This window comes from Microtus pennsylvanicus, chromosome 7 (genome assembly GCF_037038515.1).
Source record: "Microtus pennsylvanicus isolate mMicPen1 chromosome 7, mMicPen1.hap1, whole genome shotgun sequence".
NCBI classification, from domain to species: domain Eukaryota; kingdom Metazoa; phylum Chordata; class Mammalia; order Rodentia; family Cricetidae; genus Microtus; species Microtus pennsylvanicus.
Window position 1 is genome coordinate 7,895,414 of NC_134585.1, and position 62,639 is coordinate 7,958,052.

The 62,639-nt window shown below is 46.8% G+C and overlaps 2 protein-coding genes across 4 annotated transcripts; one reads left to right on the forward strand and one right to left on the reverse strand.

The window, feature by feature from the left end:
* Positions 1-4,355: 4,355 nt before the first annotated feature.
* On the reverse strand, positions 4,356-30,739 carry Wdr4 (WDR4 tRNA N7-guanosine methyltransferase non-catalytic subunit). 2 transcript variants are annotated; one of them, XM_075979777.1, is made up of 11 exons: positions 30,583-30,739; positions 29,304-29,369; positions 28,394-28,537; positions 12,015-12,171; positions 11,333-11,445; positions 9,653-9,713; positions 9,082-9,180; positions 8,106-8,170; positions 6,996-7,179; positions 6,509-6,578; positions 4,356-5,144 (listed from the first exon to the last, which is right to left on the reverse strand). In XM_075979777.1, exons 1-11 carry the CDS (start codon positions 30,669-30,671, stop codon positions 4,954-4,956), a joined length of 1,239 nt encoding a protein of 412 aa, XP_075835892.1. In that variant the 5' UTR covers positions 30,672-30,739; the 3' UTR covers positions 4,356-4,953. The 2 variants fall into 2 exon arrangements, with proteins under 2 accessions (XP_075835892.1, XP_075835893.1); XM_075979778.1 differs by lacking the exon at positions 30,583-30,739 and adding an exon at positions 30,183-30,373.
* Positions 30,740-37,334: 6,595 nt separating this feature from the next.
* Ndufv3 (NADH:ubiquinone oxidoreductase subunit V3) lies at positions 37,335-46,088 on the forward strand. 2 transcript variants are annotated; one of them, XM_075979779.1, is made up of 4 exons: positions 37,335-37,475; positions 38,901-39,021; positions 42,259-43,380; positions 45,865-46,088. In XM_075979779.1, exons 1-4 carry the CDS (start codon positions 37,428-37,430, stop codon positions 46,017-46,019), a joined length of 1,446 nt encoding a protein of 481 aa, XP_075835894.1. In that variant the 5' UTR covers positions 37,335-37,427; the 3' UTR covers positions 46,020-46,088. The 2 variants fall into 2 exon arrangements, with proteins under 2 accessions (XP_075835894.1, XP_075835895.1); XM_075979780.1 differs by lacking the exon at positions 42,259-43,380.
* Positions 46,089-62,639: the final 16,551 nt, after the last annotated feature.

Sequence of the window (62,639 nt, forward strand, 5' to 3'; positions counted from 1 at the left end):
TTCAAAAACTGACAAAGCTTCCAGTGAGTCACTGAGAGCCACTCGGCTTTCACTGCACAGAAAACAAGCATATGCCCAGTGGCTTTCTCAGGATACCAATCTCCGGCCCCCACCCCCCCCAATCCTTCTGTAGGTGTTCCCAGCATGGTTCCCTGAGTAGTAAAGCCATTGTGAGGAACCACAAGCAAACGCTGATAAAGTGACCGCAAATATCTGCATTAAAAGCAGTTCTGGGAGGCTTGGAGGGTTAAGTGCAAGCAGTTTTCAAAACAAAAACATTTAAAATTGTTTGAAGGGCAGCAACTCATTAGAAGGTCACCTTCAAATGAGCTGGGGGTGGGGATCAACCCAAGGAACAACAGGGCAAAAGAGGTTCCCCAGGAAGTCAAAGCAAACAGCCCAGGGTGAGTGAAAGTTCAAATTCAGGAACACAGGTGACCTCCTGGCTGGCCAGGATGGACAAGGTGACCTAGAATCACCCTTTTGCCTTCCTGCAGGAGAACCAACAGTGCAAGCCTTGTCCAGGCCCTCAGAAACACATCCTTTAGGCTGTACACCTGGGAGCGATTCTGACTGCAACACCCCAGGAGGGAGAAACTTCTAGACAGGCAGATCACCTGCAACAGGAAGGACATGGAGGTAAGAAAGGATGGGATCCTCTCAGGTCTATTGCTGAATACCAAACCCTGAGCAACTTTTGAGAAGGAACAATTTCCAGGCACCTAAGATAGCAACCCCACACCTTGCAACAGCCTGGGGGCCACTTGGGTTTCCCTAGAACTTTGTGCTCATACTCTGGGCACCAAGGACATTGAACAGGGACCAGTGCAGCCACACCTGAGCAGGAGTAGAGTCATTCCTACTTTGGTCCTATCCCATGATTGAGAAGGTCAGCTAAAGCTGGGCAATGGTGGTGCACACCTTTAATCCCAGCACTTGGGAGGCAGAGGCAGGTGGATCTCTGAGTTCAAGGCCAGCCTGGTCTACAAGAGCTAGTTCCAGGACAAGCTCCAAAGCTACAGAGAAATGCTGTCTCAAAAAACCAAAAAAAAAAAAAAGGGGGGGGGGGGTAAGCAAAGACACAGTCGGGGTTGGTCCCAACCTGCAGCATTCTTGTCCCAGGAAAAGGTGTCCCCTAAGCACAGGATAAACTGGTCAGGGCCAATAGAAGGCTCAATGGGGAAAGCTTGGTGACCTGAGTTTGAACCCTAAGATTCACATAGTAGAAGGAGAACCAGTTCCCACAACTGGTCTCTGACCTCTGACATGTGTACAACATACCTCTAACATACACACATGTATGTACACATACAAGCACAGAAACATATAGAAATGCCACAGACAACAGAGCAGGTAAAGCCCATGCACACCCCAATGCCCAAGGATGAATTTAAACCGTAAGATTACTATTCTCAGAGAAATGGAAGGCTTAGGCCAAAATTGAAATAAAGAAAATCCTTAGATGCCACAGGGAAGATGAGTCATCTGAAATCTGCCCAGACCGAAGCAGGGCAGAACAGGAGCCTGAAGAGGAGCAGAGAGCGGCAACCTGAGGGCCAGCAGATCAAGCCAGTCACACTGGAGTCAGACTGTAGAAGCGGGTAGGAGCTGGGGATGTCCCATGCTGCACAAACAGTTCAACAAGAATCAAGCCCTAAACAGAACACACACACACACACAAAAATCACAGAAAATCTTTAGAAGGAGAAAGTCTCAGAAGCAGCAGGGCGGAGTTCCCGGCGCCCAGTAGAAAGATAATGTGTGTATTCTCAGTGGTAGCCACCATCCCAGGACAGGTGACAGGCACAAAGAAGTGGTGGGCCTGGATGCATCCACTACATCTGAGATGCAGCGGAACCTGTATGCTGGAAGTGGCCATGCCACACAGGGTAATGGGCTGTGAAAGGACTGGCTACCAAGACCCACACTGGAACCCTCCCTGCTGAAAGCTGGAAGTCACCGGGAAGACACCCACTGGGTGCTGTTCAACTCCAAGAGTATCATTGAATGTCCCTACAAGCAGGCAAGCGCATAGCACAGAAGCCCAGAAAAGGCAGCACCTAGAAATCAGAGCCATCCTCATCCCTGGCGTGCCCCTAGCTCCTCCTAGTGGCAGAGCTTGGCACTGTGCTTGCAAGAAAGGGCAAATGTTGAGGGTTGTCTCCAGGGTAAGATGTGCCCAGAGGAGCCAAGGGGGAGGGAGACACAGCAGAGATGACACCTACAGGCCAGAAGCAAGGCAGTGAAGCCTGAGTAATCTAGAACTAGTAATCTAAGAAGACAGGAGCTGTGGAAGCCATTCAATGGGATGTCCAAAGTCGAGACAGTTGAGCGTATGATCAGAGTGGACTGTGGACTTAAAGGAGAAATGAGGATGAAGAGAAATGAGCCAGAAGCCTCTTAGCCTTCAGGATCTAGGGATGAAGAACTCTCACAGTGAGCATCGAAGCAAGGTCAGGGTGCTGGAGAGGTGAGATGGCCCATGGAGGGAGGTTCTACTGCAGAAGCTTACACAAGGGACTTGGGCATCTGTAGATCCTGGGAGCGCTGGGATCAACTCCTGCAGACATTGATGAATAACTCTGTATGCCATAGAAACTCTTCCCTGTGGACCAAATAGCAGGAACTTGAAGGCTCACAGCATTTTCTTACCAGCTAACATATTTAAACCATCTAATGTAGCACGAATTCCAGTTGATCTTAATAAAACTCAGAGTCAGATATAGGGGCTAATGCAAAAAAGAAACACAGAGGCCAGCCACTAAATGCTCAGCCCAATGGGGGCCATCCTGTCCTCAGACTGCATCTCCAGACTCTGTCTCCACCAAACTTCAAGCTGCACTGAGATCCTGTCTCTTTCTGCCTTATATTCCTCTCTCTGCCCAGCCATATCACTCCTGTCTCTACCTCCCTAGTGTTGGGACTAAAGACATAAGATCCCAAATGCTGGGATCACCTTTGTGTGAGCTATTCTTTTAGATAAAATCAATTTTGTTTAGCTCAGGGTGGCCTTGAACTAACAGAGATCCCCACTGCCTGTCTGAGTCCTGGGATTAAAGGTGTATGCCACCACTCCCTGGCCTCTAGTGGCTTAGCTCTGCACTCTGATCTTCAGGAAGCTTCGTTAAAACATGAGATATCACTACAATTCAGTGCCTGTGGATAGACTAATACTTTCATACACTCAAGCCATTAACAGTGTGTATATCTCAGAGGCTTCAGCAAACGCCCTATTCCTGAGGGCGCCTTCACATATGTGAATCCAAGTGGTTAAATTCTAGCCCATACATTCCACATGTACTGTAAACAGTCACCAGGTTCCCCAAGCTCATCTACTCTTTGACACAAGGACTCCCCATCACTGTGTGGCTCTTTCAGAGCTTACAAGGCACACCAGGGATCCAAGATGCCTCTCAGCAATGTACATGCTGGGTCTAGGGACACATGGCCCTCTGAACGTCCCTGGTATCAAGCCACAGGCCTTGATGGCCCCCAGAGAACTGCTGTGCAGGCACAGGCTCTATCTGGCCCACAGGCAGTAAATGACAGAAGCACTGAGTGAACACAGCTGTCTCAGCAAAGCTGCATTCCTTGACCTCAGACTTGAACTTAAAGAGCCATGTAACGTTTTTCCTTTGATTTCTTTCCAACTATTTAAAACCTATAAATCCTTAGGTCACAGCCCAGACCAGGTTGCAGAGCCATTTCTTTTTCAAGACAGGGTGTCTCTGTGTAGCTTTGACTGTCCTGGAACTCACTCTGTATTGACCAGGTTGGCCTCGAATTTACAGAGATCCACCTGTCTCTGCCTCCTGATTCACTCTGGGACCAAGCACCTCAGTGCTCATGAGGCGGAATGAGGCTAGCTAGTTCCCATATAGGAGGGCATGCCCTGATCCATGTGCACCTGCCCAGTCTCACCTTGAGGGAATAAAGCGCCTGCATGCAAGCAAGGCAGCAGAACTGCTGGCGGCCACAAGACTTTACTGCATGCCATGAATGCACTGGGTGTCTTCCTCTTCTGCTGTCCATCTTGAACATCTGAAAGCTCACCATTTAGGCTAGGCTGAGCAGCAAACTCCTGTGATCTGCCCTGGCCTGCAGCTCCAGTATTAGGGTTTCTGTATGGGTGGGTAATTAAACTCAGGTCTTCTGTTTGCACAGCTGCTCTTACTCACCAAGCATCTCCCCAGGCCGGGATTGTTTCTACTAGGGCTGGTCTGCGACATTACATGCTAAGTAGGCAGAGCTGGGCCATACCTCTCTCTAACCACTATAAGCTAAGTCATCTCATCATATACATGTTGAATGCCTTAAGACCAGTTTTGGAGGCCGCTGCTGAACATTCCAGAAAGCTATGCAAAGTTTGTCTTTATTGATACTGTGTTCAGTTGATCCCCTGCTGCTCTGTAGTGTGTGCAGAGTTCAAATCAAAGCAATAGACCACAACATCACTGGTCATTCCTGTAAAATAAGGTCTGGCCCAGATCGCATCCTCATCTGCCCTGAAGGTAGGGCAGCTCCAGCACCAATGCCATGCCTGCTTCCCTCGCTGCTCTGCCCACAATAGCAGCAGCTACGTGTGAGCCATGCCATACTCCACCTGGAAAGCCCACAGCAATGGCGTGGAGGCAGGTCCTGCCCGCAGGCCTCCCTAGAGAAGATCTGCAGAGACGGCACCGTGGGCACTGACTGACGGACGTGGTGCTGCAGGTCAGTATATCCTTCAATGTGAAGGCACTTCCATGCAGCTCTGAAGAACCATTAGCTAGACTAACACCATGTGTGCCCCTGCAGCCGGGAGGCTGTGCTCAGTGACAAAGACGGCTGTGGAGTCAGGTGGGGACTGAGCTGCCATGATCTCCCTCCTTATGGATGAACCAGGCAGGAGGGAGAAGAGAAGAGAGAGTGACCCATGAGACCTCAGGGCTGAGAGCTCTGCCAAGTCCAAGGTCAGCAACTAAGGTCTGACTGCCCTGGGCACGTCTTTTTGGTCTGTTCTGGGGACCCTGGGAGGGGGCTTCTTTGTCGTTTCTTCTTCAACTGCTGCTGCAGTCTCTCTTCCTTCTTCTTCAGGTAAGAGGTCATGTTGTCAAAGGTGGCCTTGTAGAGGCTGCGGAAACCCTCATCTGCACCAACAGCGCCTATGACAAGGACAGAAAGGATGCCAGGTGAAGTGACTTGGAACACGGCCCAGCACCATTTCCTCACAGGATTGCCTCCCTGACTCCTCACAGACCTCGAGGAGGCCCAAGCCCCTACCACCTGGGATCCGTAGTCAGGCTGGACCACAGAATGTGGTGAAGGGAAGGGTGGAAGTGGAAGGAGAGAATAGGTAGGTCTTAGCTGACATCTTATCTGCACCTTCCTGTTCATTCACTGACAAAGTCCTGGACAGGGGGTAGCACAGAAGTGAGGCCTGAATCCTCCAACCAGCTACTGAGTGGGGACAGACACTGCCCAAGGGGAACCTGAGACCAACCAGTCAGTCAACACCAGTGGACGGTAGGCAGTCTACAGTGCCCACTGGAATGACAGCAGGGTGTATGGCTCTGGGTGGTGTCGGCAGTAGCACACCCGGAGGACAGTCAGCATCGCATGCCAGGGAGTGCCCCTATGTCACCCTATCTTGCAGTGGATGTAGTTCCCTGACCTCTAGCAGTCAAGGCCACTGCTCAGGATACTCAGGCTAGCATGGTTCTCCACCTCTCCATCCATCCATGCCCCCATCTATGTGTGGAATATCTTAGAAGTAAAGCCTGGCCCAGATAACCCTCAACAGAAGCAGACTGAGGAAAGCCCAGAACAGGGAATAAGGAACTGCAGAGGGAAGCCAGCAAGATGGCTCAGAAACAGCAGCCATCCCTGACAACCTGAGTTTCATGTCACATGAAGAAAGATTTTGAAGAGGTTGTCTCTGAGACACAACAATTTTATCCTTAAAAGGCTAGTCAGTAATTCTCAGGGTGATCAGCCTGGGTCCACCCTGAAGACCTAATGCAGACTCAGACTGGGTCAGAGGACACTAACCCTTTCCCACCTTGTCCTGGCAACTAGTATGTCAACTCAATACAAGTTAAAGTCATTATGAAAGAAGGGAATCTTAATTGAGAAAGTGCCCACTAGATTGCCCTGTGGCCAGTGAGCCTGCAGGCAGACTTAAGAGGGCATTTAGCTCACAGCTGGTACAAACGCCCCTGAAATCAAGTTTCAGATCAACTTCTAATAAGAATTAGCTTTGCAATTTCTAGGTAATTGTTTCATAAAAGACTGAGTCTGGGTGGTCCTGTCTGAATGACCATTCTCTGTCCAGTAAATACAACAGTGGACACCTGGAAGCTCCACCCCAACCAGGACACACGGCCCCCACAGCCTCAATTGCTTCTCATTGAACCTGCAGCAGCGTGTCTTCCTGTTAGCACGTTAACCAGCCTGCATCTGCTCCGGCTGTGAAGCCCCTTCGCTTCCTGCTGTCTTATCAGCATTACAGACCTAACCGAGTTCTCACCTTCCAGCATGGCCCAGTTTTCACGGAGATGGCTGCCGAGTCTCTGGGACACAGAATCTTCAGGAACAGCCTGCAGGTGACAAGTAAGCAGGGTCAGGACCAAAAACAGAGCCCAGAGAAGGCAGGCAGCGGCCTAGCAGGGCCCATCCTCAGGCACAGGCTCCCTATCTCTAAGGCTAGTCACATAAAGCCTTCAGCCCTAGGAGCTGAGCACAGGAAGCTACAAAGAGCTCCCGGTGCTGGCCTACCTCACCCATGGCCTCATGGTGTAGGAGCCTTTTACTACAATCCCATGGGATTGGCGGGGATGTCCCCACACTGCTCCCTCTACCCCATCAGTACTCAGCAAAGCTCCACCCCCACCTCCTGCACACAGGAAGGGCACACCCACATCAGGCCTAGTGCTGGCTTCACCAGTACAGGTTGGGGTCTCAGCCTGCCCCACCCCACCCCACCCTCAGCACATGGAGACGTTGCATACTCTCACCTGCCACTGGTCACCCACGGGCCTCCAGAGCATGAGGGGAGCATCCCGACAGTCCTGCAGAACCCACAGCCCCCGAGTCTCCTCAAAGACGACATCCCACACTCGATGAGGGAAAGTCAGCTGCTGTCTGAACACCAACTGCTGTCTGCTGGCATCAAGCTGGAAGATGAAGACCACAGGAACGCTTTCCAGGAGAGAGAGACTGGTCACCACTGCAACCCCAGACCCATGGTAGCATTCCATACAACACAGCCTAGCACCTAGCCTGCCTCTACTCTACCACCCTGCAGACCCTGAGTCACCCAAACTCTGTAAGATAATATGTGTTTACTGTCTTGAGTTCTGGAGCAACTTGGGTTTTTTTGTTTTTTTCCCAAGACAGAATTTCTCTGGCTATCCTGGAACTCTCTTTGTAGACCAGGCTGGCCTCAAACTCATGCTGAGATCTGCCTGCCTTCTGAGTGCTGGGATTAAAAGCCACTACCAAGAACTAACAAATACAGGACAAAGAGTGAAACGGCTGCCCTACCCTAAGTGTACAGACCCATGGTTCCCAACCTGCGTGGGTAGCAACCCCTTTGGTGGTCAAACCACCCTTCTACAGGGGAAGCCTATGACCAGGAGAAACATAGATGTTTGTTTACAATTCATAATAGTAGCAAAATTATAGTTCAGAAGTAGCATTAAGATTGAGAATCACTGACTGATAGAGAGGCCAGCCTCTAAGGAGCTTCTCTCTTTTCTCCAACCTATGTTCACATTTCTAAGGAGCGCTAAGAGCTCTCATAGGAGAAAATGCAGAACACCAGAGGTCTACCCTGGCATTGAGAAAGGGCAGAAGGTCCCCACTCAATTACACCCTGCCGCGCCAACTCTCAGGCAGATTCCAGCAGGATCAGTTCTGAGAGGAACTGGCCTGTGGAATCCCCTGTAACTGTTCCGTCATGGATACAAGCTCCCAGCTACCCTTTAGATAATCAAGTAGAAAGGGCAGATTAGAAGACCCCAGCCTGCCTCCCTAAAGATTACTCGGCAAAGCTAACGGCCACCCACATTTTCATCACTTGAAGACACAGCCACAGGCCATGACAGTAAAACTTCTCATCTTACCACTCACACAGAAGCACCACATAGCTCTCTTGTCCCCAGAATGCAATCCTAGATGCAGCCAATCCCTGCAAGAAAAAGAAGCCGCTTAACCAGGCTCTGCTGACAGGTCACCTATGCCCTTCTCATGTCACCAGAGGGCAAGGCCACTGGCATCATAGTTCCCTCATAGTGTCAAAGCATGTGTGACCCTGGCTCCCTGCAGGCCTGTGATTGTCCCCAGAGCAACAGAACAGGTGGGAAAGCTGGAACGTAAGGCAAGAGGGACTATAATCAGACAACTGTCCTATGGGCTCCCATGCTTCCCAGACAGAAGGTGATACAGCCAGAAGTTTCTACAAGTCCCAGGTTTCACAATGTGTGGGAAAAAGCACCTGCTGGTCAATGGCTGGCCTAGCAGACACCATGTCACGCAATTTTAAGACAGATAGCTAAGAAATCCAGGAGTCTCCCTGATGCCAAAGGAAGCATGGGTACAACTGGTGCCAAGAGGCACTCGTGAGCTGGGGTACCCTCCACATACACTGTCAAAACATAGGTAAGGCTCTAAGCCAACACTGTTTCATGTCCATGTATGCCTGGAGGCCTCCCTGTGAGGTGAGATGTGAATTACTTTCCATCAGGTGATCACACACCTTCAAAATGAGTCCTGTGAGGGCTGGAGAGATGGCTCAGTGGTTAAGAGCATTGCCTGCTCTTCCAAAAGTCCTGAGTTCAATTCCCAGCAACCACATGGTGGCTCACAACCATCTGTAAAGAGGTCTGGCGCCCTCTTCTGGCCTGCAGGCATACACACAGACAGAATATTGTATACATAATAAATAAATATTAAAAAAAAAAATGAGTCCTGTGAGTGTTTCTCCCAAGTGGGAAGAAGTCAGACACTGACAGCAAGGCAATGTTTCTCACAGATGACTTTCCCACAATCAGAGCAATAGGAGGTGCTTGGCTCCCGTACCAGAGTTGAGCATGAAGTTACCTTGTGTCCTTGATGCTCTGCAGGCTCCTGTAGGCTGGCCAGGTCACAGCACTGCAGCTGGCAGCCACTCCTATACTCCCAGAGTCTCAGGGTGCCATCCTGTACACAGACAAAAGGGCTCATGAGGGCTCAAGTGGCCTGTCCCAGAAGCAAGAAAGGCAGGGGGAGAGTGGAAACACAGGACCCCAAGCATGGCTGTGTGTGGCCAGCATCCCTACTGACATCTGGGGCTCCCTCATGTCTCAGCAAAGTACCAACAGCTAACCAAATAGGCCATGGAACACCTAGGAAAGCCTCTGTGAAGGCAGGCCAATCAAGACCATGGCACAAGGGACAAAGGAACTAATATGTCCAGACTCCCCTGCTAATCCACTTACAATGTCCTGTGCTGGGACCAGGCAGGTGAAAACACATATGCACACAAACCATATGTACAGCTGTAAAGGAAGGGACCACTCAGAGCCAGGAAGAAGCTCCCTCTAGTGGCCACCACTGACATACTATACTTGGCACCCTAGCTAGGAGCTATTTTCTTCTGAACAGCACTGACCACCCCACACACAGCACTTACCCCAGACGAGGAAAGCAGCAGCTCAGGGTGACTGGGCACAACAAAGATGCGGCTCACAAACCTGTGGAAAGCAAAGGTAAGTCACCAAGAATGTCTCAGAAAAGAAAAACACTGCAGGTCTGAGAACATGGCTGGGCACTTTTGATCCCCAACATTCTATCTGGACCAAGGGTGGCAGGGCCCAGTTCTGCTGGAGCGCTGTAGGACATGCAGCTCTTCATGGGGACGTTACCTCACTCTGCCCCACACACCTGCCTCCATTCAAGGTCAGCACAGGAAGGAGAAAAACCACACCTCTTTGCAGTTGAAGCAGACCCCAAGGGAGCTCTATGTGGCCAGTCCAGTACTGGTGCCTCAAGGAACCCAACCGAAGACTCTGTCCACCAATCTCAAGACATCGAAACCACTCTGCCACCAGAAGTGCACCCGCACATGCTGGCCATCCGGGATTCCCACATCTACTCTGCAGTCCTTCTGGCCATGAACATGTATGTCTCTAGCACCTGCCATGCAGCAAGGTTGCTCTTCTACCAGCTCTTAACGGAAATCTCAAGATATCACTCATAAGACCCAGGACTCCTATGACATGCTGGTCCGGAAGGCTTCCTCCATCACCATCACCCACCACACCAATAGCAAGCCACCACTCTGACTCAGGCCTGACCTGCAGCTGGTCTTTGACTAACAGCTGCCATCTCTTAGGATGCCTAGTTCTAGTCTTAGGTCATCCAAGAGGAATAACCCCAAGTCCTTAGCAGGTAAGTGGGAACTAGTCTCCACAAGCTGAACTAAACAGATATCATCATAGAAGGCCACAGATGGGTCCATTCTCTGGCAATGCAGAAATCTAAAGGCTAACAGGAATTGTTCATACTGAAGTCATGGTATTCAAGTGACAGAGGGTGGAGGGGAAACCCCTAAGGAAGCAGGCGGCATCAAGCAGAAAGCAAGGAAGAGGAGCAGAGGACAACCTCCCAAGCACCATTCTTGTCCCAAGAATCACCACGAGACAAGATCCTGATGCAGGAGTGCAGTCCAGCTGGGCTGAGGGTCAGAAATCACCAAGTCCACTGAGATGACGAGGACATGACTGAGGGTAACAAAAACTCAAGACCTGGAGTATGGGACAAGTAGAAGTCCAAGGCGAACTTCTGCACCCCACTCAGGAAGCCAAGAGCCAGCTCAGAACTGAATTTCAGTCCTTCAGGTTTTCTACTGTCTATAATAATGCCCTTTCCGTTCTCAACAACACACTACTCAAGGCCTCCCAGCTAGGCTCCTGCCAGGAGAGCACAGATGGAGACAGACCTAGGGACCCTGTCATTTAGCTCCCAACAGCCCAAGTGCCTAAAGGATGCTCCTGAGGCTCCTCCCGACTACCTGCAGCCACAAGGCACTGGCCACTAGGCCCAGAAAGAGTTTTCAATGTGAGACTAGGAAAGGGCTGAGGAGCAACAGCCCCGGAGGTAAGCTCACAGCAACTGCTTCACACAGCCTACAGCCCTAGATGGCCACAGCTGTCACACTGAGGGAGCCATGGGCCCAGAAGGGTCTTCTGAGTCTCAGGTAGCTCTTAGCATGGAGCCCCTACCAGTCTACCAACAGATACCAGAGTCCTGGCCCACCCTCATAGTTAGACCCAGACTTCTCTGACTGAGAAGGGGACAGGATCACACTTACTCTGTGTGTCCCAGGCAGAAAGCCTCGATACTGTGCGGAGCAGCAGCCCAGCTGACCCGGATCTTCTCGTCCCGGTCCGCAGTGAGCACAAACTGGTCATCAGGACTCATGGCCTACATCACCAAGGGTCAGTAGAAGAAGAGCCGCTCACTGGGTGGCCTTGCAAAGCACCATGAGAATGCTTGGATTCTGAAGGCCTCTTTTGCAGTGCAGCTTGGAAAAGCAATGGAATTGCCTGCCCAGTTCACATTAGTCAGCTTAAATGAGAGCCAGAGCCACACTTCTATACACCGAGACCAACTCCAATACCCACCGCACCCCTCCCTTTCCACACTGTACAGCAGCAGCCAGAGTCATGCCAGGCACTGCACACAGCCCTTGATTCCACCCCACCTCAGTCTGTCCCAGTTCTACAGGCTGGAGGTAGACAGAGGGGAGACTATAAGCCGAGCTATGGCAAGATACAAGGAGGTCTCGCCACCTCCCTACATTTCCTGGAATGTGGTCCAGAAGTGTACTCCACTTCACCTGTCAATGCCATTCTTAAGTCTCCTGCTCTGGAAGAGTCCCATGTTTCTTCCCTCTCTGTCCCTGACCCCACACCACCCCCTCTCAAGCCCTGGCAGCAGCAGACAGTGTTGTGTGCCCCCCACCCCTCCAACCCCCCACCGCCACCACATACCACATCTAGCAGCATGGAGAGGTGTCCAAGCTCCAGCCTGCCACGTCCATCAGGCTCTAACACCGAGAAGGAATAGACATCTCCAGACTTGTCAGCCACCAAGACCTGATCCTCCGAGGCTGTGAAAGTCAGGGCAGTGCACCTCCGTACCACAGTCCTGCAGAACCAGAGAGGTGAGCTGGTTAGTGTCCAAAGTCGGCACAGACCTCCACATACCCTCGAGCCAGAGAGAAGGCCCCCAATTTAAAACGGCTAGACTTAAATACACTGACTTTACCACAGTGCAAAGATGTACCCACACACCCAGCTCACTTTTAGTGATCACTCAACCAAGTAATCAATAGGACTGTAAAGCAGGCCTTCCCTTACACGGCTTTGTTCAGCTCTGGTTCTGAACACATTTGAAAGGTGGGGTTAGTCTCAGATGCTCCACTGGGGTAGATGATGCATGGTTTTATTAAAGATTTCATTTCATTATGTGTAGGAATGTTTTATTTGTCTGTGCACATGCATTCATGGTGCCCTCAGAGGCCAGAAGAGGGTGTCAGATCTCCTTTTACTAGAGTAACAGACTGTTGTGAGTCACCATGGATTCTGGGAATCAAACCTGGGTCCTCTGGAAGAGCAGCCAGTGCTCTTAACCCACTGAGCCATCACTCAATGCACTTTTAACCCAACAGTAGTTCTGATTTAGGAAGAGCTACCAGGGCACGACCCTGCTGCAGGTCAGAAGCACCTACTCTACATGCGGAATCAAGTGTCTTGCACCACAGAAGGTGGTGCTCCAAACATAAAGCAAATATCAAACTTTTATAATTCCCTCTCCAAAAAAAAAAAGGGACATAGCTGGTCATGGTGGCACACACCTTTAATCTTTAATCCTAGTACTCTGGAGACAGAAGCAGGCAGAACTCTGAGTTTGAGGCCAGTGAGTTTTGGGACAGTCAGGGCTACACACAGAGAAACCCCGTCTCCAAATAAAACTAAAAGGCATGCTGGCAAACACCTGAAACCCCAGCTCCTGGAGGCTAAGGAAGGAGCACCTAAAGAAGGAGGACCAAAGTCCCAGGCATGTCTCATGAGTACTTGCTATAAAACACCCTGGCTTTGCTGTGCATTTGAAAAGCTCTTAATAAAATGCTGAGAAAACTGTTCCCTACCCTTCTGCTCAGGTGAAGGAGACAGGGTCAGCTATGCTACAAAGCATGAGCTCTCTCGAGTCCAAGCCTTGAGTCCCCCCAACCAATAGGCTACCAGGCTCTACCCATCCCACCACCTGTGACCCTGCTGCTAGGCCTATGCCTAGAGTCAGGAAGCTCACAGGTACTATCAGGATGCTGTGCCCCTCATACCCAGAGCAGTGTGGGCCACGGGCAATACAGGACAACTATGGGACAACGACAGCGTGGTGCACCACCTAAGTGTCAAATTCAACTCATTTACAGCAATCCTTGGTCCAGGTCCAACGAATGCCAGCTGCAAACTGATTCAGTTAAGAGGTAGTGCCGTGGGTGCTCCTTTGGCTATAGCTTTAAGATACTAGCCCATGTGGTTTCTTATGCTATAAATGCAGCTATAAAGCGTGTGTTTCTGGCTCTCACTTCCGGATGCTAGACTCTGTTCCTGTTCCCCATTCACGCAGAGGACTGTGATCTAGGACAGTGATCTGTGACTCACCCCTAAATAAATAACCCTTTATTATACATAATTCTGAACTAGTGTGGAATTGTTTTGTAAATTCCGCCAACATCTGGCGCCCTAAGATGAGGACCAGTCCACACTTTTTGGGATGGGCACTGACTCTCCCACCTGCGACTCTAGCCAGCCCTCAGATGCAGCAGCCTGCTTCACAGAGCTCCCCGGCTCACGACCCACACACTGCCTCTCTGTGCATTACACACCAGCTCACACGCTGCTGCCTGTAGTCCCCACGATGCACACAGTTCACAACTCGGATTGACAGAAAACTTTGGGTTTTCTCTTTATCCTGGGCCCCAACTCTCGGAATCATTTGATCACCTTAATAACTGCTCTTAATTTGTTAAACAAAGTGTACTTTTCAGTAAGTAAGTAAGCAATTCGTGCTGTTCACTACTACTAGCGTCTCTTGGCCACATGGCTGCAACTGCTACACCTGCTGGCCGAAAACGATTATTGCACCTACTCCAATTCATTGTAATTGCATTAAGACAGGTAAGATCTGAAAAACTACAAAAAATGACTGATAACATCCAGGAGTTCAATAATTATTTTGCTTATACTATGGAAGGTATTCTGCAAGGCTTATGTAATATTCCTTCTACATCCCTTTATTTGTTTCTAGGAATTAGCCTTGTTTTCAATATTATCTCATTAAAAAATGGTTCAATACTACGGAGAGGGATAGCATCAATTTGACAAAATTATCTGAAAGAATTTGTGTTGTTGAATTTAACTATCAGAATCTGTTGAAAAGTTATAATATGTCCAAGGATGAGACATTATCTTTACTGGACAAGTTTCATACCTTGGAATCCTCATTGAGGACATTAGAACAGAACACTGGACAGGAGATTCAGACTTTTAAAAAGGCAGTAATAAAAATAATTGAAAAGATTGAGGAATTTATTGAAATTGATGAGCAGGGACAGAGGTATAAGGACAGGATTTAGCCTCATCAGTACGTGCCAGATCCCTGGATGACTTACACAGAGTTTCAACTACATATCCGGTAATTTCCTCAGAAAGACCATCTGGCACAAAGTACCCTAAGATAGTCAAAAGAATATGCACAGGAACTAATATGTATGAGAGAAATAAAACAAGCGCTTTTTTTTTATGGGCTATATTCACCATTTGTCAGGGAAATGGTGAAAATGTGGGCTTCAAGCACTAAGGCAACCCCAAACAATTGGCTTCAATTAATCTCAGTGGTCCTAGAAAGTAGACCTCGGCTGCTTTGGAAGTATAATTGGAGAGAAGAGGCAAAAAACTTTAGAGCAACAGGGGAAAGCAAAAGGATTTGAGACTTCCCAAGACCAAATTGTTGGTGAGGATCATTACTCTGAACCTCAGGACCAGGCTCGCTATGACGAATGCACCTTGTCCCTATGTAGCACAGCAGCTTTAAATGCTTGGGACAAAATTCAGGAACAAGGAAAGAAGACTGAGTCATATGTTAGGGTTAAACAGGGCCAGAGAGAACCCTTTACTGACCTCTTACAAAGATTAACTAAGGCTGTACAATTAGGAGTGACAGACCCTGAAGCTAGACTAATTGAATCCTTGGCTTTTGAAAATGCCAACTTAGAATGTAAGCTCCTTGGGCCTTTAAAGGTTAGATTAGATCAGCACCCACAGATGAATGGATCTTGCATACAATGAATGTTGAAACATTTGAATTTGACTATAGTACTGAAGCTTGGTTAGGACAAGCGATTTCCAATGGTATGAGGAGACACCAAAATGCCAAATGTTTTAATTGTGGAAGAATAGGACATCTAAGAAGGGACTGTAGACAAGTAGTTCCTAGGAATAATGTCTCCTCTAGGAATGGCAAGAATAGGAGGACTCAGCCTTCTGGTATATGTAGGAGGTGGGGCAAATGCTGACATTGGACTAATAAATGTAGATCAACAAGAGACAAACAAGGCAACCCGATACCATGAGGAAACTCCTTGGGGGGCCTCTCCCAGGCCCTGATATCAAACAACGTCCAGTCATTCCCAGTCACTGTGGAGAACATGTCTCACCAGGAGAATTAAACAATCCAATGTGTACTGTAAAAAAATACTGTTCTGGATAATGGAATGGACTTGGAGAATGAGTCAAAAACTCCAGTAAGAAATAGGAAACATATATATTGGAAAACTTCTATAAATGATCAAAGACCAAAGCTAAGAGTATGTATAAATGACATTGTAATGGAGGAATTACTAGACACAGGTGCGGAAGTGACTATCATTACTCCAAAATCTTGGCATCCAGATTGGCCTCTTAAGAGGCAGATATTCAATTCCTAGGAATTGGAACCCTATCTCAAGTGAAGTAAAGCATGAGGTAGGTTTAATGCATAGAACCAGAAGAACAGAAAGGAAGGCTGAGGCCATATGTAACTAATATTGCAGTGAATTTATGGGGTTGTGACCTATTGAAGCAATGGAATACCCAAGTTAACATTCCTGCAGTCCCAAAACCTCATATTTCAGAGAAGGATATTATAACATATTTTTAAAAAAAAAGTCACCAGCCATCTAAGCTGTAAAAGAACACAAAGCAACTAGCAAGCCTTCAGAGGTAATAACAGCCTTGCCTTTAAAATGGTTAACTGAGAAACCCATATGGGTTAAACAATGGCCTTTAAAGGAAGACAAACTGTAGGCTTTAGAAAGGCTGGTCCAGAAGCAACTAGATGCTCACCATACTGAAGAATTAACCAGCCCTTGGAATTCCCCTGTGTTTGTTGTTAAAAAGAAATCTGGAAAATGGAGAATGATGACAGATCTAAGAGTTGTCAAGGTTATCTAACCTATGTGCCCTCTACAATCTGGAATTACTCTGTCTTCTCTATTATCAAAGGATAGCCTCCTACAGTTATTGATTTAAAGGATTGTTTCTTCACTATAACTTTACAAGAAAAGGATAAAGAAAAGGCTTTCACAGTGCCTATTTATAATAATTCTCAATCTACTAGAAGATACCAGTGGACCATCCTCCCACAGGGAATGCTCAACAGTGCCAATACTTTGTAAGCCAACCACTGAAAATAATACACAAGCAATTTCCTAAGTCTATAAGTTACCATTACAAGGACGACAGTTTGTTATCTGACTCAAATGCAGATACTTTAGAAAGAATGTTTAAAGAAGTAAAGAAAGTTTTGCCTAAATGGGGATTACAAATTACTCCTGAAAAATACAAAGAGGAGATTCTGTTAATTATACCTAGGTGATAAAATAGGTTTACAGAAAATTAAAACACAAAAGGCAAAAATTAAGAGAGACCAATTGTGAACTCTTAATGACTTTTTTTTTTTCGTTTATTTATTTATTAAAGATTTCTGTCTCTTCCCCTCCCCCAATCAAGTTCCCCTCCCTTGTCAGCCCATAGAGCTATCAGGGTTCCCTGCCCTGTGGGAAGTCCAAGGACCACCCACCTCCATCTAGGTCTAGCAAGGTGAGCATCCAAACTGCCTAGGCTCCCACAAAGCCAGTACGTGCAGTAGGATAAAAAAAAAAACCCCATTGCCATTGTTCTTGAGTTCTCAGTAGTCCTCATCGTCCGCCAGATTGTTAGGAGAAATTTCCAGTCTATGACCAGCTGTTGGGATAACACCTGACCTAATAGTTCATTTAAACAAAACCTTAGATGGTGACAAATAGTCCCAGGAAATTAACAGCTGAAGCAGAAAAGGAACTAACAATTGTTGAGAAATTACAGGAGGCACATGTGGATAGGGTGAATCCAAATCTTAATTGTATTCTAGTCATATTGCCTCCTAGAATTTCTCCTACAGGAATTTTAATGCAGAGGGATGATATTATCATAAAATGGATCTTTTTATCACATAAACTGAGTTAAAAAATTAAAAACTTATGTGGAAAAAGTCTCTGAAGTAATTATAAAAGGTAAATTGAGACTTTGTCAATTAGCAGGTATAGACCCAGCAGAGATTACAATGCCTTTCACTACTCATGAAATGAAAAAGTTATGGGAAGACAATGAACCATGGCAAAGAGTTTGTGCTAATTTTGGGGGAGACATTAACAGTAATTATCCCAAAAGTGATAGACTTAACCTTATGAAGAGAACTTCTTGGACTCTTCCCTGAATTGTACAGGATACACCAATAACTGGAGCCCGTACTTTTTATACTAATGCAAATAAATCAGGGAAGACAGGTTGCAAATCAGAAGAATTAAGTTGGGTGGAACAAAGCCCTTATAATTCTGTCCAGAAAGCAGAATCATATACTATTCTCATAGTACTAAGTAATTTTAAAGAAAGAGTTCTCTTGCATATTGAAACTGCTGAATTTATACCAGATGATACAGAATTAACTTCATTATTAATACAGGTTCAAGATATAATCAGGAATAGGCTTTGTCCCATATACATAAAACACGTCAAGAAAATAGAAATTTTCTGGATAAATATCACTTACTAAAATTAAATAGGAAACATATTTTGGCAGACTTCTGCAAATGATCAAAGAGCAAAGCTAAGAGTATGTATAAACAACACTGTAATTAAGGGATTACTGGACGTAAGTGTGGATGTGAGAGAATCTTGGCATTCGAATTGGCCTCTTAAAGTCAGGTAGATGTTCAATTCTTAGGGACTGAAACCCTATCAAGTAAGACAAAGCATGAAATGGGTTAAATGCATAGGGCCAGAAGGACAGAGAGGAAGACTGAAGCCATATGTGGCTGATATCGCAGTGAATTTATGGGGTTGTGACCTGCTGTGGCAATGGAATCCCCAGATTATCACTCCTGCAGTCCCAGAATCTCATGTTTCTGGGAAGGATATTATAAGTTACTATAAAAAATGGTCACCAGCCATTCAGGCTGTACAGGAACACAAAACAACTAGCAACCCTTCAGAGGTACCAATGGCCCTACCTTTGAAATGGTTAACTGAGGAACCAATATGAGTTAACCAATGGTCTTTAACAGAAGAGAAACTGCAGGCTTTAGAACAGCTGGTACAGGAACAACTAGATGCTTACCATACTGAAGAATCAACCAGTCCTTGATATTCTCTTGTATTTGTTTCTAAAAAGAAATCTGGAAAATGGAGAATGGTGGCAGACCTAGGAGCTGTCAACAAGGTAATTCAACCTATGGGCCCTCTACAATCTGGAATTACTTTGCCTTCCCTGTTACCTAAATGATGGCCTCTTATAGTTATTGGTTTAAAAGATTGCTTTTCACTATACCTTTACAAGAAAAGGACAGAGAAAAATTTGCCTTCACAGTGCCTACTTGTAATAATTCTCAGCCTATTAGGAGATATCAATGGACCATCCTTCCACAGGGAATGTGCTCAATAGCCCCACCTTGTGACAATCTTTTGTGAATCACTCACTGGAAATAATATGTAAACAATCTCATAAATCTACAATTTACTATCACTATTACATTACATGGATTATATTTTGCTATCTGATTCAAATGTGGATACTTCAGGAAGAACGTTAGAAGAAGAAAAATTTTTGCCTAAATGGAGATTAGAAATTTCTTCTGAAAAAATACAAAGAGGAAATGCTGTCAATTCTCTAGGTTATCAAATAGGTTTACAGAAAATTAGAACACATATGGGTCTGCCAGGTCCTCTAGCACAAGGTAATGCAAAAATTGATCCATTACTGATTGGAAATGTGCTGAAGGCCTCAGAATGTCATAAAAATCATTATGTCAATAGCAAAGTTCTAAAGAAAGAGTTTTCTGTTACATGGCAACAAGCTAAGGAGATTATAAAGAGATGTCCTATTTGCTCTTTCTATAACCAAACACCATTATCTGCAGGGAGTAATCCAAAGGGTACTCAAACGAATGAAATCTGGCAGATGGATATGTTCCACTTTGCAGATTTTGGAAAATTAAAACATGTACACCACACTATTGAGGTTTTCAATGGGCAACTGCCTTGAGCTCAGAAAAGGCTGATTCAGTAATCACACATTTATTAGAAGTTATGGCCATCATGGGTATACCTGCACAAATAAAGACAGATAATGGTCCAGCATATGTCTCAAAGAAAATGAAACAGGCTGGAGAGATGGCTCAGAGGTTAAGAGCATTGACTGTTCTTCCAAAAGGTCCTGAGTTCAATTCCCAGTACCCACATGATGGCTCACAACCATCTATAATCTGGCGCCCTCGTCTGGCCTGCAGGCATACATGTAGGCAGAAAACTGTATATGTAATAAACAAATAAAATTTAAAAAAAAAGAAAATGAAACAGTTTTTGATGATACTATAAAGCATATTACAGGTATACCAAACAATCCTACAGGTCAGACAGTTATAGAAAGATCAAAATTGAACTATAAAGGGTATGTTAAACAAACAAAAAGGGATGGAAAATACCTCCAGAAACAGATTACATAATGCTTTAATAATCTTGAATTTTCTTAACACTAATGAGAAAGGAACAACAGCAGCAGAGAGACATTGGATAATAGAAAAGTCTTCTGAATTACATCAGCCAGCATATTTCAAGGATGTGTTGACTTCACAATGGAAACTAGGAGATGTGCTACATTGGGGAAGGGGTTTTGCTCGTTTCCACAGAAGAAAAGTTATGATACCATCAAAATTAATAAATTCGGTTTGAAAAAGAGAAATCTCTTGAGAAAGAGAAATGACAGCTCATCCACAGAGGTGATAACCATACAGGTGCTAATGAAATCGCATAAGGATTGGAGCAGGGTTTTGTTCTTGTCTTTGCAGGAAAATACTAATCTTCAAAAAAATTCAAGAGGCCGGGCGATGGTGGCGCACACCTTTAATCCCAGCACTCGGGAGGCAGAGACAGGTGGATCTCTGTGAGTTCGAGACCAGCCTGGTCTACAGAGCTAGTTCCAGGACAGGCTCCAAAGCCACAGAGAAACCCTGTCTCGAAAAACCAATAAAAAAAAAAAAAATTCAAGAGACCCTGGACATCTATATGCCTAAAGAAGAAAAGATAATTATTCAGATAGGATCACAAAGCAAAAAAAATTATGATTTTTGAGTACAGGTTATCTGAGGGTAAGAACCTCTGAACATAAACTGGAATAGTCATGATTCACTTAAAAATCAAAGCTGGCTTTGGAGTTGGATGACGGCTCTATCCTTCTGTAAATCCATGCATGTTTTTAAAATAAAAGTTCAGAGTTTATGTCTCATGTCAGGAGCCATGGTATCGGACAGAAAGAAAAAAGAATTTAGAAATTTTACTTTTTTTCATACCTATTTTTGTCTCTATCATACTTTTCATTGAATATACATCTGTATAAGTAATGTTTAAGTTTTCCACAATGAACAAAGAATTTTCCTACAGTAATCTTTGAAGTTTCCAGAAGATGGGGGTCCCAGAACAACTCTACCTGGTTGGGATGACATCATAATGCTGATAGCACTACTATAAGATCTGCTTTGGGTACCAGCTGCTCAAGATTGTCCAACTTGGTTAGCTGAAATGGTGCACCTTTTCAGAACATTCTGGCCAAAACTCCAAATAGGAACCTCAGAAAAACCCAGAGACTATTTGTAATTATACCAGAACAGTAATCTTGGAACTTAATCATCATTTTACTTTTACAGGATCCCACAGAAAGAACATTGGCTCCATAACAGCTGGAAGCAATTCTAGAAGACAACATCCCCTCTCCCAACAAAGTTTGTCCTCATTGTTAGGGATACCATTTAGGGTATGATTATTACTTATATAGGGTTGGGGGTTGGGGTGGAAATTATGTAGGCCAAGAGATCTCAAAAAAAAGGGGGGGGGAATTGAATGGGATAAAAGGTAGATTAGTGTGAACTGACACTAATAATAGTAAGAGTAAATACTTGTGAGCTATTACTTATGAACAATTTACATTGGTATAGTTTCTTGCATATTGATACAAGTTCAAATTATATTTGTTATTTCTGTTCACAATATTTGTAAACCTATTCAGTTATTTAGTCATATTGTATACATGCATGTTTTTACCTCTGTTTAAGACATTTTGTATACTGATACAATTTTAGAATGTACTTATCATATTACATTATATATTTCTACTTCTGATCAAGATATTTATACATTGTTTACATTTTGAGGTCATTTGTCCTCCTTTACTGCAGTTGTTTAAAGACTGTTTTATATTCTGATATGAAGTCTTAATCTTTAAGTTATCTAGGTATTTATTATAGGTCAATAGTTATTCATGTTTGTTATACTTTTAGTCAGACTAATTAGGTTCTTTAGGTACATAGAGATTGTATTCTGCATAAATAGTAACCTTAAACCACTTCAAAGATCTGTAGAACATGCTGGATTCTGTTGACATGAGACACAATGCTCATGGCAGCACCAATCTATTCCCAAGAGAATGTTGAGCACCAAGACACGACACTTGGAGTTTGTTTTCTTCTTGGCACAACTGGTCTTTGGGCAAGGAACTGCCCAAGCCTCAATCACTGACAAAGTGCACAATGTCCAGACTGGACAAGCAGAATACAAGAAAAAAGCCTGTCAAATCTTGCCAAGACAGGATAAGATGGTTTTGAAAAATTTACTCCCTCCGAAAATGGTCTGTCAGTTAGTTACTCTAGGCCTTAGCCAAAGTTGGTCGCTTCAACACTGCAAATGAAACTGGGTGATTGTTCAGGCAGCCAGTTGTCTCTGTCATCTACTACACATTTTGGAAGCTGTTTTATTGCACTTACTGCCTACTCAAGTAATATTATCTTCCTTCTGAGGCCTTCAATGGAGCTGAAGATTAGATAGTCATAGTTACCGTCCTCTTAGGATTTAGTGAAGCCATTTCCAATACAAGACTTAGACTCCTTAGGATAGAATGTTTGTTAAAACATTAGTATATGTTCATTGCTTAATATTGTTTATGCTGGTTGTAATTCTAACTTTATACTTAATATCTGTTCCAAGTGTACATAGTTTTGTATTGGGTTTGGAACTCTTATTTAAACAAAAGGGGAAAGTGCTGTGGGAGCTCCTTTGGCCAATAGCCTTTAAGATACCAGCTCACTTGGGCATGGTCTCTTATACTATAAATGCAGCTGTAAGGCCTGTGCTTGCTCTCGTTTCTGGCTCACTTCCAGCTGCTAGACTCTGTTCCTGTTCCCCATTCGTACAGAGGACTGTGATCTAGGACAATGATCTGTGACTCTCCCCTAAATAAATAACCCTTTATTATACGTAATTCTGAACTAGTGTGGGATTATTTTATAACTTCCACCATCAAGGCAGTGGTTACAGTTCACTGCTCTCCCACACTAGGGGACAGCACCCCCCCCCCCATAACTACAGACCATATCCTTCTGCATCCACCATTCTCTAGGGCATACTCTAACACTGCTCACTGCAGTGTACGGACCCTCATCACAGAAGCCCTGCTCTCCTTTGTTGACTAAGCACAGGCAGTAACCATTGCAGAGGAGCTAATGCTGGGGCATAACAGGCCCCACACCCTCACAGGAGGCTGACTATATGTGGGCCTGAAACAGAACCTGAAGCATGAGGACAGTGTTCCACATAGACAAGAAAAGGGAAGGACTCAGTGGTCATGCTGCTCCTCCTCTCATCAGTGCAGCTGCAGGGTGGGTGCTCCAGAGGGGTACAATGGAGAACAAGAAAAGACAATTAGGTGTCGGGGCCATGGTCTCAAAACAAATGCTCTGAGTAGACTGGCAACGGGGACTATGCTAATGGGTTCAATGAGCAACTGTGCCAAGCAGTTTCTGAACTACACCTGAAAAAGATTCAGTGTCACCCACAATTCTCCCACATTAAGACTGAAGGCAGAAGATGGGGTGCTGGTGCACACCTTTACCCCAGCACTCAGGAGGCACAGGCAGAAGGATCTCTGAATTTGAAGTCAGCCTGGTCTACAGATTGAGTTCCAGGACAGCTAAGGGCTACACAGAGAAATCCTGTCTCGAGAAAAAAGAAAAAGAGAGAAAGAGAAGGAGAGAAGGAGAGAGGGAGAGGAGGAGAGAGGGGGAGACAGGGAGAGAGGGAGAGAAGGAGAGAGGGAGAGAGAATGAGAGAATGAGAGGGAATATGAATGCAACAGCTGGATAGTACCCAAGGTGGTTCCAGCCAGGGAGTCCCAAAGAAGCCTGGAGTCCCTACACTAAAGTTCATGCAACTGCTGGAACCAGGCTGCACGTCAGGGGTCTAAAGTGTGGTGCCCCTCAAGGGAGCAGCTTTGTCAGATCCCATGGAGATCTGTGCCCACAAAGTGAAAAGGCACCAGACTGTGGAGTGTGGCAGCCTCCAACGTGATGATGGGGAGTGAGCAATTCCCACTCTCTTCCTGCACCTTGATCAAACCACCTCCCCTACTGTTCCCTTCCTCAGGCTCATCCGCCCTCCTCCCCAAATCCCTGCTGTCAGGTGTCCAGCCAGACAGAAAAAGTAAGGACTTTACCTTACCCTACTCACTTCATGAACTCAAATTCAAAAGGAGTTGTTTTCTCAATTTTATCTTTCTAAAGAGCTCTTACAGCTAAGGAAAAAAAATTTCCCCCACTGAAAAAATGTGAGAGATTCAAAAGGAAGTTCACAAAACACAAATGACTGTCCAGTGTGTGGACAGCTGTACTGCACTGCCTTATAGGCAGTGAGATGAACAGAGATCTGTCCATCAGAGTTAAAGATCTAAGAATACTGCATAATGAGAAACACACAGAAAAGAGCTCAGTTGTTAAAGAGAACTTGCTGCTCTTGCAGAGGAAGGACCTGGGCTCCTAGCACCCACAGCTCACGATCATTTCTAACTCCAGTTCCAAGGGCTCTAACATCCTCTTCTGGTCTCTTCAGGCACCATGCACACACTCAATGTACATACAGACATGTGCATGCACACGTGCGCACACACACACAAAAACCAATACTTTCAAAAAAGTTTTTACACAGGAGCTGGAGATGAAATCCAACACCTTACACATGCTAGTGAAGCACACACCAGCCCTAAGGGACATTTTAAAGCAGGAAAACATAGAAACAGATACAGTGCCTTTAGAGACACTCTGGGACTGCAGGTCTAAACGACAAGTACAGCCCCTCTTACCTGCAACTTATATTGGTAACTTCTACAGATTTACTCACAGGTGCAAACACTATGTTTGTCACTGAGGTGCTTTCTGAAGTAGTGAAAAGAACATTACTATGGGACAGCCCAGTAGAACTCTATACAGGCACAGCCACTCCCAAGATGCTACCTCCCCATGCCAATAGCCTGCACTCCTAGATGCCACCTTCTACATAGCAACTACATCTCATTCTCCCCTGAAGGCACCCAGGCCCCCTTGTCATATCCCCTAGCTGTGCTGTTGGCCTGCTGCAGGACCTAAAAGGGAGGGTCAGAGAGCTACCTGAGCCTACATCTCCTTATGCCAAGTGCAGTCCACAGCCCACAAGCACAACCACGTAAGCTTATCTGAATCGTACTCTGGGGGCTAAGGGTACGGTCCAGCAGGGGAACATGTTCTAAGCACAACGGGCTCTACCCACAGAACCTAACAAACAGATCACAGATCATCCTACTCAAGGCTGGTACATTGGAGCCTGTGCTGCCATGGTGACCAGGTCATTCTTGCGCCTACATCTCCACTGCCAGAGTCTTTACAGAAGGGTCATCATCACACTCTTTTAAAGATCTGTGTTCATATCTGTGGGTTCCTGTATGTGAATATAAGTGTACCACAGCACACACATGAAGGTCAGCCCTCCATGCCTTCACTTTGAGGATTTCCTATTGTTTGTCCCTGTGTCTACCATGTTAGCTCGCCTGTACTTCCCATCTTGATCCAGCTGTGCTGTGATTGCAGATGCATGCCCTATGTCCAGCGTTAAGTGTGTTTCAGGATAAAGACACTTGTTGCCAAGCTAGATAACCTGAATTCTATACCAAGACCCCACAGCAGAAAAAGAAATGACCCAAGTACATATATAGGTATACATATGTAGGTATACGCACTCACGTGCACACAAATAAATAAATTTAAAAAAGAAAGCCAACTTCCTGCTGGTGAATCATCTGTCTGTGGGAAAGCCTGAGGAAGCCTGGTACAGCAGTGTCCTTTCGTTTAATTTGTTCTGTTTCTAAACAGTGTACATCTATTATCCATCTGAGAAACAAAAGCATACACACTACCATCTAAAGACAGGCGGTGACAAAAGCCTCTATTATTAAGCTAAAGGGAAGAGGGTAGAATGGATGTTCTTCCTTCTCCCTGTTGTTTACTGTTGGTTTTGGTTTTTTGAAATAGGGTTTCTCCATGTAGCCTCGACTCTCCTGGAACTCACTTTGTAGAACAGGCTGGCCTTGAACCCACAGAGATCCACCTGCCTCTGCCTCCTACGACCAGGATTAAAGGCATGGGGCACCATCTGGCATGTTCTTGCTTTTGATACCACCTAGTTTTTTTCCTCATCTCTTAGAAAATAGGATGACCCAGAGAAATGCAAATCAAAACAACTCTGAGATTCCATCTTACACCTGTAAGAATGGCCAAGATCAAAAACACTGATGACAACTTATGCTGGAGAGGTTGTGGGGTAAAGGAAACACTTCTGTATTGCTGGTGGGAATGCAAGCTGGTACAACCCCTTTGGATGTCAGTGTGGTGATTTCTCAGAAAATTAGAAAACAACCTTCCTCAAGACCCAGTAATACCACATTTGGTATACATCCAAAGGATGCTCAATCGTGCCACAAGGACATGTGCTCATATATTCACAGCAGCTTTGTTTGTCATAGCCAGAACCTGGAAACAACTTAAATGCCCCTCGACTGAAGAATGGATAAGGAAAATGTGGTACATTTACACAACGGAGTACTACACAGCAGAAAAAAATAACGACATCTTGAATTTTGCAGGAAAATGGATGGAACTAGAAAACATTATTTTGAGTGAGGTAACCCAAACACAGAAAGACAATTACCACATGTACTCACTCATAGGTGGTCTTTAAACATAAAGCAAAGAAAGCCAGCCTACAAACCATAATCCCAGAGAACTTAGACAACAATGAGAACACTAAGAGAAACTTACATAGATCTAATCTATATGGGAAGTAGAAAGTAGAAAAAGACAAGATCTCCTGAGTAAATTGGGAGCATGGGGACCTTGGAGGAGGGTTTAAGGGGAGAGAAGAGAGGCAGGGAGGGGAGCAGAGAAAAATGTAGAGCTCAATAAATATCAATAAAGGGCTGGAGAGATGGCTCAGTGGTTAAGAGCATTGCCTGCTCTTCCAAAAGTCCTGAGTTCAATTCCCAGCAACCACATGGTGGCTCACAACCATCTGAAATGAGGTCTGGTGCCCTCTTCTGGCCTGCAGACATACACACAGACAGAACATTGTATATATAATAAATAAATAAATATTTAAAAAAATAAATATCAATTAAAAAAAGGATGACATAGCAGGGTGGTGGAGGCGCACACCTTTAATCCCAGCACTCAGGAGACAGAACTCTGTGAGTTCGAGACTAGTCTGGTCTACAAAGTGAGTTCCAGGACAGGGTCTAAAGCTACAAAGATAAACCGTCTCAAAAAAAAAAAAAAAAAAAAAACCAAAGAAAGGAAAAAAAAAAAGAGGATAACCGAAAACCTAAAAATGTCAACACTCAGCTGAAGTCCCTAAACGTCAGTTTGCTCCCCAGCCTACCTGACTGGGTGAATGCACTGGTCCCTCAGGCTCCTGTGCATGAGCAGCCTGTCCACATCAATGGTGGCTCTAGAGGCTATGGAACCTTTAAGAGATAGGGCTTAGCTGGCAGACCTGAGAGACACTAGCCAGCCCTGCTTTCTGAATCCTAACATACCAGCAGATGTATGAACACTGTGAGCTCTGCCCACCAAGCCTTTCCCATCATCTGTATTAGAGGGCTGCTGGAGTCAACAAAACGTAATCTGCCCAGCACTGTGTGCCATCCACCTCCACTCTCAGGGACAAGGTGGCACTGAGAAGAGCAGCATTTCAGGAAACACAGATTCACAGTCTCCTCCTCCTCACTATCACCATATCTCCCCCATAACCACGGGCCCATCTCTCTCCCTGCACCTCGCCTTCAGAAATGACAGTTACAGTTTGAGAGAAGTGAGTGATGCAGGGTACTTATGGACCTGCGGGGAGAGAGGACCAGAACACCCACCTACACTTCTGCCCAGCTGCTGGCCTCACCCTACACCTAGCCTGTCCTTTATCTTCTCATCAGACACAAAAGGATGTACCCCACCACCTAGCTCACAAATGTGCAACGCCCACTTCCACTTACCCAAAGCCCCAGCGCTCTCGGAGTATGAGCTAACAGTCCTACTCCTGCCAGGCATGAGGCTACAGCTACGTGGAAGGGACGATGGCAGAGTGGCACAGTGGCAGAGTGCAGACACTGCAGCCAGAGGGGCATCTATACAGCCTGGCTCTGCCTTTCCAAGTCAATGGCCTGAAACTCGCTACTTTACTTTCCAATGTGGGAGAATGGGCCCATGCCACCCTCACATGCTGTTAGGATTCAGTCAGTTAACACATAAAGCTCTGAAATCAGGGTCTCACACACAGCTGGTACTTCATGTTAGCTGCTTATTACAACAGTTACTGTCACTACTGATCATGACATGCAAATACAAGAATTGCATAGAACATCTTAATGACTCAATGTTAGCATTTCATACCTGACACTCAGACATTGCCATGGTTTTGTACGGAAAAGAATCAGACGCTTACTGTCATCAGTTAAAGCAAAATAGCTGCCAGACTTGGAGAAGGTGGACGCCAGAATCGTGTCGCTCCCCTTGTCTACGGGCTGTCCATTCTCCCTGAAGAAGGGCAGGGGAAGAAAGGAAAACAGGCCTCAGCTGAGTTGTCCAATCTAACAGAGGTAGAAGATGCTTAGTCAAGCAGTTCATGTAGCCAGTGCATGATGACAGACTAAGGGGAAGTTTAGAGAACAGCTTAAATTTTACAAGCTGTGAAACCTAACTCAACAGATCTCTGCAAACATGCTAACATCCATTGCAGGCTGGAAGGACCCTCAGCAATCACACAGCCTCACCTTCAAGGCTAGAGGCGGGACCTGCGATATTAATAAACAGTCACAAGACCAAGCTACCACACAGAACAATCACATTGCTGTGGACTTTTTTTTTTTTTTTTTTTTTTTTTTTTGGTTTTTCGAGACAGGGTTTCTCTGTGGCTTTGGAGCCTGTCCTGGAACTAGCTCTGTAGACCAGGCTGGTCTCGAGGAGATCCGCCTGCCTCTGCCTCCCGAGAGCTGGGATTAAAGGCATGCGCCACCATCGCCCGGCTTGCTGTGGACCTTTCAATCAGTTAATTCCCCACGCCTGCCTGCAATGCCTTTGAAATGGTCACTATGAAGGGGCCAGTGACAGAAATGATTACTAAAGACACTAAGAGTATTTGGGAAGGTCTTAAGTATTCTAAATTTAAAGTTATTTCCACGTTTCTAATGTTACCACAACTAGGTAACAGGAACTAAAACTTGGGACAAGGTAGCAATTCCTGTCATGGCTTACTGGTCTCAGCACTCAAACCACATGCCAGCCGGATTCCCCACCATCTCACCCTTTCTCTTCTGGGGTGGACTTCTCCGCAGCACTGCAGTCAAACGTGAAGACACAGTCGTCGTCACTAGAGGGAAGAGGCAGTCAGAACTGATTAACACAAAGGACCGATTCTTCTTACTCTTGGACAAAAACAACTCATCACCATCGAATTATGGACCTTCTCCACAACAGAGAAGAGCCAAGAACTGTCTGGCATCTGCTTAACCTCCTAATGAGCTGCATCATGGGCAGTCAGCATGGTTCTGTTCCCAATCAGTTCAGCCTGGCATGGCGATGCACGCCTGGAATCAATCTACCCTTCTTTCAGGCACCAAGATGCTGACTCTAAGAAATTATGTTCTGATATTGTTTCCAACTGGGCTCTGCTCCCAAATTTAAAACAGCTGAGGTTGTCCTTACACGAGCCAGAAACATGTCACACCTGCTGGCTTAAAAAATAAATAAATAAATAAACCTCAGGCACCTACTCATATAGGAATCACCCACTTTCCCTATTGGAACCTAAGTTCCCTTCTGTTGCTGACCCGGTACCCTAGCACATTAAAGCACCTTGTACTATTGACGTAGCTGCACCAAAGACTTTTCCAATTAAACACTGAACTAAAGAAAGAAATGTCATTTTCCAAGTCTGAAACCCTTGCTGGCTACTAGCACTGCCCCAAGATACAAACTGAGGAACACTCCTAATCTTCAAATGTCAAAGTACCAAAACTAAATGGGAAAAAAAGAAGCCAAAACGGACTGCCACAGATTCCTTGGGCTCCTGGGCCATAACTACTTGCTCAACACGGACTGATTTATGAATCCTTTAACCGAAACTACGGATACATACATAAAGACGGAAATAACATAAAGCAAAACCAGTAGTGTGAAGGACCTCTAGGGAGATGCCCACTTCAGGCTATGCGTGCATCCTGGGTTTGGGAGGCGTCGGGAGAGGAAGCACGTTCTGCGCTCAGTGAGAGCCAGCAGAGCTCGCCAATACAGGCCTCTTCAACAGGGAGGTTCCAAGCAGTTCAGCCTGGAACACTAGGACACGAAGTCTGGTCTACGCGACACCCACGTGACAGGCCCTCCCGATGATGCGCAGACGCCGCAGAGTCCGGAAGTGCTCCGACTCGGAACGGAGAAGAGCTCTCCGGGCCGCCGTGCAGGTCGTGGGGAGCTGGCTCGGTGTGAGGGGACTCCGAGGGCAAGGACTCCCGAGAAGGCCTCACAGGGGACAGCGGGGATACGGCCCCGCGGTGGGCCGGCCGCCCTCGGCCCGGGCCTCTTACCTGCTCGCAGTGGAGATGGCCAGGAACCGGCTGCCGCCCCGCACCACCAGCGTTTGCCCGCACAGCGCCAGCCCCGCGGAGCTCGCCATGGGCCCGCCCGCGGCCTCCGCACACGTGCGACGCACAGCGCCCTTCCTGCTGGCGCTGGCTAGTGACGTCACTCGACGCCGAGCGTAGGGCGTGCCTGCCTGGAGCATGCGCACAGCGAGTGGTTTCCTTTGAGTACTCAATGGCGCTGGGGCTACAGAGCTCGGTTATCATGTGCCCCTAATGTTCCTTTCGTATTGATTAGCTTTTCCGGCCGTCAGCTTCGATAGTTGTAGGGCTTCCTCTTGGACAGAGCCTGGTACCCAGTGGGTAAAAAGCTGTTGAATGAATGGCGTCAATGCTGGATGGCCAGACCATGTGACCGCATGCGCGTGTGGCTGTCTCAGTTGCATCAAGGCAGAGGTCGCTGGAAATGTTCTTACCCTCCTCGTGTAGGACAAAGACGTCTTGAACCCCAAGTGTCAGACGTGCTTAACGGCGTGCCTCCCCAGATCCCCGAATAGCTCATTCCATCCCAGTGACTCTCAAGGTCCAGAATGCTGTGGTCTCTTATAGGTTGGATATGGGCCCCCCAGTATGCATCTCCTAAAAAGATGGTTTACCTGCCCCACCCACCCACTCATCACATCACATCCTAGTGAAAAACTACTTGAGTGGGTCAGTCTGTGCCCTGCCTCAAAGTCACAGTCACTGTACTGTGTAGAATTGCCGTCTTAAATCTGAGTGGTTCCCTGAATGAGCCTATTTTATAAAGCAGTAGTTGGCTTCATTTTTACCTCAAACTGAGTCAGAATGACTCTTCATCTTGCTTGTGCAAATAAACGTTCACCACCTGTCTAATGCAAAGCATAGACTCAAAAATCACTTGTGCAAGTGAAATCGCCGTCTACATGGGTGAACCAAAATCTTATCAGAGAAGCCACGTCCTGAGCTTATCAAATGCCAATGAATAATGCAAGCCTGGGCCTTAGAGAGAAAGTGGGGCCTGATGCTAAGGTAACTCGGGACCCACCTGTCATCAAGCCCTCCTGCACAGTCCTGACAGTGTAGAAAGGCACAAACGTACTCATTTACAGCTTACTCAAACACTAACATGTGAAGGGGGCAGGGGAGGAGAGACACGACACCCACAAGACAGGATCCTTAGTCTATCACAATTCTGAAGCCCACTGTGCAAAGTTTTTAGTATTTATAAGAGCAGGTTTTGCCTTGATGGGGCCTGAGATCTGCCCTCTTAAGTGCCTCTCCTCCAGAATCTTCTTGGCTGCTTTGATGAAAGTGCCCTTTGAGCAACATTCTCCCCTTACTTTCATTCCCTTGGGAAATATGGAACCAGAGGGCTTTGCTCCTGTTAAATTCCCCATTTATCTTACACCCATTGAAGCTGCTTCAGTCCAGCTTTCTGGAAGGCTGTTCAGTGTTAACTCCCCTAAAAAAAGGCTCCAATTTAAACATAACTGGGAAGTTATTGGCAATTGATGGCTGCTGGGAGAGGAGGAATCAGCTGTCTTCAAGAACGTGGCCTCTGCCAAACTAGGTCCTCTGAATGTGGGTGACAGTTGAGTGGCTGGGGCAGTCTGTGGGGCCATTGGCAATGGATCCAGCATTTATCCCTAGTGCTTGAACTGGCTTTTTGGAGCCCATTCTCTTTGGAGGGATACATTGCTCAGCCTAGGTATAGGGCGGAGGGCCTTGGTCCTGTATCAAAGTGATGTGCCAGACCTTGTTGACTCCCATGGGAAGCCTTTCCCTCTCTGAGGAGTTCAAGGGGGCAGGAGGAGAGAGGAAGAGGAAACTGGGATTGGTATATAAAATGAGAAAAGATTGTATTAAATAAAGAAATAGAAAAAAAAAGAATGTGGCCTCTGAGAAGCCATATGACCCATAATTTAGTAGATGGTTTCTCACTCATGCATACTGGCAGCACCAAAAGGACTCAGTGAACTAAACACACACACACACACACACACACACACACACACACACACGAATTTGGGAGGGAATAGTGGCAGTGAGGAGAGGGAAGGGGCTGGAGAGGAAGGAATGGAGGGCAGACTTTATCAAAACACATATGCATGTATGGAATTCTTAATAAAAATAAATAAAAGAGCAGAGCCAGGTCAGGTAGTGGTAGCACACACCTTTAATCCCAACACCTGGGAGGCAGAAGCAGGGGATCTCCCAGTTCAACCAGCCTGGTCTACAGAGTGCATTACAAGACAGTCAGGGCTACACAGAAAAACCCTGTCTCAAAAAAAACAAAAATAGTCGGGTGGTGATGGCTCACACTCAGCACCCAACACTCAGAAGGAGAGGCAGACGAATCTCTGAATTTGAGGCCAATCGGTCTACAGAGCAAGTTCCAGGACATCCAGGCTTACACAGAGAAACTGTGTTTTGAAAAAATATAAATAAATAAATAAATAGCCTAGCATGGTGGCAATGCCTTTAATCCCAGTACTCCGGAGGCAGAGAGAGGCAAATCTCTCTGTGAGTTCTAGTCTATGTATCGAGTTCCAGTCCAGTAAGGACTACATAGTGAGACCCTGCCTCAAAAAACAACAACAGAAAAGAAACTAGAGAGATGGCTCAGCAGTCAAGAATGTGTGCTGCTTTTCCAGAAGGCCTGCCTCCAGGAAGCTCACAATTGCCTCTAACTCCACTTATAGGGCGTCTGATGTCCGCTCCTGGCTTCCACGGGCACTGAACTCACATGCACAATGCCTGAACTCACATGCACAAATTCACTCTCTCTCTCTCTCTCTCTCTCTCTCTCTCTCTCTCTCTCTCTCTCTCTCTCACACACACACACACACACACACACACACACACACACACAAAAATTTTTTTAAGATAAAACTAAATAAATTTAACTTCCTCCTGGATTCTGTTCTGTGCTGGTGTCAAATATCAAACCCCTGAGCAAATGCTACCCAGAAATACTCACTCTGGCAGCAGCTTCAGCTTTAGAATTTACTGGGCAATTCGCTTTGTGTCTCTGCCTCCCCGCTACCCCCCTCCTCTCTCACTGCTTACTACATTCTTCCAATTTTCCTCTTCCCCTCCTCCCTCACTGCTAACTACTCAGTTTCCTTCCCCCCCCCCCCACTTTCAAATAATTGTACTAATTAAATTGTACAATTCCCCCAGGACCCTGCTGGGATACTGATTAGGAAATAATTGAATGTATTAGACTGTTTGGGAGAAAAATAGCATGTCTACAGTGTGTAGAAACACCTTTTCTTTTTCTCCAATAGCTTCTCTTATCTCATAGTATTGTCTGACATTATCCTTTAAGGGCACAGAAAAAATGTTTAAAGATATTCTTACCAAAATATATGGGTTTTTGCTAACATAATGGGATCTTTTAAAACTATATTCGATACTTGTTCCTGCTATCTAAAAAGATGCAGTTTATATTTTTGTAAATTACTCTTTCATCCAGTAGTTTTTCTGAATTCTCATCATGTTTCTCACTGTCTCCTGGGACTTGCTAACAGACACTGCCAGCTATCCTGGCATGTGGCCATCTGCTCTTGCCAAGGGAGGGGCCGTTGCAGGCTGCTCCTAGGTCTTCAGGTCAGCTGTGTGCCAGATGGGTTTAGCCAGAATTCCCAGACACAAAAATGTGTTCACCCAACAGCTCCCACCACTGTTGAACAAGCCCATGATGATCCCTGTCACCCACAAGTGACCCCACATTGGCTTTGTGGTACCACCCCGTCTCCATCCCAAAGGAGATAGTGACTTGCTGCTGAGGAGAATCTCTTCAGCCCTTATGTCATGATGCTCTGTGCTTAAATGTCCCCACCAAAATTCACATTGAAATCGAGTCTTGGAGACTAGAAAGACGGTGCAGGGGTTAAGAGCATTACCTGCTCTTTCAGAGAACCCAGGTGCAATTCCCAGGATCCATGTGGTGGCTCACAACTGTCTGCAACTCCAGTTCCAGGGAATCGATCACCCTCTTCTGACCTTGGTGGGTACTGTATTCACATGGTGCACGATCATACATTCGGGCAATACATCCATATACATAAAACAAAAGGAAAGAAATCACAGCCTGGTGTGGTGGCACACACCTTTAATCCCAGCACTCAAAAGGCAGAGAGGCAAGCAGATCTCTGGGAGTTCAGTGCCACTATGATCTACATAGTGAGTTCCAGGACAACCAGGGCTATGTAGAGAGACCCTGCCTCAAAAAGAAATATAATAAATAATTTTTGAAAATGTATTTATGTATTTTATGTATATGAGTGCTTTGTCTTCATGTACATATGCACACCAGAAGAGGGCATCAGATCATGAGCTGCCATGTGGGTGCTAGGAATTGAACTCAGGACCTCTGGAAGAGCAGCTCTTAACCACTAAGCATCTCTCCAGCCCCTAAATAAGATTTTTGTGTGTGTGTGTGTGTGTGTGTGTGCATTATTTTGCTTATTTTACATGCATGATGGAGATTCTAACTCAGGTCCTCATGACTGCACAATAAATGCCCTTACCCACGGAGCCATCTTCCTCGCTAAATAACTAGTTTTTATATAAAAAAGAATTCAGGCTCCACTTTGAGGTATTAAGCAATGAGGCCAGATGGGATAGTGTAGAGGTAACTAGGTCACAGGGGACAAAAGCACCCATGCATCAGCAGGTCAAAGAGCTCTCTCAGGAGCGGATCTGTTAGCTAGGCTAGGCTGGATGGCCCTTAGTCATGTGATGCTTTGCACTACCTAAAATCTTTGCAGAGAATCCACCTTACACTCCCAGCTTCCAGAACCTTAAACTTAAATAAAGCTTGCTGTCCTGGAACTAGCTCTTGTAGACCAGGCTGGACTTAAACTCACAGAATTCACCTGCCTCTGCCTCCCGAGTGCTGGGATTAAAGGTGTGCGCCACCACCGCCTGACTATGAAGTTTTTATAGCAACAGAACAAAAAGGGATTACAAACAAGGCACCACTTAGACACATGGGTGGGAATGTTAAACGGCAGCTACGGCAAGGTGGAGAAAGTGCAGCTGTAAGTCTGAGACGCTGCTTGGCGGATGACTCTTAGCCCTTTGATGAGTGGAGAAGGTTTGGTTAACACAGTCCAGGGCTTTTATCCATTTGTCAGTACATTAGGTCACACACATAGGGGTACGAGGAATGACTATTTAGGGGGCTAAAGCTACCCTGAGACAAACCGTAATCAGGCTCTGGGCCTGCAACACTGCAACCTCCCCACCCCACTGCAGCTCTAAGCAGTGACTCAGCCTTTGCAGACAGAGTGTGCTTCCAGGAACTTTCCTTCACACATCCAAGTCCACTTTGGCAAACCATGAGCTTACTTTTGTCTGTTCACAGGGGCAAGACTGTTTACAAAGATTTATTTATCTGGGGATAAACTCACAGGAAGAGTAGCGATCCACAATCCTCTGCGTGTGCTGGGAAATGCGTGGGGTGGGAGGACGTGGCAGACGGGAATGGGGGTGGGATGGGAGTGGGAGGGGATGGGATGGGGGAGTTGGAATATAAATAAGTTCCACATAAGCTCACGTTAAGAAGTTGCATGGGAAGGTCCCCTGGAGACAAGAGTTGGGTAAGGAGGGGGGCAGTTCTGTTAGCACGCTCTTTGTGTCTTCTTCCTTTAGAGACAGTGAACTGTGCATTGTTGTCTAGACCTGCATTTGTTCTTTCTGCCTTCCTGTGCTCTGTCAAGGTCAGGGGACTCGTGACTCTGCCAGCTTATCCTGCCACATGAGTGGGTTTCCAGATGTTGCTCAGAGGCCCATTTCCAGTCACTCTCAAAGGATATTGTAAGGCTGTAATGTTAGGATCTAGCTTCTGCTCAGCCTACACCAATCCCCTCCTTTCACAAAAACCTGTCCCATCCCTTAAGGCTCCTACATGGGCTGGTTCCACCCTTCAGAGACCTGGCCACGCCCTCTGTCTCTGGGGCCTGAATGGTCCTCGGAGCTCCCACCATGCTGTTGCCTCCTGTCTGCCCGTACATGACATTAATAGCTCCAATAATTAATTTTAGTGTCCTAAACCCTTGCACTACCATCCAAAGCCTAACAGCTTGTGGAAGGGAGCTTTCCTGGGTGGAAACTGGAGGTATGGACACATTTATCTGCATGAAAAACTTACGGTGCACTGGATACCTTGGGGGGGGGGGGGCATCAATCAACAACGGGAAGGAGGACTTTTTAACCAACAACACGTACTCCACAGCTATACCTTGGATAGGAAGGTTCTCCCATAAGCCTCGGGTGTTGAAGTCTTGGTCTCCAGCTGGTGAGGTTACTGAGGGGAGGGAGTGTTCTGACTTCATTAATGAATCAATATGTTGATTATAATCCTTAAAGCTGATGTATAAGGCACAAGCTGGCTTTGAACTATCCTATGGCTGGAATGGAAGGTGGGAGCCACCATACCCAGCTTCTGATTTGTTTTTACAAGGCCACGCTCCTACCGGGTAAGCGCCCTACCACGAAGCTGTGACTCCAACAAACAACAAACTCACAAAAACCTCGCCAAGTACAGTTAAGGGTGACATCAGGGCAGCGTAGGCAGGCCCTAAACGAAGGAGCGGGACTTCCAGCAGGACCTGCCCAGGGGCGGTCCCCGCACGCTCCCACCTAGGATTGGTGAATTCCTTCAGGGGTGTGGCCTCGGGAAGTCCCGAAATGCGCGCTCTGTCGCTTGTGCCCACCCTGGCCTGCGATTGGCGAACGTGAACGCAGGGCGGAGCCTCGGGTAGTGCGTGCGCGCGCCGGTCACGCACCTAGGGGCGACCTCGGCGAGCAGCGTCTGTACCATGGCGGTCTCTCTCCTGCTTCGGGGAGGACGAATCCGGGCGCTGAAGGTAAAGGGCATACGGGCGCGACCTCCCCGGCCCGTAGCCTGACCCTCAGCTGTACCCGTGGGCTTGGTGCCACGATGACGGGTCGCAGGGCCTGTGCTCAGCTGACCCGGAGAGGTCTTTTTCTGCAGGAACAAAGCTTAGGCTCTTTGGTTGATTTAAAAACGAAACCTGGCTTTCTCTGTAAAACCAGTGTTGGGGGTTGTTTGGGTTGGGTTCTGAAGATGGAACCCGGGCCCTGTACTTGCTTGTCAAGTGCTGTCACTGAACCATCCTCAAAGCAGGAAGTGCTCACAGCAAAATAAAATACTACAGGTGACCTAGGGTCCCCACCGTCAGATGGGCACTATTTAAACACTCCTTCAGGTATCTTGTTCCCAGCAATTTTTTTTCAGCGTGTAAAGATACACATAATTTGTACACACGCGAAGAATCAAATGTAATAGTAGTTTTCCCGTTCTTTTCTGGGCCCGGCATGGAGCCGCTTAGACTTAGCACATACCTTAGTGGCTGCCGGGGAAATTAGGAGTCTTCCCATTTACATTGTAACATTTCTGAAGCAATTAGTTGCATCGTGTTTACTAACAGATAGTGTTACTAAGTGTAGGGAGATAATTTGCAAAAAAAGAAACATAGTATTTTGTAGAGATTCAGTAGAGTAACAAAGTAAGTCAGTGGAGTAAATGGGCTGCCCTGTCTAGACCCAGAAGTCTGGGCCTTGCTTCCAGGATCCTGGTGGTGAGGGTTGCACCTTGCCATCTAAGTGATGACAGAGGCCCAGAGGCCAGCACCTCCCTCCTTTCCCCGATGTCAGTACAGGTCTATCTCACCTGGACTTTGCAGGACAAGTGGCAGCAAGGGCTTCTCCCAGTAGCGCATGCCTCTCTACCCCTGTGCCCCGAGCCACAGGCTCTTCACCAAGATGCTCTGAAGTTTTTGTTTTGTTTTGTTTTGTTTTTTTAGGTTTTTCGAGACAGGGTTTCTCTGTGGCTTTGGAACCTGTCCTGGAACTAGCTCTGTAGACCAGGCTGGGCTCGAACTCACAGAGATCCGCCTGCCTCTGCCTCCCGAGTGCTGGGATTAAAGGCGTGCGCCACCATCGCCCGGCTTTCTGAAGTTTTATATAAAGAAGCTGGCAAAGTTTTTTATTATTATTACTGTTATTATTTAAATTTCCAAGTTTCCATTTTGGGAAATTTTTGCAGAGAATGGGGAAATGAAGATGCTTTTCTTTACCCAAATGCTAACTGTGGTTGCTCGGGAACTTGGGTTTATTTATCTTGCAGCTTTTTTTCTTTTTTTGTACTTTTCATACTTCCCATATGTTATGAACATTGTAATAAATGTGCCACATGAATATTAATATATAGCACTCACATTATAATGACTGTCATCAAGGTGAGTATCCTTCCTGTTGACTCTCCCCAGGCTGCGTTCCTGGAGGCAAGGGTGTTCCGAGAACTGTCTTCTACGGTGTCCCTCTCTACAGAGTCAGGGAAGATTGGAAAGGGAATAAAACCAAATCCCAAGAAGCAAAGTGCACCCAAAGGTGAGATTTTAAAGATGGTCCTGGAGGGGCAGAGACTACAAAGTCATTAGCATGAAATGAGTTTGACCAGCCACACAACCTAAGGTTCTTAATCTTTTCAGTGTCCATAGACATGGCAAAGATGTCCTGGCCTGAATTCCAGAGGGATTTGATTCTGTTCTGCCCAAACCTGCCTGGTTTTAAAATACAGTGCTTTTTTCCTCTTGGATGCATTGAAAAACAGAAATCTTAAACATGAGGGCTATTCAACAATAACAACACATAGAATCCCAGTGTACCTAAGAAATGTCTCCAACAAGAATGCCTGTTAAGTCATGGCCTGTATGTGGCATGGTCTTTTATTTTTGCATGCTATAGATTTCAACCCAGGGCTTTACATAGCCTGGAATGCTTATGACCTCTTACTGGTGAGTTGGATTTCAATACTAACTATGTCCTCTTCTCTGGTGGTGTTTAGGTACATGATTTTAAACTAAATGAATTTTAGGATCTAAGAACCTTCTATATAAAAACAAGTGTCTGAGCTGGGTGGTGGTGGTGGTGTACACCTGGAACCCCAGCACTTGGGAAGCAGAGGCAGGTGGATCTCTGTAAGTTTGAGGCCAGCCTGGTCTACAGAGTGAGTTCCAGGATAGCCAGGCCTACACAGAGAAACCCTGTCTCAAAAAACAGACAAGAAAAGTGTCTGTGTGAGTTAAAGTGATATCTACCTGGGAAGATCATCTGAGCCTGCAGCTTTGCCACCTCCCTCAGTGCTGTGGGGCTGATGGAAAAGTGGGCTGTGTGTGCCTGTGTCTGTCTGTGCACTTAAGTGTATGTATACTCTTGCACTTTGTGGTGGAAGATAGTCTTCAGAAGTAAATTGTCTTCTGTGTATATCACACGTGTATATTATAACTTAAAATAATTTCTGTACAGAGAAAAATAATGTTTCCAAATAGACACATGTAGGTCTGTGTTTTTCCTTGAGGTCCCAGGGATTAGAAACTATCAGAGTCCAGAGTGGCTTTGGGAGCCCCCGGGGCTTACTGCATCTGCTCTTGGTCCCCAGCCCGGGTCAGGAACCACCCCTGAGAACAACTCTAAGTCCATAGGCAGGCTTGTGTCTAGGGTCAAAGGATGAGGCCAGGGCTGGGTTTGCGAGGGCCAGAAACTCTCTCTCTCTCTCTCTCTCTCTCTCTCTCTCTCTCTCTCTCTCTCTTACATACACACACACCATCATCAAAAGCAAAACCAGTTCCTGCATCCGTTAGCCTTCCCTGGAATTCTTCCTGTAGCCAATGAGAAGAAGAGAGACTGTTCAGGCCTTCTCATTCCATACAGCGGAGTCTCCTTGTTAAGATACTCTGGAATGTTTTTTCCCTTTTTGTAGGTAAATACCCTGTGATGTAAATTTTTCTTCTGTGTGTGTATTGGGGGGTGGAAGGCTGTGGTTTGACACCAGGGCCTTTCATGTGTCCAGCACATGCCGTATCACTGAGCTACACCTCAACCCCAAGAATGTAGTTTTGGAGCTCATTACAATTCCCAAAATCTCAAGGAGAGTGGTGCTCGGTGGTGGTGTGCCTAGTGTGCCTGAGCCCCTGGGTCCAATCAAGAGCAGAAAAACAAAATCCCCAAATCCTAAACATATTTCAGGAGAGTTAGTCTGTCGTTTTTCTATTCAAAAATAGCTAGCTGAGAACTTTATTAATTTTTTTTTTAGTTTTTGAGAAGCCATACATAGGCCAGGCTAGCTTCAAACTTACCACGTAGCTGAGGGTGACCTTGAACTTATGATCCTTCTGCCTCTATCTCCAGAGTGCTAGAATCTCACCATACCTGCCTTATTGCAGTGCTGGGCTAGAACCAGGGACCTTGTGCCTGTTGAGTTAGCACTGTGCCAGCTGAACCCCACCCCACCCCTAAGGTCATTTCCTGTTTGTGAGAGGCAAGTTCAGAGAAATAGTGGTATAGATGAGTGGGCTTGCTGGCCTGGGGGCTGGGAAATCATACTTGTGGCTGTTGGAATCTGAGCTGTATGGCTAAAGCCCAGGGAGAGCAGGTATGTGCTGCCGTGCTCTGCCGACCTACTCGGCATGACCTGGAGCTGTCACCCTGTCAATCCCTGCTCTAGATGGCCAAGGCCAAGACAGACATAGTCTTCGCTGGTTTCAACTGTCACCCACTGCTCTCGCTCCGGTCATTTCCTTTCACAGTCCTGTCACACTTTCTCTGGCTTGGAAACTTCGCTTTTCTCTGTTCCTACCCGTTCAGTTAATCATAGTTAATCATAGTCCTGATTCTGCCATAGAGGAGGAAGCAGGCAGTTTTAGCCTAGATGTAGCCCCTCTGTAGATCTGTTCATCTGGAGAATGTTTGGTTCCACTCAGGTATGAAGGGTAGTTTTCCATATTAATAACTTGTCCTGTGTTTTTCTTCTGATCCATATGCTTAGAAAGATTGGCACTTGCAAAGACGGAGTAAAATTAGTTCTAATAGATGTGGTTTTGTTTGTTCGGTTGTTTCTTTGTTGCTCTTTCCTAAGTGCTTATGAAATGTAAGGTTTTTCTGTTGCCCTGCTTTTTCTGCAGCTTAACAGCTGTTTCCAGTGATATGTATGGTATTAAATTATTTTAGACTTTTTGGCCTTGCAAATCTTGTTTTCTTGGCTGAAGAAGTCCCCATGTGACCTGTGGGATTTTGAGGACTTTCCTTCCTTTTTAGGGCACTTGAAAAGCTGTTGCCACTCCCTCCTCCACACTCTTCCTTGTGGGGTGTGCTTTACTCGTCTGCCAACAGACTCTTGTCTATACCGCTGCTGCTTTGTTTAGAAAGGTCAGACTCTGCACCTTTTTAATATTGGAAAAGCACCAAACACTTGAGTGGTCTCAGCACTTCAAGAAATTATGCACTTGGAAAACTTGTATAGTCAACTGAAAATATTTGCATTAGAGTTTAACTTGTTTAAATTTGGGTGAGATCGTTTTAAAAATTACCATCTGGGAAGCCATAAGTGTGAGAAATGGAGTCAGTTTGTGGCCCTTGTTGGTGAGAAAGACCCTCCTTAAAGGTTTTGATCAGAGGCAAGTCTGCCCACTCCTGCTGCTGCCCCAGCTTGTGGGGAGGGAGGTTCCTGGAACCTCCCTTGGGTCAGTTACCTGGATGACATTAAAACATGCTGGTATGCAATGCGATGTTCTATGGCTTTGAATTGTCCGTTAAATAATAAATGTTCCTCTTTATGCCGTTTCCCAGATGTGATGGGAGCAGAGGAGAGGGGCAAGCTTCTAGCCACCCACACGGCAGCGGCAATGTCCAAAAGTGCGTCTCCACGCAGTCCTTACCCAGCCGTGGAGAACACAGGTGGGGCTGTAGCCGGCCCACACCCTCGTGGCAGCCTGCCCCTCACAGATGAAAGGCTTTCGAAGCGTTTGTCAAGAAAGACTTTGGTAGAGTTTCCTCAGAAAGTTCTGTCTCCACCCCGAGTACAGGGTTCTGACTCAGAGGCTCAGCGGCATAAGCAGAAGGTGACAAATGGTTCATCCTCATCTTCCTCATCCAGCTCCTCAGATTCAGACTCTGATGGGGAGGGAGCCCCATCAGACTCAAAGATGGAGCCCCGAGTGGCAAGCAAAGGCAAGGCAGGGTCTTACAAACCAGAGGCCTCTCGGCCCTTCCAGAATGGAGTCCCTAACATCACTGTACCTGCAAAAGAGAAAGCCAAGGTGCAAAAGCCACGTACAGATGTCACCTACCCAGAGAAGTCCCAGCAGCCAAAGAAGAAAGGGACCATCACCAAGCCTATAGAGGACAGCAAAGAAACCAGATCCAAGCCTGTGACATCCAGATCACAGTCCAGTGAGATTTTGGACCAAAACATGAAGGAAGAACACCCGCAGGGGAAACTGAGGCCAAGTAAGACCAGGAAGGAAAGCCCAAAGCCGCTTGAAGCTGAAGAAATCTTACCCGACTACACAAAGGCCAGGTCATCTGCAAGGCTCACCAGTGGCCCAGTGCCCACAGTGAGAACACAAGAGACCAGCGCAGGAGAACAGCTGGCAGCCACTACACCCATGGCCGGAGCCAGACATCTGGAACCAAAAGTGCCAAAGCCTGAATTTAAGGCAGCTTCTCCTCAGGTCCCGTTTGGAAAAGAAAGCCTGGAGAAGCAGGTGCCAGAAGGATGCTTGGCGGCCAAGGTGGAGACCTTGGAAGATCAGACACCTGTGGGATATTCGAAGACAGTTCTTGTCCAGAAGAAAGAAACCTTTGAAGAGAGAGCAGAACCACAGCTAGAGGGGAGGTTCCAGGCGGCAGTCGGTGAAGCTCCGCCCACTGATGCAAGCCCACCCCAGGAAGCCCCAGGCGACACTCAGGGTACACCTTGCCTTGGTTCAGACTCCTTATCCTTTAGGGTGTATAGTTTCTGTAGAACCCTCTTGAGTTTCTGTGTGTTTAGAAAGCAGTATCTTTATTTTCATCTGTTTATTTCTTTGGCACAGAGTAATGTAGCTCAGGGCGATTTCAAACTTGCTAGATGGTTGACACTGGCATTGCCACCCATGATCCTCCTGCCTCTGACTCCCTGTGCTGAGTTCAGGTGTGCGCCGCTTGACCTTGTTCAACTGTTTCTTTCTTCTTTTTTTTTCTTTTTTCTTTTTTCTGAGACAGGGTTTTCCTGTAGCTTTGGAGCCTGTCCTAGAAGTAGCTTTGTTTTGTTTTTGTTTTTTTGTTTTTCGAGACAGGGTTTCTCTGTAGCTTTGGAGCCTGTCCTGGAACTAGCTCTGTAGATCAGGCTGGCCTCGAACTCACAGAGATCTGCCTACCTCTGCCCCCCAAGTGCTGGGATTAAAGGCGCAAGCCACCACCACCCAGCTGTTTGACTGTTTCTTAGACAGTAATGTATGGAAACTGATAACTTAGCATCACCACGCTTAGCCTTGGAGGGTGCCTAAGCACATAGTTCATGAACTTGGCCAATTTCTTGCTGAGTGGAAATCAGAGTCTCCTGTGACACTGCATGGGTCAGGAGCAGCAGTCACTTGGTGGTGGTGGCCCTTGGGTGGACTGAACTAGAGAGGCAGCTTAGCAACCTTGTTCACAGTTGAAGTAAGCATTAGCAGGTAGGCAGCCATGGACCGCGCCCGTGGTCTTTTCACAGTTACAGCACCATGGGCTGTTCATCTTCTACAGTGAGTTTCTATTGAGGAACTTTTCGAGGAGGACTATACTCCTGACATCCTGCGTGCTCTTGCGTATGTGTGACATCCTCCAGCAGCTCACTGGAAAACAGGAATTCTTTGATTTTAGAATCTGCAGCTCTGGAGAGTTGCTTAAGATGCAGCATCGCTAACAAGACCTTCTTCCTGCACCTTCATGCCATTCCGAGCCCACCCTTGCTTGCCGGCTTTGCCCTTCCCAGTGTGCTAACTGTTGCTCTTCCAGGATGCTGACAGCATTTGTTTTCTTCCTTTTCCATTTCCCTTCTCTCACTAATACACCAGGTACCAGTGCACGGCAGACGTCCTAAGGCCTTGGGACCTGCCCTTCTGACACTGTGGCAGCTTCCAGATTTGGTCTCAACTGGAGAGGAGTGCTTCAAACTCAGGATGAAAATACAGGACTGGGGGCTTCTAGGGGAAACAAATCCTCACGGGGCTGCTGATGTAGATTAGTGTGGGGCTCAGCCAGTGAGGAGGCCTGGGCTCAGTTTCCAACACTGCAGAAACAAACTTGCTCCCCGCCCCCAAACCATTTTTGCTGGCAGCTAAGGCTCAGAAGTGGTCCTTGCCCGAAGCTTCTTGCTTACAGGTGAACGGCTTTTGAAAGAGTTTGGAATTCCCCGACTCCATCTGTTGTCCTCTCCCCTATAATAACCATGTAATCCATGGCTTTGAAGGTGCGCCTTCACCACCCAAAGAGCTTCAGCTTGCCAACGCGGAGAAGAGGCCAGCTCCAGTAGACATTCTTTTCTTTCTTTTTCCCTTTTTAAATTAAATAATGAGAATCAGCTTTTGGATTTGGAATAGAGAAGTAGGTATTTAAGTTGTTAGGGCGCATAGCTTTTCTGCACTGTGAGTAGTGACTGAGACAGCTCTATTGACCTGATTTCTAGAGCCTTGGGAAGTCAGCCCAGACCTTGCCCCGTGGCCCTCGCCAGCTTTGTCTCCTGTTTGGTTGCATTTGCGTTGAAGAAGAGCCCTGTCCTTTTGCTTCAGTCCCACACTTCGAATTTTAAGTTTATCGAGTATTTAGGTATATAGATTTAATTTTTCCCATTTAAGATAAAAGGCTAAGTGTGTGTGTTTGTTTGTTCATTTCTGTCTATGAGTCTGAAGGTAGCAACAATTTTCCCCAAAAAGTTAAAACAGCAAAACTCCACCTTCCTCCCTGGTTCCCATGTTTTTTTTGTTTTTTGGTTTTTTTTTTTATCATTATTGGGACACTCAGCTTTTTCTCAGATCTGTGATGGCCGTTTTCATCACAAACAGATGTGATGAAATATGCAAAGGGATGTGAATTTAGGACACTGCCACTTTTTTATCAAAGCAGAGTCATCCTGTGTCCTGGCAGGCCTCTGATGCAATCTCAAGAAGGTTTCTGTGGCAGGACCAGGGGTGGGTGTCTTAGGATGACAGCATTGCCTTCATGTGCTGTGATTGTTCTTAACCAGTAAGATGATAAATCTCAGCCTGCATTTTCAGGCGACTCTTTTATTGTTTTGAAGACATGGGGGTCCTCAGGGTCTCCTCCCTGCTAGTTAGACTGCTCTCACGTCAGACTGGAGTTGTGGGGACTTCTGCCTCCTGAGCGCTCAGATGGAGGGGTGTCTGACCGCTCTCCTGTCTGTTTCCTCTACAGAGCCCACTCTGGCCCCTGAGCTGACGGATGCCACCACCTACAAGAACCTGCAGCATCATAACTACAATACATACACCTTCCTGGACCTGAACCTGGACCTCTCCAAGTTCAGGATGCCACAGCCCTCCTCAGGACGAGAGTCGCCTCGGCACTGAGTTCAGCTCACAGTAGCCCCATGTCGGTCCCATGAATTCATTGCCTGTGAGAATAAAAGTCAGCCACAAGCTCAGTGTGTCGTTATTATCCCTCACAGCTCCCAGAGAATGAATTAATAACCCTGATTATTTTTGTAGAGTCTGTATCATTCAGTGGCATCCTCTAGAGGCCACAGTGAGATGTTCACAGTTCTTCCAGGTTAGAATGTGCGGCTCCTGGAGACGACAGACTGCATCATCCCTAACAAGGCCTGGGGGACATCACCTATTAGGAATGACTATGTATGACATCCCTGTTTAATTGCAAGTCTACAGCCAGCCAGAGGGATCCATAACAAGAGGGAAGCAGGGTACCTTCCGGCCCACTCAGCTTTGCACTGGCAGGCAGTGGGGTGTTGGTTAAATGGAGTGGTAACTTCTAGATCCGAGCCACAGCCTGGATAGACTGGGGGTAGGAGTTACTCTGATTGTAGTTACTGCATCACAAAAGAAAAACTGGTGTGTGTGAGAGAGAGAAAGAGTAGAAACAGGATGGCAATTATACTGATTGTAGCTACTACATTATAAATAAGTAAGCACACACACACGTATATACACAAAGAGTAGAAAAGGGTAGGAGTTACCCTGATTTTAACTGCTATGTTACAAAAAAAAGTTAGCGTGTGTGTGTACATATATACATATATATATATATATATACATGTAAACAGAATGTCCAGACTGGCCTTCTGGGATACAAACATGTACTACCACATCTGAAAGGGCCAGCTGGATGCCCGCCAGGACAGCAGAGACTGGTGGCCACAGCACACTGAGCAATGTAGCTATGCAGAGGTCCATGTTAGCTGAGGAACCCTTGCCACCCAACTTCCATCAGAATTCCCGCATTCACACTTCTCAGAGTTAGTTCAAGTGGAAAACTCACCCAACGATACTGTGATCCTCTGTTGATTTTGTAACCAGCACAAGGCTCGGCAACTCAGCAAGGGTCTTTTAATCACGTGGTGAGACTTATTCTTCTGGTCTTACATGTTTATATAATGTACTTGGATCACACATCCATTGCCCACTCCAGCCCCCCTCTCCCTCCCATTGAACTTCCCTCCTACTCTGATGTCCACTTCATTTAACTAGGGTTGCTATGTGAGTGTGGACTGGGACTCCTCCCTGGAGCAGAGGTGTCTTAGGGTTTCTATTACTGTGATAAACACCATGGCCAAAAGCAACTTGGGGAGGAAAGGGTCTGTTTCATCCCAGACCTTAACAGTCCACCTCAGAGGAAAATCTGGGCAGGAGCCTGGAGACAGAAACTAAAATGAAGCAGAGGCCACTGGAGAATCTACTGATTTGCTTGTGTTCTTATATAACCCAGGATCACCCAGCCAGGGGCTGCACAGTGAGCTTGATTCTCCATCAACTTAGTCTAGACAATGCTCTACAGCCTTGCCCATGGGCAATCTGATGAGGCAGGTTTTTCAACAGAGGGTCTTTCTTCCCAGGTTTAACCCTATCTAGGTTTGTGTCAAGTTGATAAAAAACTAACAAGCACAGGGTCAACTTATGAGCAGCTATACCACTGAGGACATGACTGCCCTCTAACATTGACTGCTGAGCGACTGTACCACTGGGGACATGACTGCCCTCTAACACTGACTGCTGAACGACTGTACCAGAGGACCTGACTACCCTCTAACATTGCTAACGACTGTACTACTGAGGACATGATTGCCCTCTAACACTGACTGCTGGCAGCTTCACAGGAGGAACTGGGCCAATGAGTCCTTCCTCCATCCACGGTCCATGTTGACTGGCTCAGTCTAGCGTAAGTAGCCTCTACTACTTCACAGTCCTCCTCATCATCTTCTGGCTCTAGCATCCTTTCCACCCGCTTGTTCGGAGGAATTCTCTGAGCTTTGGATGGGACAGGATAGGTACAGATGTCCCATTTAGAACTGAGAACAGTCACTTTTCTCTGCCCTTTCACCAGTTCTGATGAGTCCCTGCGTTAACCGCCACCCACTGAGACAGAGAGTAGAGTGATTGTGATTGACTCTCGCCTGTCACCTGGGGTCTCCTAATCACATTTCTTATTAAACTACTTAAATACTGTACCAAAAGTAACAAAAGTGGAAAGCAGTAAGAATTTCCAGAATTCACCATATCAGCTCGTCTCCCCAGATGGAGATGGTGTGAGGTGGATGTACCTAGCTTTAATGTTCAGACTTTGACTTTAGCTTAGCAGCTTCTCAAATTCAGGCCCATGCAAAGGCAATTGAGGGATGTGAAGCCTTGAATGGAAAGTAATATATAAATTGCATTTGTGTGTACGCGTGCACGAGTGTGTCCACACACATGCACACGTGTCACAGCACATACATGGAGGTCAGACGACAACCTGCAGGAGCTGATTTTCTCCTTCCACTATGTGGGTCCGAGAGACAGAACTCAGGTCACCAGGCTTAGCAGCTCCCACCCTCGGAGCCATCTCTCTCGCCCCAAGAATAAGTACGTTTTGTTCTAAACAGGAATCATGAGGCTTGAACAGTTCTTGCCTTGGAACTGGTCCCTCTGGGCTGTCTCTGCCTTCTTGGCAGTTGGCTCACTGCCCACTGAAAGGGCTGAAAGACAATGACAGGCAGCCCCAGGCACGGTCACAGCTGGTGCCTCCTGGGTACTCCATCTGGTAGCAATGTAGTGGTTACCCCCAGAGTCAGTTTTGGGGTGGCAGAGGGGGGTGTCTGTTGTTTTCCCCTTCTCTAAGGATTGCTGCCAGAGCATCTGTGTGGCTCAAACTTGCCTGTGCTTTGAGTCACTGCCTTAGGATGGCTTTCCTGATTCTCACCCGAGTCACACACTGTCGACTTTAGTTCTGCTTTCCTTTGGCTGAATTTTAAAGCAGTGTGACATGTATGACTATGGTTCCTATTTTTCTGTCACCTGTACCCTGGCATCTTTTCTAGATGTTGCTCCTTCGTATATGGTGCAGATGCCCACGGAACAGAGCAGGTTGTACACAAAGTTCCCTCAACCCTTGAAGCCAGCAGGAGCCTGTCCTGCTGTGTCCGTTGCAGTCACCATAAACAGCCACTTCTCATTTGAATAACTTGTGTTCTGCTGGCCGTACTGGCCTCGGAGCCAAATGCACACCCAGATTGCCTCAGCAGAGTCTGGCTTGCACACAAGAAACAAGCCAACATTCAGAAGCTGTGCTCAGTGCCCCTGAGGTTATTCTGTAAGGATGTGGAGTTTGCACACTTAGCTTCTGTTAAGACAGGACAGCAGATGCTTGGTCAAGCCAGCAGGAAATGCAGTAGGTTTTGCAGTCCTTACAAGATCTCAATTCTGGTCTCTTCCTGTAGCCCTCTTAAAGTACAAGGCCATTACGGCAGTAGCACTACCCTTGTGCACTAAAGGGGACAGTGTGCAAGACCTTGTCAGTGAGGCCATGGTTTGCCAGTCAGGGGATTCAAGGTGTCACCATGGTTTCTTTCTTGCTTTTTCCAGACAGGGTGTCCTAGCTGTCCTGGAACTCGCTCTGTAGACCAGACTGGCCTTGAACTCACAGAGATCTGCCTGCCTCTGCCTCTTGAGCTCTAGGATTAGAGGTGTATGCCACCACTGCCCAGCATTACCATGGTTTCTTTAGCAAAAGGCTGGTCAGAGATGAAACTGAGGTAGGTAGGGTGTTTAAGGTGCTGGGCACCTTCACCCCATCTCTCTTTTTTACTCTCCTCTCACCTTTGTTCCAGAAGGGCCCAGAAATGCTATAATGTAAAAGGTTCACAATGGTTAACAGAAATGATTGCCACCTCAGAGTTCTGGAAGAAGCCTTATTTTATTTATTTATTTATTTATTTTTGGTTTTTCGAGACAGGGTTTCTCTATAGCTTTGGTGCCTGTCCTGGAACTAGCTCTTGTAGACCAGGCAGGCCTCGAACTCCCAGAGATCCGCCTGCCTCTGCCTCCCGAGTGCTGGGATTAAAGGTGTGCGCCACCACCGCCCGCGAAGCTTTATTTTATTATTATTGTTTTAATCTTAACACTTGGTATGGGCATGTTCAGGGTGGTATGAGTACTGTAGCCCTGCATCCAAATGAAGACACTGCCTCTTCTCTGAGTTTATAGGTAGAAAAAAAAAGCACATAGGAACCCTTGCAAGGAACCTGCAGGGTGGTAATGAGCAGCTGAAAGAGGCGACTGTGGGAAAGAGACGACGACCACCATGAGACTGATGGTAGGGCCCTGAAGAGGGGGCTCTCCAGGCCTTCATGTGTGTCCAGGCATATGCGATAAGCTAGCAACACTGGGAGTGAAAGAAACTGCAGTCACAGTTTGAGGCTAGACCAAACCACGAGGGTTGAGCTCTAGCCTCTGGAAGAACTCTGCTTCTATGTTTTATTAAAACCAAAACCAAAACCAAACCCCTGTGATTGGAATTCTCACTCTCTACCCTCAACTGTGCGGTGAGAGGGACAGTGGCAGAGATGGAAGAGGTGGAAAGGGTTGGTGAGGGCAGAAGGGGGTTTGTGGTTCCATTTTCATGGTAAAAGACCTTTGAAGCTCCCACTGATCCCATGCAGAATGGAGTAGGAAAGGAAGCTCGAGCCAGGGAGGATTGGGACACCGCTATGCTCAAGTGGTGAGTGGTAAAGGGCCAGCTACTGAATATGGCAGCCATACCTGTCCTCATCTCTGAGACAGCCAAGGTACAGCAGAGCAAAGCAAGGCACCGAGTACCTCTGCCACCACTGCCACGGCAGCCACCACAACCACTGCTGCCTTCAGAGGTTCTGGGAAGGTCATTCCCTTGCCTTTACCAGGAACAAAGCTTCCTGCCTTCAGAGCTATTTCCAGGAGAAAGCTATTTAAATTAAAGAGTTGGGAAGAAAGAACAGAAAAGGTGAGGTGGGGTGGGGTGAAGTGGGGTGGGTGGGGGTGGAGTGAGGGAGGGAAGCAGCTCTCCGGGTCTGAGGCCCTCTGAGATCCTGAGGGTGGGGAAGGCATACAGGTTGGTTGTCCAGTGCTGTCCTCATTGCCGGACTCTGGACTGCAGAGCAAGCCCTCGCTCAGCTTCAGACACCTCAGACAGCCGGCTTCTCCTGGTTCAGTTTCCACTTTCCTCCCTTTTCACTGTGGTGCTGGGCCCTTTAAAAGATCCTCATCGTTTTGCCAGAAACCCTCTTGTAAACCGAGGTCATCAGCAGCAGGAGGCATCTTAGGGAGACTTCTGTTCTCCTGTGTATTTAAGGCTAATTTTTGGCATCTTGTGATGCTCTTTGTGTTGCATTAATCTTCCAGTTATTTTCTCTAAAATGCGTAATTCTCATCCCAAATGCTTGCCCTTCCAGGGTTTTCCACGCCTGTATCTTTGCGGTGGATGCTGTACTCATCATTGTTGCTTACTGCGGCTTTTGAGAATTCCACGGCGGAATAGGAAAGTTTATGTAGTGTTGCTAGAGATTTAAAGTTTTTGACTTTTGAATTTATTGTTGGAGTTAGTATGTCATTAGGGGGTAGGAGAAGGCCTACAACAAAAGGACCCGCTGGCACAGTTGAAAGAGGAGGCACTGGGCTCATATATAATGCATAAGTCTGGGTAATGGATACTTTTCGTTGGTCATAAAATGCTCAAATGACTCACAGATGTGTGGCCCTCGCAGCTGTTCCTCCCCAGCTAATGGCGCTGGCTTCCACTCAGAGGAGTTTTGTACCAAAGGAGTCTGGCAGCGGCAGCAGTTCTTGTGACAGTCCCATCGAGAGGAGATTCACTGTCAGCAAAGACTACAATGACAAACCACTAATGGACCCGGGGAGAGGCCAGCCAACAGGCCAGGAAAGCTGTGTCCCCTGCTTTCTGAAGGGAAGCCTCAGCTGCAGAATTCTCACCCCTGCCCAATTCAGGCTGTTTTATTGATAAAGTCTTTTTTGCCTCTGTCTCTGCCTCCTGGATCAGAAATGTGTACCACCATGCTGGCTAAAGATGTTGTTTTACTAATTTTTTAAAGACTTATTTATTTTATGTGTACGGTGCTCTCTCTGCATGTACAACTGCACACCAGAAAAGAACATCAGATCCCACTATTGATGGCTGTGAGTCACCATGTGGGTGCTGGGAATTGAACTCAGGACCTCTGGAAGAGCAGCCAGTGCTCTTAACTGCTGAGCCATCTCCCGAGTCCACTTGTTTTATTTTTAATTATATATATTGCGAAGGCCAGAAGAAAGTATCATGTCACATGCCCTGCAGCTAGAGTTACAGGTGGTTGTGAGTTGTGGTGGTTTCTGGGAACCACCCTAGAACCATCAGTTGCCAATAGTTTAGCAGCAAGGGTAGAGCCCCAGGAGCCCCAGAGTAGCTGAGGGCTGGGGAGAGAAGACTCAGCTGGTAAAGCACTTGCCTTGCAGACTTGGGGAACCTGAGTTCAGTCCCCAGAAGGCATGGTCACTGTTGCTGTTAGTTTTAAATTTATTTGGTTTTGTGTGTATGTTTTACCTGCACATGTATGTGTGCAACGCATTTGCCTGAGGCCCACAAAGGCCAGAAAAGTGTGTCAGGTATCCTAGAACTGGAGTTGCAGCCGGTTGTGATCTACCGTGTGGGTGCTGGGAGTTAAGTCCAGGTCCTCTGCAAGAGCGACAGTGCTCTTAACTGCCGAGTTGTCTCTCTGGCCCTGACAAAACATAGTGGCATTTGCCTGTCGCTCCAGCAGACAAAGGTAGGGAAGCAAAGACAGGTGATTTCCTGGGTTTGGTAGCCATCCTGGCCTACTTGATGAGCTCTAGGCCCCTGAGAGATTCTGTCTCAAAACAACAACAACAACAACAACAACAAAACCCCAAGGTGGACAGCACCTGAGGCACAATATCAGAGACTGACCTTTGGCTTTTATAGACCCATGTGCTCACATGCATTCACACAGATACACACACACACACACACACCACATACCCATACCCACATACCACATACCCACACAGACACACACACACCACATACCCATACACACATACACACATACCCATGCACACACAGACACACACACACCACATACCCATACACACATACCCATGCACACACACACACCACATACCCATATACACATACCCATGCACACACAGACACACACACACCACATACCCATACACACATACCACATACCCACACAGATACACACACACACACACACCATATACCCATACACACATACACACATACCCATGCACACACACACACCACATACTCATAAAAACACACACCCCACATACCCATACACACATATCACATACCCATACAAACATACACACACATCACATACATATACAAACACACACACCACATATCCTTACACACACACACCACCTACCCATGCACACACACATAAACCACATACCCATACACACATACACACCACATACCCATACATATATACACACATATACACACACCACATACCCGTACACACAGAGAGAGAGAGAGAGACCGAGAAAGAGACAGAGACCTAGACAGAGAGACAGATTTTTGTAGAGCCAGCAAGAACTGAGCATGTTCAGGGCCCTGAATTCCATCAGCGCTCCCACCAAAGAAAATCCAAACACTAAAAAGCATTAAGTCAGCTGGCTAGTGGTGGCACACACCTTTAGTCCCAGCTCTTGGGAGGCAGAGGCAGGTGGATCTCTGAGTTCGGGGTTAGTAGAACCAAGTGACCAGGTAACCATAGAATGTGGCCACCCACTAGGAAGCTCATCTGTGTGTGGCAGTTCTGATCTCCATCTGTCCTTAAGGAGATGGACTAGATCACAGGCCACCTGACCTAACTCAGTCTGCAACCCTTCTCTCCACTCAAGGACAGCCTAGTAATCCCAGAGGATGGTTTGAACTGGAACTGTCTCCCACAGTCTTGTGAACTAGGGGCTTGGTTGCCAGCTGATGGTTTCGGGGTGGTGGCGGGGGGCGGGGATGAAGCTGGGTCCTGAGGGTCCTGACCTGATGAGTTGATTGTCTCTCAATGTATGATGCCACTATTGGGAAGTGACACCTACTAGAAGACAGGTCCCTGGGGGAGGGGCCTTGGGAACTGTATCTTCTTAGTGTCCCTTCCTATATGTCCTCTCTCTGCTTCCTGTCCACCAGACCATTCCACCCCAGCATGGGGCCAGGATCAGCAGAGCCTCTAAAGCCAGGAGCCAATGCTCTTCCCTGGTGTTGTTCTTGCCTATATTGGGTCACAGTGACCCAAGGCTACCCCAGTAAGGTTAAAAACTCCCAACCATCCAATGTCATGGCTGCTCTTTCCAACAGGAAGGGACCCTCCTGAAAGTGGGCGTCTATCATGTGTAGTCTGTGGGCCGTCACAAGCCACTCAGATTATTCATGCATTCAGACACTCCAGCGAGGAGCCAGGGACAAGGCCGTATATTTTGTATTTCCAGGGACAGTGGAGGACCAAAGGCAATTCCCTGTGAGACTTCTCTGGGACCCATCCTGATAACCACACCTCATGGGAAACCAACGTACAGAGAGCTGTCAGTCAAGATCCTCAGAACTCAAAGACCTGTCAGGGGGAAACTCACAGCTGAGATCTCTCAGTGGGGCAGTTTTCAGGAACACTTCCCCATAGGGGTACAAATTACTGTAGGCCGTGTGCAACAGCAAAAACAAGACACACGTGCCGAGTCTCAGGTGCCCAGCCAATCACATGCTCACACGAAGATTTTAAGCAACAACCTTATAAGTAAATGTGACTTTGGATTTAGATTTCCTATTAGTCTTTAGAAAACAAAACACAACAAGGTCTCACTATGTAGCCCTTGTAGTTTCAAACTCAGGAATGCTCCTGCCTCAATCTCTTGAGTGTTGGGATTAAAGGTGAGCATCACCAGCTGGGTGGTGGTGGCACACACCTTTAATTCCAGCACTTGGGAGACAGAGACAGGCAGATCTCTGTGAGTTTGAGACCAGCCTGGTCTACAAGAGCTAGTTCCAGGACAGGCTCCAAAGTCACAGAGAAACCCTGACTCGAAAAACCAAAAAGAAAAAAAAGAAAAGGTGACCATCACCACCCCCAGTCCCTGTTTCCCCTTTAAAGAAACTCTGCTTTTGATTCAGGGAGTAAACTCTTCACGTCTTTAAACACCATGCACTGGACAAATCCATGTAACTAATCTGTTTGAACTTTGTCACTACGATTGCAGTTTGTAGTAGGGTTTGAAAGGTAACTAGGCAACTAAGTAACATATACTACTAAGATAATTTGTAGGATAGTTTTCTTTACCTTCTGGGGGTCTCTGGGGGGAATTCAGCTTGACCATCTTTCCCAGATTCTATTTTTTTTTTTTTTTTAGTTTTTCGAGACACGGTTTCTCTGTGCCTTTGGAGCCTGTCCTGGAACTAGCTCTTGCAGACCAGGCTGGCCTTGAACTCACAGAGATCCTCCTGCCTCTGCCTCCCGAGTGCTGGGATTAAAGGCGTGCGCCACCACCACCCGGCTTTTCCCAGATTCTGTGTATCATTTTAGGTGAGATTCTGAACATGTCAATGCCTTTAATTCCCCATAAAATTGAGTTAATAATACTTGCCCAGATTGTAGTGAAACAACATAATGTCTAGGATTTGCCTCCAAGGGGAAAGGGCTTAATGGCAGATACTTGCTTTACATGTATGACAAGAAACAAACAAATACTAAAGCAATCTAAGGAGAAAAGGAGATGGACAGGAAATAGAAAAAACAAGATTGACACACCATTACTCTTCTGTTTTTACTCTCTCTCTGTCTGTGTGTGGGGGGGTACTTGTGTGATGGGATCAAAGGGGATTAGATGGGGGGCCTCATGGATGTTAAGCATGTATCCTACGGTTAAACTGTTCCCCCAGCCCTTAATTTTGCAGCTGAATGCTCATCACATATGTTCATTATATGTTCTTCTCTACCTTTATGCATACAGAAATGTCCAAAATAATGAGTAAAAAAAAATAGCTTTAATAACACCCGGCCCTGCCTAACACATTAAGTAAAAGCCATACTAACTTCCAACAGTCCTCTCAGGGTATCTTTCGCTCCTTGGAGAAGGCAGCATCATAAATAAGACTTTGCATTATTATTCCGTGGCCCTAAAATGATTGCATCACACCTTGAGGCGCTGTTGACAAGGAGACAGAAAATAGATTAGAACCCTGGGGAGGAGAGGCTGCAAAGGACAAAAATAAAGCTTTCAAACAGGGGCCGCTATGCAGGGGACTTGCTTTTAACATGCGATGGGAACCCCATCTGGGCTCACTGGTGATGAAGGATATAAACTCAAAATATATCAAAGATATGCTGCCTCCTAGCTGACAATTTATCTCTGGAGTTCCATGTAACATTTCTAGCTCAGTAAATGATAAATAATATCTTTTTATTTATATATCACTGGCTCCCAGGCAGGTACACACACTGAATACAGAGAGGCTCCCAAGGAAGCTGGCTAATTCCTACCATCTTGAATGAGGGGACTGATTCGCTGAGTGCAGGGATTCAGGTGCCAGTGAGAGGATCCAGTATGCATAGGACACGGTGGCTATCAGAGCACCAGCCTTGTGATAAGGGCTGTGAGTGGTCTAGACTGGGAGGGGATTGCTATGCATTTTGAAACTGTGTGGCCACCATTCAGAAATCAAGGACTGGTGCTGGAGAGCTGGCTCAACAGTTAAAAGCACTTGCTACGGTTACAGAGGACCTGGGTTCAGGTGCCAGAACCCGTGTGGTGGCTCCCAATCACTCATAACTCCAGCTCCAGTGGATCCAACCCCCTTTTATGAACCTGGAGGACAGTGTGTGTGGCAGAGAAGAGGGAGCTTGTGTGCATTTGCACAGGGGAGACTCACCATCACTTGCAGAGGGGCATCCTCCAGTGTAAGAATTCAAGATCACAAGGATATGTTCAAAAATATGGCACCCAGAGGTAAAGTTCAGTCCCTCCAAGTTCTCCCAAAAAGCCTTAGTTAAACTGACAAAGGCCCCATTACAGGCTTCAAAAGGGCAGCAGCTTTCCCACAAGTATAGGAGTCTGGCCTAAAAGTGCCAACAACCACATTTCATTTTGTTTTGTTTCCAGGCAACATCTCACTAAGTAGCCCAGGCTAGCCTTCAATTCTCAATCCTCCTGCTTCAGCCTCCAAAGAGCTGGGGTCCCAAGTGTGCAACATCATAGCCAGCTTTCCAATTAAAAAGAAAACTATAAAATGCCTCCCACATTAATCACAAAAATAAGCAAGCAAGTCAACACCTTAAATTGATACATAGGAGTCTTTGGTCAGTCAGGACCGCCAGTGATCAGGATGAAGGGTTGGAACTTGTTTTGTTTACAAACCCTTCCTATTGGGATAATAAGGGCAAGGCGATGCCTTGGGAGAATTTTCACTAAGTAACAAATGCTACTTGAAGGACTTTGAAAATGTTTACAAATGTTTACCAGCTGCCTAACTAATTATGTATTGTTTCCATCAAGCTGTTACTGTTAAGTCTTCAAAAGATCTTTATCGATTAAGACTTTGTGGTCCTAAAGCTAGGCATGGTGGCACATGCCTTTAATCCCAATACTTAGGAGGCAAAAAGAAGTGGATCTATGAGTCTGGGGCCAGCCTGGTCTACAAGGCGAGTTCCAGGACAGCCAGGGATATATAGTGAGACCCTGTCTCCAAACAAACAAAAAGACTTTGTCGTCCTTGTTCATATGGTCTTTTTTTTTGTTTGTTTGTTTTGTTTTTCGAGACAGGGTTTCTCTGTGGTTTTGGAGCCTGTCCTGGAACTAGCTCTTGTAGACCAGGCTGGTCTCGAACTCACAGAGATCCGCCTGCCTCTGCCTCCCGAGTGCTGGGATTAAAGGCGTGCACCACCACCGCCCGGCGCCCTTGTTCATATGGAACAGTGTGAGAAGACAGTCACTTATAGGACACCAGTATATGTCACCGTAAATACACCTCAATAACATAAGACGATCATCCTGAGACACCAGAGACATTCTTGGGGTGGGGTGGGAGGAGTGTGGAGTCATTTTGTACAGAAGTTTCCTTCTTTCACCAAATATCTCTCCAGAGATTTAAGTCTGCACAACACTTCTTGAGTTGGTCACTTGCTTTTCCCGTACAGGGCCACCTTATCATTGTCTGCCTTCCCTTGGCTTTAGAGAATCTATTTAAGCCACCTCTGGGCTCCTTCACCCCTGAATTAATTCCTTCTTCATACATTAGGAGCCATACATATTATACTTTTGCATGTTTTTCTTTTGCTGATTTGCCTTTTCTGATAGGGACCCGGGCAAATACCTGAAAGGAGGAGGAAGGAGACTGCTTTTCCCTTCCCACACAGTTGATCACAAAGAATATATGTGGGGCTAGGGATGAGGGTGCCTAGGAGCTGGTCTTGAACTTGTTCTCTGTAGAGCAGGCTGCATCCTGACGCTTCTGCTTTAAACTTCCGAGTACATTCTGCGTCGAGTTCATTCCATTCGTTAGGCTTTCAAGGATGCTGTCTGATCTTGTACATGCGCGCACGCGCACACACACACACACTCACACAAAGGCCCCAATGTGTAGATGGATAATACATATGGAAGGGGGTCAAGGGTGAGGGCAGCCTACTCTCCTAGACAGGAAGCCAGAGAAGCAGCCCTGTGCGTCCTGAGGGGCCCCACCCACAAGGCCACCCTCTTTGTCTTCACTGGCTGTGTTGGGGAAGCAGAAACCTGTACTCGGATGCCTCTTGGTATCAGATGGCAAGTCTTCACTTTGGCCTGATGAGAAGGACCGCTAGCTAGGAAAACATTGCCAACAAAGGAAGGATTTTCTTTGAGTTTGACAGTTCTTTTGTGGATTAACTCTGCAGGTCCAGGGAATAGGAAGGCAGAGCTCTAGTCTTGTCTAGCTCCACCTGCCCCAGTCTTTCATGTTAAGTTTCTTCAGATAGCTGAAGTAGGCCACTTGAGTCTGCAAAGGCCTTTGTGACCAGCTGGGGGGCAGGGACGAGCCCAGTCACTGCCCCTCCCACTTCCCCTCTCCTTTCATCCTCTTCAATCCTCAACCAGGCTGAGAGGGACAAGGTCCTCTCCAGGAGACAGTGTGTGACCCCCTGCTGCCCATGCATGCTGGCAGAAGGGAAAGAGCCTTGGTGATACTGCTGTCTGCACATGGCAAGCAGGACAGCAGGCGTTCAAAAGCACTCCTCTTCCTGTGACTGGTCCTTTCTACACCCTACCTCTAGGAAGAACCCGCGCTAAGTGGCCAGCCAGGACCACAGTTATCCAGGACTGTCCTGACTCTCCACAGTGGGGGACAAGACAGTGGTGTGATGTATCAGAGAAGCATGTCAAAGCCCAAACAGAGATAGGAGGGGGTTAAAACGGCAATACGCTCCTGAGAAGCATAATGTGTGGGCTGGAGACATCCTTCCATCTACACACACACACACACACACACACACACACACACACACACACACCTATCCATTCATCCATCTACCCATCCATACATCTGCCCACCCATCCATCTGCCCTTCCTTCCTTTCTTCTTTCTCAGGTTTATTTTAAGGAGCTTGGAGGCTGTGAAGTGTGAGGTCTGCAGGTGCAGCGAAGCTCAAGCCCTTACAGTTTTGCAAACTGAGCGCGCTGAAACCAACAGCGGACAGCACAAGGGGAGAAGAGTGGGCAGATTTATTAACACGCACATCTGCACAGAAGCCATACGAAATATGAAGGCCAGAGAAGGGCCAGATGGTTGGAGCTTAAGTACTTTCCCTTGCAGGGGTGAGGGAGGAGGGAAAGGCTGGAGAGCCCTTCAGGCAGGGAGAGGGCAGGCCCCATGATTTGGAGAGAAATGGATTGGTCCGAAGGATACACCGAGGCTTGGCACGAAGTGCTCCAGGCTCTGGGGAAGGTGGTGACAGGTGGCAGGCTGTGCCGGAACAAAGGCCTTCTTACAACATGGGTGTAGCCTTGGAATAGAAGGCAGGCACCATGTAAATGCATGCTGGAGCCTTTCCCTAGTCAGCCCCTCTTTCCTGGCTGTCCTAATTGTGTTGAAGTGAAGACTGACCATCTCGGGACGTTGGGAACCTAGTTCCTACCTCTGCAACTCTGCTCCAGCCTCTTGCCTTTCTTGCTGTCAACTTATCTTCCCTGCTAGTAGGGTTCATGGGGGGTGGGGTCCAAGCCAGTTGTGCTGCTCTTGGAAGAAACTTCTCAATCAAGCAAGAGAACCTAGAGAGAGCCCTGCCCGTTCTTGGAGGTAGGATTATGCACAGGAGCCAATCACCCCAAGGCAGCTTCTCAGATCTGATTTCCTTTAGCTCTGAGTGCTGTGGAAGCCAAGCAATGCGCTTTGAAAGTTTGTTTTGCAACAATGAACACCAGAGTAGGCAGCTGCCTGGCCAAAGTCTGGTTACCTGGAGGAATTCCTTCCTTGCTGGGCCCTGTCATTTCTTTTCTTTTTTAAAAATATTTATTTATTTACTATGTATACAACATTCCTTCCATGTCTGCCTGCATGCCAGAAGAGGGCACCAGATCTCATTATAGATGGCTGTGAGCCACCATATGGTTGTTGGGAATTGAACTCAGGACCTCTGGAAGAGCAGTCAATTCTCTTAACCTCTGAGCCATCTCTCCAGCCCTGCCCAGTCATTTCTTAAAGCCTTAAGCCGAGGGACAGAAACCCAGCCACGTCATAGAAAGTTAGCTGCTTTACCCAAGTCTGACAACCAGGTTGCTGTCTCCTGAATTTCTCTCACCGAAACAGTTCACCTCCTTCCTGACTGCTTACCAATGAGACAGCAGGAGAACCCTGCCAGACAGGCACTGCCTGTTACCCCCAAACCCTTGCTGGTTGTTTGTTTGCTGTTAAAGCTGTCATGACACACACCTGTGATCCCAGGCAGGAGGCTGAGGCAGGAGAATCAGATTACTGCCAGTTTATTCTCCTTTTTCAGGCTCTTTTTTTTCTTTTTCTCCATTCTTCCCTTTCTTATTTCTTCTCCCTCTTCCTCCCCCTCCTTCCCTTTCTTCCTCATTTCTTTCCCTCCTTGTTCCCCCTCTCTCCCCTTTTTTTCCTCTCTCCCTCCCATTTTCCTTCATCCCTCCCAGATTTTTTTCAGTGCCAGAAGTAGAACCCAGGACTCCTGTGCCTGCCAGACAATGAGCCACAGCCTGAGGTCTGCTGGATTTATTTTTATGGAATACTCTTTTGTTTTGTTTTGTTTGAGACAGGTTTCTCTATGTAACCTTGGCTGTCCTGGAACTCACTCTGCAGACCAGGCTGGCCTTAAACTGAGAGTTCTACCTATCTCTGGCTCCCGAGTGCTGGGATTCAAGGCATGCGCCACCACTGGAATCCTCTTTATTTGAAAGGATAGCTGACTGACACACTTTGGTTACTCAAGACGTGAGTATTGGGAGCTAGGGAGAAAGACCAGTGAGTATAGAGTTTGTTGAGCAAGTCCAAGGACCTGAGTCTAGGTCCCAAGCACTCATGTGAAAGCCAGGTTTGACAGTGCACATCTGCCACCCCAGTGCTGGGGGGTGGACACATGCGCACCCTGGAGCCCCTGGCTAGACATCTAGCCAGATCTATAAGCTCCAGGGTCAGTGAGAGAGAGGGGACCTTGTCCCAAAAACTAAGGGAGAGAATGGAAGAAGAGGACAAAAATGCGGACATTGACTTCAAGCCTCCGGAGCACAGACAAGCAGAAAACACTTGAACACTAAGCAGACAATTTCTTTGTTGTTATTTTTAATTTATTCATCCTGCCTGTATGTGTGTGTGTCTGTCTGTCTGTCTAGATGTACTACCCATGTGGGTGTCTGGAGAGTCCAGAGGTTGATCTCGGATGCTTTTTTCTTTTGCTTTCCACCTGGTTTTTGCTACTTTGTTGAGACAGTGTGTCTCACTTAACCTGGAGCTCCCATTTTGGCTAGGCTGGCTGACCAGCTAGCCCCCAGTATCCCGTCACTCCCACACACACCCCGACACCCAATGCCGGGGTCCCAGGCACTTGCCGTCGTTCCTGGCTTTGTTCGCGAATGCTGGGGAGCCGGACTCAGGTCCTTGTGCTTGTGCAGCCAGTCCTTGCTACCCAGACCCCTGGGCAGATGATTTCTTTAAAATAAGCACTAAAATCAGACCCAGTGTACACACTTGGGGGCCCAGCTACTCAGTGAGCCCTGAAGTTCACAGCCAGACTGAGCACACAGTGGGCCTGTGACTTCGGGCTCGTTGGTTGTGAGGAATAAAACCTGAAATTTCAAGCAAAAGTTAAAATTCTGGAGAACTTACATCTGTGACGTGAACTTGATCACTTTCTGGTGCTGACTCTTAGGAACGAGGTAGGGGCACTAACAACCAGGGTTTTGTTTAATTTAGTGAAAATGACCGACATTTGGTGTGTCTGCACAATCAGTGAAATGATGCTTTCCAAATGGCCCCATTGCACAATTCCACAGGGGTGATGTGTCTATCAGTCAAGCCCCAGGCAGCAGTGGCTTTTAGTTCATCAATGTGGCAACCCTGACTATATCTAAGCCTGCTGCCAATGGCGCAGCCCTGCCAGAAACAGCCACATGGAGTTTGGCAGAGTGTCATGTTATCTGCAAAGG

Coding starts and splice junctions, on each gene's coding strand:
- Wdr4 (XM_075979777.1), bottom strand. CDS start 30,671: ATGGCGAGCTCCGCGGGGCTGGCGCTGTGCGGGCAAACGCTGGTGGTG. Junction 12,172..28,393: donor TGGCAATGTCTGAGTGTCAG/GTATGAAATGCT, acceptor CTGGTTCTGCAG/GACTGTGGTACGGAGGTGCA. Junction 9,714..11,332: donor TTCTGCCTGGGACACACAGA/GTAAGTGTGATC, acceptor TGCTTTCCACAG/GTTTGTGAGCCGCATCTTTG.
- Ndufv3 (XM_075979779.1), top strand. CDS start 37,428: ATGGCGGTCTCTCTCCTGCTTCGGGGAGGACGAATCCGGGCGCTGAAG. Junction 39,022..42,258: donor GAAGCAAAGTGCACCCAAAG/GTGAGATTTTAA, acceptor GCCGTTTCCCAG/ATGTGATGGGAGCAGAGGAG. Junction 43,381..45,864: donor AGCCCCAGGCGACACTCAGG/GTACACCTTGCC, acceptor TTTCCTCTACAG/AGCCCACTCTGGCCCCTGAG.